General features: G+C 38.7%; 2 protein-coding genes and 1 long non-coding RNA gene across 9 annotated transcripts; 1 reads left to right on the top strand and 2 right to left on the bottom strand.

Annotated features, from left to right (window-relative positions):
* Positions 1-41,749: 41,749 nt before the first annotated feature.
* On the bottom strand, positions 41,750-42,934 carry LOC140874181 (uncharacterized). Its single transcript, XM_073277462.1, has 2 exons — positions 42,323-42,934; positions 41,750-42,220 (listed from the first exon to the last, which is right to left on the bottom strand). Exons 1-2 carry the CDS (start codon positions 42,932-42,934, stop codon positions 41,750-41,752), a joined length of 1,083 nt encoding a protein of 360 aa, XP_073133563.1.
* A 3,036-nt stretch (positions 42,935-45,970) lies between these two features.
* LOC140891992 (uncharacterized) lies at positions 45,971-51,023 on the top strand. 7 transcript variants are annotated; one of them, XR_012152697.1, is made up of 7 exons: positions 45,971-46,544; positions 47,732-47,837; positions 47,921-48,045; positions 48,376-49,377; positions 49,723-49,839; positions 49,967-50,044; positions 50,759-51,023. It is a non-coding gene; the product is annotated as an uncharacterized lncRNA (long non-coding RNA). The 7 variants fall into 7 exon arrangements; XR_012152704.1 differs by having other exon boundaries at positions 45,971-48,045; positions 48,376-48,451; positions 48,582-48,646; positions 49,315-49,377; XR_012152698.1 differs by lacking the exon at positions 47,732-47,837.
* A 4,364-nt stretch (positions 51,024-55,387) lies between these two features.
* Positions 55,388-65,232, bottom strand: LOC140874180 (uncharacterized). Its single transcript, XM_073277461.1, has 7 exons — positions 65,224-65,232; positions 64,700-64,873; positions 64,238-64,466; positions 64,082-64,138; positions 63,777-64,019; positions 63,119-63,471; positions 55,388-55,837 (listed from the first exon to the last, which is right to left on the bottom strand). Exons 1-7 carry the CDS (start codon positions 65,230-65,232, stop codon positions 55,388-55,390), a joined length of 1,515 nt encoding a protein of 504 aa, XP_073133562.1.
* Between the last annotated feature and the right edge of the window lie 6,857 nt (positions 65,233-72,089).

Genomic DNA, 72,089 nt, shown 5'->3' with positions numbered 1-72,089 from the left:
GCCTGTGATTTCTATACAATCTACTGTTAAATTGGAATTCAAATCCGTAATTGTTTGAAACCTCTGATTTGTGAAGCAACTACAATTAATAATCGTCCGCTTCTGAGATTAGGAATTGTAGGGATAACAATTGAATAGGCTAAATTCATCCGCTTGTGTATGGGTTGTCTAGATTTATCAGTTTTACTAGTTTGAATGCTGCCGTGGGTTTAAATCTGATCGCTTGTATTGGGTTAATTCATTGGTAAGGGTTAATTTAGAACGCTTGTGTCTAGTTAACTAAAATTAAGGTGAAACAGGAATTAAATTTCCAATGGTGAATATTCAATAAGAATTAATTATTTTTAGAGAATAGATGATCAAATGAATAATTTCAAGGGTGGAGTCGACTGATACCAAGACTTGTTTTTAAGTATTTTATTTTGTTTTAAATTGTTAGTAGTTATTTTTTAAAATCCAAATCCCTTTTTTTTTTATTTAATTTCAGTAATTTTAAGAACACAGATAAATTTCACTTTCCTTGTGGGAACGATCCCTACTCTCGCTACTACATGTTTAATTGTTTAATCTGAGTTGGGTTAATTTGGGCGTGACACGACTAAGCGCTACCAAATTTTGGCGCCGTTGCCGGGGAAAGGCATTTAATTTATTTGTGTTTTGTTTTTTTTTATATTTATTATTCCTCCTAGTGCTACTCTGGTTTGTTCGTGCGTGCAGGTGAATCTTTGGAGGAAGAAGAATTTCCATACGACTCAGAGATAGAAAGAATTTTGCTTGGGCGAAGGAGGATTATTGCGGTGTAATACTTCGAGATGTTAAATCAACAAGTATTCCCAAGTTTTATCCAGCAACACAGAGAGCCTTTCTACGCAGCATGGAAGAGATTCAATGATTTAGCAACCATCATCCGGTATCGTGATTTTTCTAACTATTCTCTCCTAACATATTTTCTTGGTGTTTTGGATGCAGTGACAAGAAGATAGGTAATTGATGGAGCTTTCACAGCCGGTATTTCAATTTTTTGCCGAGATTATGAGACCATTAGATACCTGATGGATGATATGGCAGAATTTGACTATTACCAGTATTCACACTTTCAATACCCAGATTTTACAGACCAACCATTCGAGCTTCAACAGGAGGTGGGAAGTTGTGATCAAGGGGTCTTACATCCGCTGGAGGATATAATGAGCAAGCTTGTGGCATCGACTGAGAAAACTATAAAAGATATGAAGAAGTCTAGATGCGACCTTGCGGAGCACATAGAGAATCTCAAGAGGTCAATTCTCCAGGGACACAGCGAACAGGAGGTGAAGCAAGATACTCAAGCAGTGACCAACCCAATTTGGTTTGATGATGATGACTCAGAGAACCAGGATTGGGAGTGCGAATCAATTCCTGCTGAAGATTTAGAGGTGCTTGAGTCTTCTCTTCTTATTGACCCTCAGCCGGAAGATGTACTGGAAGAAATATTGGTTGATGGAAATATGTCAGAAAAGTGTGAGGATGACGCGGTTCAAGAATCTATCGATAGGAGCTCATCGATAGTATTATCATACACACATCCCCAATATCCTGTCCTTCCATCAGTACCTGTTTCAAAGGATTTTGGCTTCCGAGATCCAGTAGAGATATTCTCTTCCCATGTTTACCAGCTTCAGAGTGTTGTTGAGGTGACGAGCTTAATCTGTTTACATCTAGCCAAGCTTGAGGGCATATGGAACCAAGACCCATTTGTGGTGTCATATGACACTTACTTTGGGCGTCAGCCGCTCTTTGAGCAGTGCTTCTGAGAGTCAAGCCGACGACTGAAAATCAAGCGCTGGCTGGGAGGCAACCCAGTGTATTTTTCCTTTATTTCGTTTTTGTTTGTTTTGTTTTTTGTTTTATTTTCTTTGTTTGTCAGAACCTAGCCGCCCCATCTGCAGTCCAAAGTTTCAATAGGAATCTTCCGTTATTCAGCCAGATATCAAAGAGGGAAATGTCAACACTTAAACCAGGGGAGTATTGTTTTGTTTTGTTTTTTTTCGCTTTCATTTTCATCTTGTGTTTGCATTTGTGTTGTTAGTGCTAGAGCATTGAGGGCAATGCTTTGGTTAAGTGTGGGGGGAGTTTCATTCGTTGTTTGTCATTTTGTTCTACATTTGTTTTGTTGTGTATTTGCATATAGTTCGTTCCGTATCATTTGTTAATTTGTTAGTATTTGTCGTGTTACATAAGTAGGATGGAAATTGATAGCCTATGAAGAGATTGTGAGAAAATGTTTTTTTTTTGTGAAAATTTGCTCTTGATTGGATATGAGAAACTTGAGGTTGAGTTGTGAATAATCTTTTGCACACATGTTTGACCAGTGAACTGTAATGATGTATTAGACGAGTTGGTGTCTGTTGGACCATTGCACGGCAATAGGTGTCTGTGAAACTTGATAGTTTCTTGAACCTTGATGATTTTTTTTATGTGACACCTATGATCTATTGGCCCAATCTCTTTAAGGATGCACGCTTGTTTGTATTATCTTGTGATAGATGTCAACGGACAGGTAATATCTCAAACCGAAATGAAATGCCTTTAAATAATATCATTGAGTGTGAGATATTTGATGCATGGGGAATCGACTTCATGGGACCATTTCCAATTTCTATGACAAAAAAAATACATTCTTGTCGCAGTCGATTATGTTTCAAAATGGGTAGAGGTTGAAGCTTATGCGACAAATGATGCACAGGTTGTACTGAAATTTTTGAAGAAAAATATTTTTAATCGGTTTGGTACACCCCGTGCAATCATTAGTGATGGTGGCACTCACTTTTTCAATAAACTTTTTGAAAAACTCTTAAAAAAATATGGTGTCAAGCATAAGGTCTGTAGTGACCCGTATCCATAATTAGCGATTAATGAGTATATTAATCGTGTCATAATGTTGGATTAAGTAAAACGTAATTAAGGAAATTCATAAAGGCTTAACGGAGTCCAGAAATGGATCCAGGACACTCAAAATAGCCGGGAAGGTCCCGAAGGTCCGGAGGGTTCGGAAGCTCCGAACCAAGTCAGAAGGTTCCGAACAGGATTGGAGGATCCGAAGTCAGGATCGGAAGCTCTGTCGGTGAGATCGGACGTTCCGATCAGGACCAGGGCACGTGTCATCGCTGATGTCAGCAAAGTGACATCATGGCTGACGTAATATTGGGCGATCGGACGCTCCGAAGATGGTATCGGAGGTTCCGAACATTGTCTATAAATAGGGGGCCGAGATTTCATTTTCAAGTTCACCTTTCCCTCTCTTCTCTCTGATTCCTAAGCCTTCTAACTCAGATCTAGGGAGATCTAGGCATCCAATGAGGAATCCGGAAGTGGCATAGCGATCCAGGCGTCGTAGCGGAGCTGTGGCCTAGTTTTGAGACAATTGTCATCAGCGGGCTGACGACGGACGCAGGTATAGCTATGGTCTCCTTAAATTATTTAGGAGTATGCAATAGCTTAGTTAAGGCTTTTAGAGCTTAAATAATGATGCATGGATATTTACATTGTAGAGTTGATGATAGGTTGGGAACCTAGAGTAGGATTGCTAGGACTGCCTGTAGTAAGGTACGTAAGTACAGACTGAGATAGCCAGCGGGTTTTGCATGCTTATATGTTGCATTTGTGTGTCATATTATTATGCAGCATGTGCATATCATATTGTGCCTGTCCATCTTGTGAGATGAGCCATGTAGGGCCGCTCAGCCCTGTCTGGACGGGTGATGTCTAGTGCCCAGTGACTGACGGGTCATGGGTGATTAGCATCTGGGGACACAGTCCACGTCCTATAGGAATGAGCAGTGTACACAGGGTTTGCTCCTTGGGTTGTACCATTCATGTCCTAGGCGCCATTACTGAGCAGTTGTATACAGTTATCCCAGATATGGATACCCTATCATTTGCAGGCATCATATTTGTATGTTTTACCCAGTGCTTTCATATTGAGCTTAGAGCTCACGTCCAGTCTTTTCTGTGTATCTGGACACCCCATTTGACGGGGCAGGTGTAGGTGCAGGGTGGAGCACCAGGAGCTTGGATTGGCCAGTGACCAGTGAAGACAACGAGATTAGCTGTAGGTTTTGCCTTTAGGGTTTATTTATTCGATTGGGTTGTATAATCGAATTTATTTATCCGGTTGTATTTTGCCGGTATTCTTTTATTTAAGTTTTCCGCAGCGATTTATTTTAATGCATGCTTAATTATGCCTTATCTCTGATTAGGTAGTGGATCCGGGTAGGGTCGCTACATTTATTGGTATCAGAGCGCATGCATGCAAGAGACTTGGGATATAGTAATGAGACTTTGGGTTATCCATATAGGATTGATTAGACCTTGGAAGAGGTGATGATGCGGCAATTAGTTTGCCCAGAGACTATCATCATCGGCAGGATTTCTGAAGATTTGGCTTATGGGATACCAGCAAGTGCAGACAGGAGTGATGGATCATGTCCGAGTTTTCAAGATTTCTACTCAGGTGGATCCTAGTTTGGGATCAAGTACCGGATGCCAGAGGCAGTGGCAGAGAATTGGATGGGACGCACTTGATGTTTGCATCTGTATCATCCGTACCATGATGACACTACTCTGAAGAATCTCCACTAGTAGTTGGAGAGATTGTCAGATAGACCTTTACCAGGGAATGCCTCGAGTGCCTAAGGCAAGACAAGTTTCGAGCGTAAGGTCATTAAACTCATGCAGAACATAGTTTTGCCGGTATGCTTGTACCGATGTGTTCGGTAGGCATACGGTAAACTTCATGTTCAAAAGCATGATATGAATACAAGAAGAACGCTGATGGTAGATCATGAGCAGAAGGGGTCGACTGACATGCACTGACACAGAGCATAGCTGGTTAGCTATCTCGAGCCATTTCTCCAGAGTTCTTCATAGGAGGACATGTAGAGAGACTTGGTCGGGAGTATGCTTGTATCGATGCGTGTGTCGATTAGAAGCTTCATGCTCAAGAAACGAAGACTAGTACGATGATTTAAATACTGTATTGATGTAGTTGTAAACAATATTTCAGTTGTAATGAATCATCATACTTTGGTTGTATCATTTCAAGTTCGATTGTACATTTCATTGTATTTTGAATACTGTATGTATTACATGAGATTGTAAAAAGAATGTACATAACTTGAAATAAGTGATACATGTTTTATTTATCCAGCAATTCGTGGATGATTGCATGATTGTGCGGAAGTTTGGATTAGGTTTAGTTGATTAGCGTTCAACTATTGCAGCTCATGGGATTTGAGTGGGCCGACTGTGACTGTTTGACTTGTGGTTAGTCTAGGCGTTTTCCTAGGATTGACCTAGTTAGTCAGAAGACTAAGATAATTCCTGCGATGAGTGGACTCGTCTAGAGGCATTAAGGGTATTGTTCGGTTTAGAACGTTGAACTTTGTTCTAGGTTGTTTCCTTGAGAACAGTAGGCTGTCTGACCTTTGTTAGGTTGAGGATTGTGATGATGGGCTTTCATCGGGATACCTGGTCCAATATATGCCGAGAGTTGTGGACTATGACCATGACTAAGACGTGATGGAACGCGACCCTATGCCAGTGTTACTCTAGGAGTCCTTGTACTTCAGAGGGTACCTGGGAGCCTTTGTGCTTCAGGATTGGCGGTGGGAAGGCTACTCAGTCTAGGGATTTGGTAGCAGTCACGACAGGGTATTACCTTGGATTAAGATATCAGGTTTGATATCGATGGTTCGATATCGTCTGGTGTGCCAGAGATATAGTTTGAATATTCTGCTGTAAGAACCAGTCATGGAGGGATTTTCTTGACAAGTGTGTACTCTGAGCAGATAGGTTTTAACCTTTTGATTACTTCTAGACGTATGGATCTAGTAGGTGGACGGATTTCTACTAGCAATGACTAGGGGTTGTCATCAGAGTTGTGGTTAGAATTTCCTTGTGATAGGAATTATCCAAGATACTGGATGGAATGTTGTTTTAAGACTTAGACTCGAATACGAGGACTACTCCATGATGATTGACTTCATCTGTGATAGATTATGTCAGATGCTAAGGATTGTACAGAGCTATCTGAGATGTGAGGGAAGCGTGGCCTATACCCGTGAAGCCTTGGTGGTTGTCCAGGTGGGTTAACATGGTAAGCTACCTTAGTCTTAAATTGTTGCACAATCTTAGCAAGAGATATAATCAGGAGAGTGTTCGAAGATTGTAAGAATCTTGGAGATTCGTTAGTTATGATTTTGAATTTGACGAATCGTGATATTCATCCTGGATGAATGAAGCAAGGATAGTTAGTCCAGTGTTTGCGCTAAGTACTGCCTGATATTTTCAGAGATTGAGTGTAGGATTTTCCATGGGATGGAAATGGGCTTAGCTTATCTTGATGTTTGCCTTGGGTGAACAAGACAACGATTAGTAGTGCTAAGGTGGCACGGGATCTGTGCTAGTGACTACTAGTGGTTATTGGCTAACTCTGTCAGAGTTAGGATGATTAAGTTCAGAATACAAAGCAGCGGTTAGTAGTGCTGAAAAGGCGCAGGACTTGTGCCAAGTAAACTAATTATGTACTGTGATATGACACTGTTTGGAAATGGTTCTTTGTGGCAGCTGAGTCATAGTTATTGACCGAGCCATGTAGGTTGGATGATCAGTGGTGGTCTGATATGATAAGTGCGAGCTTAAGTAGATCGACGAATTCGATTGGTTGAGCCAATCAGGGTTGATCAGGATGTAGCAATTAAGAAATACTTGGGATAGTATTTTGTCGAGTAGTGCTTATGGGATGAGTACTGGATACCATCTCAGAGAATTTGACAATTCGGATGATTTAGGGTCTCTAGGTTACCAGGTACTAATCTACCGAAAGATTATGATTGACTTGTATGGTCGAGTTAGATGTTAACTTGACAGGAGGAACAAGCAAAGGAATTGGTAACTCCCAGGATAGTGCTTTTGTGATGATGTCTTAGTATACCGTTGGGTTGAGATCCAACGAGGAATGTGTACTTGTATGGACATCAGTTGTTTGATTGTGAGGCGTGACATTTGCTGAGACCTAGTTCTCGAGATCCGGCAGGGTGTGTCACAAATTTTCATCGTGTGGTGCTTAAGATCATTGGGATGATCGAGGCAGTCGTAGATCGACTTAGTAGCCAACAATATTATTGTGTGAATTGAAGATTTCGCAAGATAGCGATGAAGCAACTTTGTTCTTTCCAGTAGACAAGCCACATCAGTGCGGACCATTCGTCAAGGATATTGTGCTTTAGCAATGGACGATATTCGGATTTGCGTCGGGTGGAAAGTTACTTCGAGCACAAGTATTTCCCAGGATTGACTAGGGAATCGACGAATTAGATCGTTCGGTGCTGAGACTGATGCGTTCGGCAAGGGAACAATTTGACTATTGAGAATCTGTTGGAATTTAGTTCCAGGATCAGTATGTTCAACCTTGGAAGGTTAGTATGAGTTGATGGTATTATCAGAGACTCTGAGTTGAGTTATACCAGGTGCAATGACTGTCGAGTTTTGAGATGGAATATAAAGTGTTTCCATATGTCTGTGCACTGGGGAATGTCCCAGTTGAGTATATTGGTGGGAGCTTGCCTTAGTTTTGATGAGCGTACAGTGATTGCGAGTATGTATAACTATCAGGAGGGCGTCCATCGATCAAATTCATGAGGTGAATAACCTATGGTTGAGATGATGCAGATCATCAGAGGTGTAATGACTTCTATTGCAGTATATGCGTGGCTTCGCAGGCCAATGGCTAGAAGATGACTTAGTATCATTATTGGCAAGCGACGATGGTTCTCATCAGGACACAGTGCTGAGTTATACTAAGAGACATGAACTGTGATTGGTACTAGACTGGATGGTCTGGGTTCCCAGTGATCGCTTGGGAAGCTCGTTTGCTTTGGTAGAGCATGTGAAGGATGACCAATCTGGAATCAAGTTGATCAGTTATGTTGGAGTATAGCTTGGTGTTAACTAGATTCTCTTGTGGAAAATTTGGGCTTTGTTGTGTCGGAACAGTGTTGGAAATAGTGTTTCCTGACTAGAGGGGTTGAGCACCGAGAACTTTTGGAACCATTAGATGGTTAATTTTGATTAGTGATTCGACGATTGTCGTAAGCCAATCAGGTTATGATTTGTTCTTCGTCAGTCTAAGACTTTTCCTTGAGACGATGATCTCGGTCAAGCGGATGTTTGTATCCTTCATGGTCAGAAAGATCGTGGTCCAAGTGAAAGATGTATCAGTGATACGATACGCTAGCGCTAGGGAAGTTCGACTGTCGACCAGTAGCGCAGTAATCTTCAGTGAAAGAATATTAATACGGTTAAGTATTCATGGAGCTTATAGGGAATTCAATGAGAGTCTGAGTGTGTCGGAAGCTATTTTGACCAGACACTCAAGTAGTGGTCTATCTTACGTTCTCGAGGTATTACCTTAGATTTCGAGGACGAAATCTTTTAAGGGGGGGAGGGGGGGAGAATGTAGTGACCCGTATCCATAATTAGCAATTAATGAGTATATTAATCGTGTAATAATGTTGGATTAAGTAAAACGTAATTAAGAAAATTTCTAAAGGGTTAACGGAGTCCAGAAATGGATCTAGGACACTCAAAATAGCCGGGAAGGTCCCGAAGGTCCGGAGGGTTCGGAAGCTCCGAACCAAGTCAGAAGGTTCCAAACAGGATCGGAGGATCCGAAGTCAGGATCGGAGGCTCCGATCGAGATCGAAAGCTCCGTCGATGAGATCGGACGTTCCGATCGGGACCAGGGCACGTGTCATTGCTGACATCAGCAAAGTGACATCATGACTGACGTAATATTGGGCGATCGGACGCTCCGAATATGGGATCGGAGTTTCCGATCGTGTTTGGACGTTCCGAACCAGGTTCGGAGGCTCCGAACTTCGTCTATAAATAGGGGGCCAAGATTTCATTTTCAAGTGCACCTTTCCCTCTCTTCTCTCTGATTCCTAAGCATTCTAACTCAAATCTAGGGAGATCTAGGCATCCAATGAGGAATCCGGAAGTGGCATAGTGATCCAGGCGTCGTAGCGGAGCTGTGGCCTAGTTTTGAGACAATTGTCATCAGTGGGCTGACGACGGACGCAGGTATAGCTATGGTCTCCTTAAATTATTTAGGAGTATGCAATAGCTTAGTTAAGGCTTTTAGAGTTTAAATAATGATGCATGGATATTTGCATTGTAGAGTTGATGATAGGCTGGGAACCTAGAGTGGGATTGCTAGGACTGCCTGTAGTAAGATACGTAAGTACAGACTGAGATTGCCAGCGGGTTTTGCATGCTTATATGTTGCATTTGTGTGTCATATTATTATGCAGCATGTGCATATCATATTGTGCTTGTCCATCTTGTGAGATGAGCCATGTAGGCCGCTTAGCCCTGTCTGGACGGGTGATGTCTAGTGCCCAGTGACTGACGGGTCATGGGTGATTAGCATCTGGAGACACAGTCCACGTCCTATAGGAATGAGCAGTGTACACAGGGTTTGCTCCCCGGGTTGTACCACTCATGTCCTAGGCGCCATTACTGAGCAGTTGTATACAGTTATCCCAGATATGGATACCCTATCATTTGCATGCACCATATTTGTATGTTTTACCCAGTTCTTTCGTATTGAGCTTAGAGCTCACGTCCAGTCTTTTCTGTGTATCTGGACACCCGATTCGACGGGGCAGGTGTAGGTGCAGGATGGAGCACCAAGAGCTTGGATTGGCCAATGACCAGTGAAGACAGCGAGATTAGCTGTAGGTTTTGCCTTTAGGGTTTATTTATTCGATTGGGTTGTATAATCGAATTTATTTATCCGATTGTATTCTGCCGGTGTGCTTTTATTTAAGTCTTCCGCAGCGATTTATTTTAATGCATGCTTAATTATGCTCTTAACTCTGATTAGGTAGTGGATCCAGGTAGGGTCGCTACAAAGTCTCTACCCCATATCACCCCCAGACCAGTGGCCAAGTGGAAGTGTCCAATCAAGAAATCAAACAGATTTTGGAGAAAAGTGTGAGTACTAATCGGAAAGATTGGGCTCTTCGACTTGATGATGCCTTATGGGCCTATAGGACCGCGTTTAAAACACCTATAGGCACTTCCCCTTATAGACTGTTATTTGGAAAGGCATGCCATTTACCTATTGAGTTAGAACATAGAGCATATTGGGCTACTAAGACCGTAAACTTTGAATTTGCGACTGGAGGTGAAAAGCGATTGTTGGAGCTTAATCAACTGGAGGAATTCCGCGACAGTGCATATGATATGGCGGTTTCGTACAAGGAACGAACCAAGAGAATACATGACAGGCGCATTCGTCAGCGGGAATTCAAGGAAGGAGATGCTGTCTTGCTATTCAACTCCCGGTTGAGGCTGTTTCTCGGGAAACTGAAGCCTAGGTGGTCAGGCCCTTATAAAATCACCAGAGTGTATCCATCGGGGGCCATTGCGATCAAAGATGCCAGAAACGAGTCTTTTACGGTCAATGCTCAAAGGCTTAAGCACTACGTGGGGGGTGGCATTTATTACATGCCGGTCATCACCACATTGACTGACCAAGACTAGTTTGGGGAGGAAGAAAAGTCAAGCTCTCGACTTTAAATTGAAAAATACATTCTACTTTCTCTTTTATTTAATTTTGTTTTTGTTCGTTTTAGTTTTAGTTTTAAAGTTAGAACTTTTTAAGTTAGTTTTTTTTTTCCCGAGTTGAGTACTGTTTGTTTTAAATTTTTTTTTAAAAAAAATTTTTATGCGCTAGGACGGTTGTTTTTCGTCGCCCGGGCGCATCCCTTCTGTTTTCTTGTTTTTTCCAAAAAAGGGGGTGCGCCCGAGCGGCTATTTTCTGCCGCCCAGGCGCATGCCCACTGTCCAGTGTTTAAAAAAAAAATGGGGGGTGCGCCCGAGCGGCTGTTTTCTACCACTCGGGCGCATCGCGCAGACTCAGAAAAAATAAAACCCGATCCCCCTTTCATTCTTTTAAAATTCCCTTTCTAATTCCACTTCCTAACCCTAATCTCTCTCGCCGTCTCTCTCTCTCACTCCATACTTCTCTTTGTTCTCTCCAATTCATAGGTCCATCAATTGATTCTTCAATTTTCGTACACCATGGTGCCAAAGAAACAAAAGATTGCCACTTCTAGGGCTACCCCATCCAACATCATAGATGGGAAATTCATCTCGGAAGAAGCTAAGGCGAGGTATAAGGTGGCCAAATCTAATAGGAATCCAATTGCAGAGAGGGGATTCAATCTCTCTGAAGAACGCACCGCCTCCCTTAGCATCGTGGCTCAAGGATGGACCAAATTTTGCCGACAACCTCTAGCGGCGATTGTCCTCTTGGTACGAGAGTTCTACACCAATGTCGTCGAGCGTACAGATAGAACGGTTTTCGTGCGGGGTGGTGATGAGCAGGGCGGTGCACAAGCAATGGCCGCTCAATGTCGGACGGATTATCAACCGAGAGTTGTACACTTCCATTCGTACTTCCAACATTGCGATATTATTTCCGACCATTGTTTCTGCACTTTGTGTGCGAGCTGGTGTCCCAACCAGGGACGACGAAGAATGGTTGCACCCAATGCAGGAGGTGGATGACACTATTTTGAGGGCGAAAAAGTCGTTCCGACTCAGGGAGTTTACATCTGATGGCCGAGCATGTTCTGGACCCGGTCAATCATCGAGGAATGTGCTTAAGACACCCCTTCTCGATGCACCACGAATGAGACACTGAGAGAAATTTCTGCCTGGGTGCACCACATGGATAAATGCCAGGAGGTGAATGCAGCCCACACCGAATCTACCAATGCCATGATGCGAGGGCTGCTCGCAAATTCTGGGATGGACCCTGCAGCTTATCCAGTTCCACCGCCGTAACTTCCGCCTTTCCCATTCCAATATGCTCCGCCGCTTCGGGATCTGCCCGAAGACCTCGATGGGGAGGATTCTGATTCAGACCAGGGGAGTGATTAGTGCTTTTTGTTTTTATGTTTCTTTTGTGTTTTTAGATTTGGTGGTGTCAAGTAGCATTGGGGACAATGCTCGTCTTTAGTTTGGGGAGGTTGTGTCTTTTGTGTTTTCATTCTGTTTTCATGTTTTTTGTTCATTCGAGTCGTTTGTACTGTTGTTGCAAGTGTTGTGAATGAAACCAAAAAGCCAATGATTTAAAAAAAATAATTTTTTTTTAGTTTTGAATCCATGATCATCTTCTTTGCTTGACAAATAGTTTTGAACTAGTACAACCAAGTCGATGAATAGATCTCTAAACACTCTATGAGGTATATTTGAATCTGAAGTTGAAACATACAAACTTGGATATGATTGAGGCAATTTGTTTGATCTTTGGGCTTAAAATTTTTCGTGAATTATCCTTAGATGCCCAGTTGAGCCTTCACGTTTATATGAAAACGAGAGGTGCATAATCTGAAGCTTGTTTTGGTGTAATCATCGCTTACTACTGATGATTCTCTGTTCTGCACCGATTGAGATCTGTATGAGTTAACTGTGAATTGAAATTTGTCTAGAACAAGTTCAAACATCCTTTGAGGCGCAATACGGGTATACTGTGATTTAGGAGTGATATAGGCAATTTTTTCTGAATTATGTTTGTGCCTTTCAAACCACCCTTGACTTAATGTGTCCCTAGTGCCTAATTTGAGCTTAATAGAAAACGAATGGCATGCGTGAAAACGTGTGGTAAACCCTCATTCGACTTTGTTCAATATCCTATAACTTCTACCCATAGCTTAAACACTCATTCCTACCTTGTGGGGAGTAAATTGAATGTAGTATATTTTTGTTTATGCTCCGAATGCAAAATTGAGATTGGAATGGTGTGTTCAGTACAAAAGAAAGAAAAAAAAAAGTGGTGGAAAAAAAGAAAGAAAAGAATGTTGGCAGAAGGCAAGTGAAAGAAAAGAAAAATTTGGAAATCAATGAATGAGAAGAGGTGCGAATTTGTGAGTCAAAAGGAGTAGACTGTAGAGAATGATCATCATTTACTCCCCCTTTGAATTTTTTTCCTTCATTTGGAGCCATTAACCTAGCCTGGCAATATAAGCCGAATAAGACCTATTGACCGAGTCACAGTCGCCCAATATACTAGTGGAGAGGGGTTATAGGAATTTTGCTGATGGACTGTCGATAGACACGGTTAATGAATGTGGATTCTTGACCAAACACGCACACACTATTTTCGTTGAGTATACTAGTCGTGAGTGTGTGTATCATTGAATGTTTCTAAATCTTGATCCCAGTATAACTGAAAAAGTCCTTATGATCTTAGAATGTGTGAATTGAATTCGGAGTAGAGTATTCCAAAAACAGAGTTGTGAGATTCTTAAGTTTGCAAGCTTTGCTAGTTATTGTTAAATTTTTTTTGTTTTAAAAGGTCAGCATGTTGATATGATTGGATTGGTTATCTGTTGGAAAAAGTTTTGAGGCTTGAGAAGGTTGATTTTACCTACTTGTGTCGTCTTTTTGTTGTTTCTGCATGTTAGAATTGTCACCTATTTTGCTCGAGGGCGAGCAAAAGGTTAGTTTGGGGAGGTTGATAGGAGTCATTTTTGTGCGTTATTTTGCATGTTTTGTATTTTTTTTTCATTCGTTTCGTTTACGTTGTGTCTGTTCCTTGCCATTCTTGTTCTGTTTTTTTGTTTTATTGTGTTTGTAGTCACTCCTATGGTTTATTTATTTGTAAAGCAGAAAATCACTAAGAAATGCTGATTTATAGTGAGAAGGCGTTGCACGCATGCGACCGTGAGGAAAGCAAAAGAAGGACTTTATATTTTTGGAAAAAGACAAGGCGCTCGGGCGGCACTTTTCTACCGCCCGCGCACACTCCCGTTTGAAGAAAAACCCTCGAGGCAGAGCTCAGGCGCTCGGGAGACACTTTTCTACCGCTCGGGCGCCTGCACGTAATTTTGGGAAATATTTTATTTCGGGTAATTGGTTTGACGAGGACTCTTGGGCCATATAAATAGGATTTATTAAACGGTTTTGAGGGTTGGACACACGCACAGACACAGGAGGAGGCGGCTCTGAATATTGAAGATTTCTCATCTCCATTGGGAGTTTTTCTCTTCATCTTTTCTGAATTTTTATGTTAAGCATTGTTTTTAGATTGAATTTTGTAATGACGTTCAGTAGCTAAACTTTTATTTTGTTGGAATCAAGGGGATCCGAACCCCGAAACACTGTAGTGTGATTGAATCACCGGACGTATTGAGATTTGATTTATGTTTATAATTGATTTTATCATGTGTTTTTCTCTATGTTGATGATTAGCTACCCTTAACATATATTCGTAAATTGTGAATTGTTGTCGAGAGATAGGTTCATAATTAGGACGAATGATAGAATCCATGGACTTAAAATATGCATAGAGATATGGTATTTAGTACATGTTGATAGCCATAGACCACCAGGTTGAAAGCTGTAGAATTCATAGAACGCAAAGCAATCGGTCGTGATAAATAATTAGAGAGATTTAATTGCTTCACTGATTTGATTAGTTTGGCATAACCTCGAGAGAGAGTGTCAATGTTACAGGGATTTCTATCAAACTTATGCACATTAATTAAGTTCCAATCGTCCAGTTCAATTAGGGGAAAGGTGAACCGAAATTCCAACAAAAATCTTTTTAAATTGTTATTTCTTTTAGTGGTGCAAATTGGTTTCGTGGTTGTGAAATTTATAATTATTTATATTGAGTTCTTAGTGTTAAATGTTAGATAGAATCCAAAATCAAATTTTCGATACTTTGTGTAGTAAAAAATCAAAGAAACAAATTATTATTGTTTGGTCCCTGAGGACGATACTCGTACTCAGTACATCTTATTATAACTTGAATCGTGCACTTGCGATTATTTCGACTGGAATTGAGAGATTTTTAGAGCAAATTTAAGTGTTAGTATTCCGTCGATCAGTTTCGAGCCCCTTCATCTGATGTTAAGTAACCCTTTTTATATGGCTCTGAAAGCCCATAAAATAAAGCCCGAAAATATAATGTTTTTAATTCCCGAAAATCTAATTTTTTCATGATCGCAAACTCTCACTCGAGCGGTTAAAAATCCCGCTCGAGCGAGCAATTTTCTGTCCCAAATCTTAAGTTTTTGCGACATGCACGGACCTTGGACATGGGTCCGTGCTTTAAACTGGAACACCGATTTTTTTACGAAAATGCACGGACCCATATCCAGACCCAGGTCCTGGTTTCGTGCATGTGTACTTTCCAATGCCCAACATTCTTGAAAAATTCATAACTCAAGTTCTACCAGTCGGATCAAGCTGAAATTCGGACATCAGCTTTAAAACATATTGAACTTTATTTTGAATGGTAAAGTTTGGATTTTGATCTATCTAGCATTAAAAATTAATTTTTGACCATTGCTGCTCCGTAAATCATTCATGCGACTCTTCTCTTACTCCAAAAATCATTATTTCTTCTCAAACTCCTAAAAAAATCAACCTGAAAGGTGAAATGCACGTGCATGATATAAATTATAAATAAAATATGTATAAACCCACATGAAACAAAATGAATGAATGACAAATAAACCTAAAAACAACTCAAAAATATGTACATACAATGCACTTATCAACACCCTCATACTTAAGCCTTACTCGCCCTTGAGCAAGACTAACAACACAATAAACACACAAACACAAACAAAAGTAGGAACAATTCATGGGAATTTGCTTCAGAGAAGTCACATGCCAACTTAAAACACCCTCAACTCTCCACAATACACCCTTAGTTTAACGTGAATGTGTGTGTGTGTGCGTGATGCTATTCAAATTACATGAAACTTAGAAAGAATCCATCTTAAGACTGGTTAGCGACCTAAGAACACATCAGTGCAAGAGTCACTTGCATGCATCCATTCCTTCAAATTACCTCTAACAAACACATCTTCCTTGAGATTATTTTTAGGCACCGTCGTATTTTGCACCCGACATTTTTAAGCCCCAATAATTACCCGCAAACTTAGCTATAACTGTGATAGGATTTGAATTTCAATCCTCTCGTCTATAGCCCGGATGGAGCGACAATCCCATTTAACCCGCAAACTTAGCCAAGGACAAGGTAATTAGGATTTCAATTCCTTGTTCATGACCCAGATGGAGTTTAATTTTTCAAAATTTTCATCCATTTCACTTTTTCAAAAATTTTTGTGCGCCCAAGATCCTAAGTGCAATTATTAGAGGATCATAGAATTCACAGGACACAATTAAGATCACTAAACACCTAATGTCATGCAATGATCAAACAGACAGAAACTTCATTAATTTTTTTCGCTGCAATTCACTTGTCTAACAGGAATGCTTAAAAATATTCACGGTTCAATCTAGGTTTCTCATGTCAAGCCAAGAGCAAAAACCACAAATTTTTTTCCCACAAAAATCGTAACTTCATATCATCATTGGCTCCCAATTATCATCCTACTCAACACTCATTCAAAAAAAAAAAAACAATACGATTGCGAATGCAACACATGACAAACACTGAAATAAACTAGTCTTCCCCCATACTTATCCAAAGAATTGCCCTCAATGCTTTATAAACAATGAACATAATGCAAAAACGAACAAACACATGCAAGAAAAAATGAAACACAATGAAAATAAAAATAACACTCCCCTGGTTTATGCGTCTGCGTCTTTCTCCAGCTGTAGAACTCCAATAGCAACTTCACTTAATGGGGCAACATACTGCACATATAAAGGCGACGGGTAAGGCAATGGATTACAAAATATAATAAAAAAATAACAATAAAAAGAATAATGAAAAGAGAACACTGGGTTGCCTCCCAATCAGCGCTAAATTTATAGTCTATCGCCCGACTATACTGTAGCAACCATCAAAGATCGGTTGTCGCCCATAGTAAGAATCATACGACTCTACGTATGGGTCTTGATTTCCTACGCCCTCAAGCATGGCATGATATTAACTTTGTAAGCTCTTCGGTTCAACAATACTCTTCATGAACTGATTATTTTGGGAAGAGACTCGGATTTCAGGCCAAAAGTCATAGAAGATGTAATAGTGTGGAGTTGGCGTCAATAGAAAGAATGGATCTTCAAGTGGTGTACATGTAAAGACAATTGACGAGGTCAAATCTTTTGCCTTGTATATTTATTCCTCCTCCACTGTCACTTCTGAATCTTCTTCGCATTCAAATTCATCTAATAAAATTTCCTCTTGATCTGGCTCAATTACAACATTCTCATGACATATCTCAAAAAATGGTTCTATAAAACGCTCAATCTGCTCATCCAAAAGACTTAAAGAGTTGATGCTGCAACGACGCCAAAAACTTGTTCGCTTAAATCGCTGTCTACTAGCAAGTAATCTATCATAATATTAACTAAACAGTCCCCGACAACCGCGCCAAAAAATTGACTGCTTAAATCGGTGTCTACTAGAAAGTATACTAGGTCAATTAATAGTAAAGTGGATAGACAGTCCAAGTATCGATCCCAAAGAGACTGTTGTCAATTCTCAAGATTTGATTATTTTACTTAATCTAGACAAAATAATAAAAAGGAGTATGAATTGACTAAAATAAGAATTTAAAATAATAAATAGTAATGAAATTAACTAGAAACTAGAACTCAATAATAATTCTAATTAAAATAAGTCAACCAAGACACACGCAGATACCGAACAAATCATGTAACATGTAGTCTCTTTGGGATTCAGAGTTAAACTTTGATTACAGGAATTTTCATAAATTGTTTAAAGGTCTATTTCTAAAACAATCAAACCTATTCAAATATTGAAGGATTAAATTTTCATAATTCTAATCAAATTTGAATGCATTAAATATTTGTAAATATTCATCTGATGTTAAGTACCCCTTTTATATGTCTTTGAATGCCCATAAAATAAATCCCGAAAATATAAGGTTTTTAATTCCCGAAAATCTAATTTTTTCATGATCGCGAACTCTCGCTCGAGTGGTAAAAAATCCCGCTCGAGCGAGCAACTTTCTGTCCCAAATCTTAAGTTTCTGCGACGTGCACGGACCCTAGACATGGGTCCATGCCTAGGTCCATGCATTAAACTAGAACACCGATTTTTTTACGAAGATGCACGGACCCTTATCCTGACCCAGGTCCGGGGTCCGTGCATGTGTGCTTTCCAACGGCCAACATTCTTGAAAAATTCATATCTCAAGTTCTAGCTGTCGGATCATGCTGAAATTTATACAGTAGCTTTAAAACATCTTGAAATTTATTTTGTATGGGAGATTGTAATTGGATCTTTCTAGATTTAAAAATTAATTTTTGACCATTGCTGCTCCGTAAATAATTCATGCGACTCTTCTCTTACTCCAAAAATCATGATTTCTTCTCAAATTTCTAAAAAAATCAACCAGAAGAGTGAAATGCACATGCATGAGATAAATTATAAATAAAATATGTAAAAACACACATGAAACCAAATGAATTCATGACAAATAAACCTAAAAACAACACCAAAATATGCACATACAATGCACTTATCAGAGATCTATGCTGGACGCAGCCGCCAATGGGAGCTTATTCAGAAAAAATCCAGCCGATGCGTAAGAGATAATTGGTAACATGGCTGAGAGAAACATTGGGTGGCCAGATCTAAAAAAATAAAATAAAGAAGGAGTTCTCAAGGTCAATGATCTACTGGCCCTGCCTGCCAAGATTTATGCGTTGACACACCAAATGTCACAAATAAAGTCAGCCCCAGTTAATCAAGTTGAGGGACAACCGAATTTTTAAAACGAGGAGGAAAATTTTGTGGGGAACTAGGGACGACAGCCATACAATCCATACAACAATACCTACAATCAAGGCTGGCAACCCAAGAAAGAGGAGAAGAAGCCGAGTTTTGAAGAAATTATGATGAAGTATGTAGGTGGGAGTGAAACTCGCTTGCAGAATCATGAAGCTATGTTGCAAAATTTGGAAACTCAGATGGCCTAGTTGGCGACCCAGCTCTCGACTTGTGCTCCTGGATCACTGCCAAGTAATACTGAGAAAAATCCTAGAGATGTGAATGCTATCATGGTGGTGAATGATCGAGCAAATACTAACACTAAAAATCGTTATAAAAATCATTCTATTATGCTCGAAATTGTCGCAAGTGCACAACTCAAGTTATAATAAAGTTTACTGAGTACGAGTATCGTCCACAGGGACTATGTCACAATGATTTATTTATTTTATCTTTTCTACCCAAAGTATCAAAATTTTGAAAGATTCATTATAACTAAAATTTATAACTAGAGAAATCTACTTAAGTAACTAGAATTAATGCAGAAAATGAAACCAACTTTTCAAGATCGAGAAAAATAATATGAAAGGATTTTGTTGGAATTTCGGTTCACCTTCCCCCTAATTGAACTGGACGATTGAATCTTAATTTAATACACATAAATTTGACAAAAATTCCTGAAGTATCGACACTCTCTCTCGAGTTTATGCCAATCTAATTTAAGTTAATGAAACAATTAAATCTCTTTAATTATTTATCATTACTGATTGCTTTGCGTTCTTTGAATTCTTATAACTTTCAACCTGGTGATCTATGGTTATCAACATGTACTAAATATCATATCTCTATGCATATTTTAAGTCAATGGATTTTATCATTCGTCCTAATCATGAATCTATCTCTCGAAAGAAATTCACAACTTACGAATCTATATTAAAGTTAGCTACTCCTCAACATAGAATAATAAACCATGATAAAATCAAATACTAGTATAAATCAAACTCAATTCGTCCAAAGATTCAATCACACAAACATATTTCGGGGTTCGGATCGCCTAAATTCCAACAAAATAAAGAGTTTAGCTACTACAATTCGTCATAAAATTCAAGCGAACAATGTTTTTCAACATAAAAATTCAAAAAATACGAAGAAGAAAAACTCCCAACGAGAAGAAGAAGTCTTCGATCTTCAGCAGCCGCCTTCTCTCGATATTCTGTGTATCCAACCCTTAAAAAGTTTGAAAAATATCCTTTTATACTGACCCAAGAGTATTTTCCTTACAAAACACCTGAATTAAAATTTTCCAAAATTACGCAGGAGCGCCCGAGCGGTAGAAAACAGCCGCTCGGGCGCCTAGTTTTTCCTCCCTACTTTTAACTCAAAAAGGCATGCGCGAGGGCAGTAGAAAACAACCGCGCGCGCGGGCACTTTCTTCCTTGCTACTGTTTTATTCATCGAATACGCGCGCGGGCGGTAGAAAACAGCCGCGCGAGCGCACTCCCCTGTGAACCACTGCCTTTGCTGCTCTCTGGTACATCTAACTCTTCCAAAATAAATACTTCTTTTTCTTGTTTTCTTGCTAAACAACCACAAAAACCAGAGGAGTGAACGAAATGCATGAGAGAACAATAAACGCACAACGAAACAACTAAAATAAACAAAATGACACAATACTAATGCAAAACACATAAAAACCACAACAATAAAACACGCAAAAATGACTCCTATCAACTTCCCTAAACTAACATTTTGCTCGCCCTCGAGCAAAACAGGTGAAAACTAGAATGCAAACAAAAAAGCAAGTAAGACGATTCATGAGAATTCATGGCCTCCGAGAAGTCCCTTTACAACACAACACAAAATCAACACTGCTCTTAAATTTTCATAATATACCTTCGGTTTAACGTGAACGTGTGTGTGTGAAATATCATTCCAGTTTCATACAACTCAGACAGAATTCATTTCAAATCTGCTTAGCGACCTATAAAAAATCAGTGCAAGTTTCACTCTCAAGTATCAATTCCTTCTAACGACTCTAGACACACCCACCTCCCTTGAGATAAGGAATTTCACACCTCCGGATTTTACACCCGGTATTGCTTTAACCCCACTAATTACCAGGTGACTTAGCTCTAACTGGATAGGATATGCAAGTTTTAAATTTTTCTTTCTAATCCCCTCATCTATAGCCCGGATGGAGCATCAACCCCATGTAATCCACATACTTAGCCTTTGATTTAATCTTTTAGGAATTCAATCCTTTAAAGGCCCGGATGGAGTTGTAAATTTTTTTTCTAGGTGTGCCCAAGATCATAGGTGTCATTCTAGCAGCTCGTCAAACTTCATAGAACACAATTAAGATCAACAAACCGCCTATTGCCTGCAATGGTCAAACAGACAGAAATTTCATCAAATCTTTCGTTACAATCCACTGGTCAAACACGAGTGGTTAAACTATTCCTGGGTCAACGTATAGTTTCTCATGTCAAGTCAAGAGCACCACAAAAAAAAAAAATTTTTTTTACCCAAAAGTCACAACTTCATATCATCATCAGCCCCCATTCATCGTCTCACTCAACACACAATGCAAACAAAAGTGAAAATGCAAACACTTAACATAAAAACCCTCCCAAAACTTAGAAACAAGCATTGTCCTCAATGCTAAAGAAACCACTAAGCAATACTAAAAACACGGAAAAAGAAAAAAACAGAACGAAAAAAGCAAAACACAAAATAACAAAACAAAGAAAAACAATGAAAAACAAAACAACAACTCCCCTCATCAGTGGTCGTCATCTTCGCCAGCTGGCTCGTCCTCGGAATCATCAGAAATCTCACGAACTGGTGCAGCATATTTGAATCGATATTGTGGTGGATACGGTGGTGGTTCTGAAAAATTCGCAGGGTCCATGCCGGTATTGACGCACAGCCCTCTCATCACAGCATGCATCGAGTCCATATAATCAAATGGAACATTCTGGCACTCTTCATGATGTTGGGCCCAAACAGATAGTTCATTCACCGTGTCATTACTGGTGCGGCGAGCGGGTGGTGGTTTAGGGGCGTGCCTCGAAGATTGACCGGGTCCAGAACTCTCCCGCCCTTGCGAAGTAAACTCTTGCAGTCTGAAAGTTTGATTTGTTTTCAAAATTGAAGCGTCCACATCCTGCATTGGATGTTTCCATTCCTCGTCGTCTTGAAATACCACTCCATCTTGCACACAAATGACGGATACAATAGATGGGAAAAATATGCCAATATTCGTCAAGCGGATGGACCTGTACAACTTCCTGTTAATGAGATTGCCTACATTGATTGGCCAGTGTTTGTGTAGGGCAAACAACAACAAAGCCTTGCTCATCACCACGTCGTGCGAGTGGGACACCGACATCATCCTGCGAGTTAAAAATGCATACCGCAATTCCGGTTCCATCTTCAAAAACTTTTCTTTAAACGACAAAAATTTGACCGAGTCCTTCAAAACGTTTCCATCATAGCACAGTTTAGTAGAGATGAGATTATAATCCGGGCTAGCCTTAAACGCTTGGAATTGGCTATCGTCTACCTCCGGGGTTTGCAATAAAGCATTAATAGTTTTAGGATCGAAAGAAACAAACTTACCCCTCACAAAAGCTTTGTTATCGATTCGTTCTGGGGCATTAGCATAGAACTCCTTTACTAAAGGTACGATGGACGCGGGAGGTTTCGGCAGAACTCGGTCCAGCCACGTTCAATGATGCCGAGAGAGATGGTGTGGTTCTCGGATAGATCAATTCCTCTCTCGGGGATTGGATTCCTATTTATTTTGGCGGCTTCGTATCTTGCTTTAGCCTCCAATGAGATGAACTTTTCGTCGATAATGGTGGAGGATGAAGAAGAAGCACGAGAGGTAGCAATCTTTGCTCTCTTTGGTCCCATCCTAAGTGAAAATAAGGAATTAGAAGATAGATACCTGTGATTTGGGAGGAGAAAAGTGAGAATTAGGGGTAAGAGGAGGCGGCGTAGGGTTTGAAAGAGGAAGAGGAAAAAAAAATTAAAAAAAAAGGGGATTGGGGTTTTTTTAAAAAACTGGATCTGCGCGAGGCGCCCGTGCGGTAGAAAATAGCCGCGCGGGCGCATACCCCTTTGAGCAAAAAATTTAAAAGCAGAGAGTGTGCGCGCGGGCGGTAGAAAACTACCGTGCGGGCGCACCCCAGTTTGAAACAAAATCTATAAAACAGAGGCTGGGCGCTCGGGCGGTAGAAAATGACCACGCGAGCGCACTGAAATTTTTTAAAACAGTACGAAAAAAATTCAAAACTAAAAAACATAAAATAAAATAAAAACAAGTCTGACAGAACTAAACAAAAGAGAGTGAAGAAAGTAGTTCTCAATTTAAAGTCTAGAGCTTGAATTTTCTCCTCCCCAAACTAGTCTTGATCAGTCAGTGTGGTGATGACTTGCATGGAATCAACGTCACCTCCCACATAATGTTTTAGTCTCTAAGAATTGACTGTGAAAGACTCATTTCTAGCATCTTTTATCTCAATGACCCCCGATGGATACACCCTGGTGATTTTGTAGGGGCCAGACCTCCTAGACTTCAATATTCCGGGAAAGAGCCTCAACCGGAAGTTAAATAACAAGACCGCATCTCCTTCTCTGAATTCTCGATGGCGAATGCGTCTGTCATGTATCCTCTTAGTTCGATCCTTGTACAATACCTCCATGTCATATGCGTTGTCTCAAAATTCCTCCAATTGGTTCAGTTCAAGCAGTCTCTTTTCACCTGCAGCAGCAAATTCAAAGTTTAGTATCTTGATGGCCCAATACGCTCTATGCTCTAACTCAACTGGCAAATGATATGCTTTACCAAACAACAGTCTATATGGCGAGGTTCCTATAGGAGTTTTGAAAGCTATTCTATAGGCCCATAAAACATCATCAAGTCGAAGTGCCCAATCTTTCATGTTTGTACTCACACTCTTTTCCAAAATTTGTTGGATTTCTCGATTGGAAACTTCTACTTGGCCACTAGATTGGAGATGATAGGGTGTAGAAACTTTGTGCTTGACACCATGGTAGCGCTTAGTCTTGTCACGCCCAAACTACCCAACTCAAATCAGATAACAAAATATGCAGTAGTTTGAGTAGGGATCGTTCCCACGAGAAAGTGAAATTTAATAGTGTTCTTAAAATACTGAAAATAATAAAAGGGGTTTTTTGATTTTATATACTACTATGCAAGAATTAAAATAATAAAGATCAATAAATTAACGAGACTTGGTTTCGGTCGACTACACCCTTGAAATTATTCATTCGATCATCGATTCCCTAAAAATAATTAATTCACATTGAATATTCATCATTGGAAATTTAATTTTTGTTTCACCTTAATTTTAGTTAACTAGACACCAACGTTCTAAGTTAACCCTTACCCCATAAATTAACCCAATACCAGCAATTAGATTTAAATCTTCGGTAGCATTCAAATGAGTAAAATTGATGAATCTAGACAACACAATACCGGCGATTGTATTTAATCTAGTCAATGGTTGTTCCTACGATTTAACTAATTCAACAGCAGAAATATTAATCATAGTTGCTTCACAAATCAGATGATTCAAACAATTACAGATTTGAGTCCTAAAATCTCACATACAAGCATGGCAATCAATCCAAAACAACTCTTGATACGCAATTTGGAATTAAACAATGAAAAATTCAAATCTCACAAATAAAATAACTCAAGAGTTCATCTTCCTCAACCAAGTACTAAAACTTAGCCAACAATATACATGAATTTTCTAGAAAAATTCATGAAAGAAAATTAAATCTAAGAAAATAGAATAAACCTAGCCGCCAAGAGAGTTCTTCATGCTTTCTACCATCCAAAGATGATCTATTTTTGAGTTCTAGATGATATTTAAAGTATAGAGTCCTTCCCAAGAAAGTTTCCTTCTTAAAATATAAATTCCCAACTTTTCGTCTTGCTCGCTCGATCGGTTAAATTGCACGGATCGAGCACCCCAAATTATGCAAACTTTCTGACCAAATTTTCTTTCTGCTCCCGCTCGATCGGTTAAATTTGACGGATCGAGCGAGCATCTTTATTTCCAGCGAGCAGCGATTTTGAAAAATTCATATCCGGAAATCTAGTCGTTGGATTGAGCTGAAATTTGGACAGCTGCTTCAAAACATCTTGCACTTCATTAAGATCGGATTTGGATTTCTCTAAAATTAAAAATGATTTTCTGACCATTTCTGCTTCGTAATTCTTCTCTTATCTCGGCTCTTCCTTTTCATCTTTAGCTCCATTTATTCACTTTTCCTAAATCAAACCAAAAACATTCATTAGTAACTATACAATGAATTTAATCAATGCAAACTCTTCTAATCACACCAATTAACACACATAAATATAGGAAAATATCATCACATCAAACTCTCCCATACTTAATTCTTGCTCGTCTCGTGCAACACAAAACCAAAAATAAGCTCGAACTCATAATCCATAAAAAAAATAACCATGATCTTCACATTTGTGCCTCAGGATTAAAGTCAATTCATGATCAAGAAAGACGTTAAAATGCTAACAACGGAACAAGCTCAATATTCAGACATTTCAACTAGAGATATAGCCCCGAACGTGTGTGTGTGTTTGGTCATTAGCCAGTGTCATGCACACTTCACAGATCCATTCAATGTAAAACCCCACAATAGCTCAAGTTGCACACCAACAAAACAAATTAAACCATTGAGAAATTTTATAGTCTTTTCACTTGTCCGAAATATTTCACCCGGTTATCCTCAACTCCATACATTCTCCTCCATATTTAGCTCTTGGAATTTATAGGACTACAATTTCAATCCCCATTCCAATGCCTCCCCTCACCTTACTAACTCCATTCTTTACTATTTTTCTTTTTCTTTTTTCGATTAAGCTCAAAAGGGAGGTTGATAGGCTAGAAACTTCGTAAGACTATCACAAGGCTCACACGACCTTCACTATGTCATATACAATTCACAAGCCATGACTCATGCGTGCTTAAAAAAAATATTCAACAACCATATCAAAGTCTAATTTGCATTGGAGATCAAAGTGTTTCAAGGTTAGAAAATCATATATTTTCAAAATAATGCACGCGATCAATTAGATATGATCATGGGCTAGTGAATTTCAACAGTCAAATTCATCACAAACTATGAGCTCTAAAAAAATTTTTTCTTCATAAAAACGGCTAAATTCTCTCAATGACTGACTAAGTCTCTCCTCCATACTTAAAATCTTACATTGTCCCAAATTTAAGAAAAAATACAAAACAAAAATAATTAAAAAACTAAGAATGAAAAGAAATACTCCCCTTGGGTTGCCTCCCAAGCAGCGCCTCTGTTTACAGTCATCGGCCCGACTGTATGCTTCTTTTGCTTATGGTGGTTCATATCTAGTTTTTCTAACCACCTTCACCCACTTGCATAGTTTTGCATTAATTTTTGGTCTTTGCTTCCTCTGCTTCGATTTCTTGGGTACCTACAGATCAGAACGAAAACTTTCAGTAGTACTCAATAGGTCTTGCAATAACCTCCTTAAATTTATCCTCATTCACAACCTTCTTGTGTTCTTGCGACAAGTGATTAATGACATCAAAATTATTAACAACACTTTCACAATCAGGAATTTGAAGGGCATCAAAAATATGAAACTTAACAGCCTCCCTATCAAACTCCGTAGTGATAGTGTCATTGTTAACATCTATGATGGACTTTGAAGTTTTAAGAAATGGTCGTCCTAACAAAATAGGACTATTCAAATCATTATTTTTCATATCAAGCACATAGAAATCAGCAGGAAAGACCAAATTGTCAACTTGCACAAGAACATCTTCTAACATAACTGTAGGATAAATAGTAGATCTATCAGCCATCAGGATAACAATTTCAGTTTTATTTAAAGGCCCTAAGTTTAAGGAAGCATAAACAGAGTATGACATGACATTAATCGATGATCCTAAATCTAGCATGGTCGTGTCAAGCTGAACATCTCCTATTTTACAAGGAACAGAAAACATACCTGGGTCCTTGCATTTTGTAGGTATTTTTCTTTGAATTACGGCAGAAACCTGTTCTCCCAATTCAACTTTCTGACACCCCTTCAGTTTGTGTTTTCTCTTCACAGTACACAACTCTTTCAAAAATTTAGCATAGCAAGGTATTTGTTTGATAACATCTAATAAAGTAATATTCACCTCACATCTACAAAAAACTTCATACAACCCCTTAATTCCTTCATCCTTCCTAGACTCTTTCAATGCTAAGGGAAAAGGGGCTACAGGTTTATACTCAGAAAAAGGAGGGAACTTACCTTTTGGTGCGTCCATTTGAACTGTTTCGTCTTCTTCTACCTTGAATTCCTGCTCATCTTTGTTTTGTACTAGTTCTTTCACCACTTCTTCATTAACCTTCAACTCTTTTCCACTCCTCAAGGTGATTGCACTCACATTCTCCTTCGGATTCACCACTATCTGTGAGGTTAAATTGTTAGAATTCAGTGCCTCCAACCTATTGATCGTGGTTGCCAACTGCCCCATTTGAGTGTTCAAGTGTTGGATACTTGCTCGAGTTTCCTGTTGAAAAGTTACAGTATTAGTAGCAAGATACTTAACAATGTTTTCTAGAAACTCACCAGGCGTTGGAACTTGAGGACGCTGTGGTTGTGGAAGATACGGTGGCCTATAAGCTTGAGAATTCGATTGATTCACTGGTGGTGCAGGCTGGTTCATTGCATGATTTCCATATCTGAGGTTTGGATGATCCTTCCAACCTGGATTGAATGTTTTCGAATAAGGATCATAATTTCTCTGCTGTGGTGGCCCAGGAAATCCTCCTGCTGCATTGACTTGTTCAGTAGATCCCTCTTGAAGTGTGAGACACATGTCAGTTGCATGTCCCACTGCAACACAGATTCCACACATTTTCACATTCTGTCCATTTCCTACAGCCATTTGACGCACAAGAGACGTCAGCTCAATCAATTGTTGTTCAAGAGAAGAAACATTTACCTCGTTGTTAGTGCCAAATTGGTGAAAATTAGCAGTCATATTATCGATTAAATTCCTTGCTTGAACTGGAGTTTTGTCCACAAAAACTCCTCCACTGGCCGCATCTAACATACTCCTGTCATGATACAACAAACCTTCATAACAGTATTGGATTAAAAGATTTTCACTTATCTAGTGCTGCGAACAGCTAGCACAAAGCTTCTTGAACCTCTCCCAATACTCGTGAAGTGACTCTCCTGTATGATGTTTAATGCCATAGATCTCCTTTCTGATATTTACTGCTCTTGAAGCTGGAAAATACTTCTTTCAGAAGATCAGCTTCATATCTGTCCAGGTGGTAATGGATCCAGAAGGTAGGTAGTATAGCCAATCCTTAGCAGCATTCTTTAAAGAAAAAGGAAAGGCTCTCAATTGAATTTTCTCATCTGTTACTCCATGGGGTTTCATGCTTGTGCACACCACATAGAATTCCATTAAGTGCTTGTGGGGATCCTCACCTGCAAGACCATGAAAAGCAGGCAACAAATGTATTAGTCCAGATTTAAGTTCAAAAGTAGAATTATTTTCTAGAGTAGGAAAAGTAATGCATAAAGACTGCTGGTTGGGATCAGGAGGGCCCATTTGTCTCAAACTCAGATTGGCGTTGTCAGCCATTGCTCTTGTCAGATCTTCAACCACGCGCTCTTCCTCTTCTAGTCTCTTACGAGCTTTTCTCCTTCGCCTATGCAAAGTTCCTTCTATCTCCGGGTCCTATGGAAATTCTACTTCCAAAGAGTCACGTAAAAGCATGAACAAACCCGAGAAGCACTGGGGAAAGAATAAAAAAAATAAACAAAAAAAAGAACACAAATAAATTAAACACTGTTCCCCGGAAACGGCGCAAAAATTTGGTAGCGCTTAGTCGTGTCACGCCCAAATTATCCAACTCAAATCAGATAACAAAATATGCAGTAGTGTGAGTAGGGATCATTCCCACGAGTAAAGTGAAATTTAAATAGTGTTCTAAAAATACTGAAAATAATAAAAGGGGTTTTTTGATTTTATAAACTACTATGCAAGAATTAAAATAAGAAAGATCAATAAATTAACGAGACTTGGTGTCGGTCGACTACACCCTTGAAATTATTCATTCAATCATCGATTCCCTAAAAATAATTAATTCACATTGCATATTCATCATTGGAAATTTAATTCCTGTTTCACCTTAATTTTAGTTAACTAGACACCAGTGTTCTAAGTTAACCTTTACCCCATAAATTAACCCAATACCAGCGATTAGATTTAAATCCACGATAGGGTTCAAATGAGTAAAACTGATGAATCTAGACAACACAATACCAGCTATTGTATTTAATATAGTCAATGGTTGTTCCTACGATTTAACAAATTCAACAGCAGAAAATATTAATCATAGTTGCTTCACAAATCAGATGATTCAAACAATTACGGATTTGAGTTCTAATTTAGCAATAGATTGTATAGCAAAATCCTAAGGTGATCAATCCTAAAATCTCACATACAAGCATGACAATCAATCCAAAACAACTCTTGATATGAAATTTGGAATTAAACAATGAAAAATTCGAATCTCACAAATAAAATAACTCAAGGGTTCGTCTTCCTCAACCAAGTACTAAAACTTAGCCAACAATATTCATGAAATTTCTAAAAAAATTCATGAATGAAAATTAAATCTAAGAAAAGAGAATAAACCTAGCCGCCAAGAGAGTTCTTCAAGCTTTCTATCATCCAAAGATGATTTATTTTTGAGTTCTAGATGATATTTAAAGTATAGATTCATTCCCAAGAAAGTTTCCTATTTAAAATATAGATTCCCGACTTTTTGTCTCGCTCGCTCGATTGGTTAAATTGCACGGATCGAGTGCCCCAAATTATGCCAACTTTCTGTCCAGATTTTCTTTCTGCTCCCGCTCGATCGGTTAAATTTGACGGATCGAGCGAGCATTTTTTTTCCAGCAAGCAGCGATTTTGAAAAATTCATATCCAGAGATCGAGCCATCGGATTGAGCTGAAATTTGGAAAATTTCTTTAAAACATCTTAAACTTCATTCTGAATGGTGGTGATCGGATTTGGATTTGGCTAAATTTAAAAATGATTTTCTGTGCTACTTCGTAATTCTTCTCTTATCTCGGCTCTTTCCTTCCATCTTTAGCTCCATTTATTCACTTTTCCTAAATCAAACAAAAAATATTAATTAGTAACTATACAATGAATTTAATCAATGAAAACTCTTCTAATCACACCAATTAACACACATAAATATAGGAAAATATCATCACATCACACCATATTTCTTCAAAAGTTTTTCAAAGAGTTTGTTGCAAAAGTGGGTGCCACCATCACTAATAATAGCATGGGGTGTACCAAACCGTTTAAAAATGTTTTTATTTAAAAATTTTAGGGCCACCTGTGCATCATTAGTTGCAAAAGCTTCAGCCTCTACCCATTTAAAAACATAATCGACGGCGACCAAAATGTATTTTTTTGTAAAAGAGTTTGGAAATGGTCCCATAAAATCGATTCCCCACACATCAAATATCTCACACTCAATAATATTATTTAAAGACATTTCATGACGGTTTGAGATATTACCTGTTCGCTGACATCTATCACACTCAATGACAAAAGACATTGCGTCTTTAAACAGATTTGGCCAATAGAACCCACATTCAAGTACCTTAGTTTCCGTCTTTATTGGCCCAGCATGGCCACGTACCTCACGGTCATGACAATGACTGAGGATACTTTTCATCTCTCCTTCCGCCACACATCTCCGGATCATTGAGTCAGCACAAATTTTAAACAAGAAAGGTTCTTCCCAAAAATAATGCTTTACATCTGACATAAATTTTTTCTTTTGATGAAAAGACAAGTTATGTGGGAGTGTGCCCGTGACCACGTAATTTGCAAAATTAGCATACCAAGGAGAATTTTCTATGGCAAACAACTTTTAATCAGGAAACCAATCATCTATGTCCTCAATATCATTATGTGCACATTCAGGATTGCTTTCTAGTCTAGACAAGTGATCAGCTACGATATTTTATACTCCTTTCTTATCCTTTATCTCTAAATCAAATTCCTGTAAGATCAGGATCCACCTAATCAACCTAGGTTTTGCATATTTCTTACCCAATAGGTGTCTTATGGCAGAGTGATCAGTGTATACAGTAATTTTTGAAAGGACAGGGTATGAATGGAACTTGTCAAGTGCAAAGACTACAACTAGCAACTCCTTTTCAGTGGTGGCATAATTCAGTTGGGCTTCATTTAATGTTTTGCTAGCATAGTAAATAGTACGGAATACCTTGTCTATTCTTTGGCCAAGTACAGCGCCAACAGCTGAGTCACTTCCATCACACATGACCTCAAATGGGAGATCCCAGTTAGGTGATGTCAGTACTGGTGCAGTCACCAATTTTTCTCTCAGAGATTCAAATGCCTACAAACAATGAGAATCAAAATTAAAAGGTGCATCTTTCATCAATAGAGAAGACAGAGGTTTTGCAATTTTTGAAAAATCTTTAATGAACCGCCGATAAAAACCGACATGGCCTAGAAAACTTTTGACTCCCTTGATCGTCGTCGGAAGGGGAAAATTCTGAATGACGTGCACCTTAGCCCTGTCCACCTCGATTCCCTGCTCAGATATTTGGTGCCCTAATACAATACCTTCTGTTACCATGAAATCGAAATTTTCCCAGTTTAGTACCAAGTTCATCTCCTCGCATCTCACCAAAAATGGAATAATCATCCATGAATATTTCTAGAAAACTTTCAACCATGTCATGAAATATAGCAGTCATGCATCTCTGAAAAGTTGCAGGAGCATTTCAAAGACCAAAAGGCATACGTCTATAAGCAAACGTACCATATGGGCAAGTAAAAGTTGTTTTATCCTGATCTTCAAGTGCAATCGCAATTTGATTGTATTCTGAATATCCATCTAAAAAGTAATAGAATTCATACCCAGCAAGCCTTTCTAGCATTTGGTCAATGAAGGGGAGGGGAAAATGGTCCTTACGGGTTGCGTCATTCAATTCCTAAAATCTATACACACCCACCAACCTTTAACTGTCCTAGTAGGTATCAGCTCATTCTGCTCATTCTTAATGACAGTTATCCCTCCTTTTTTCGGTACACACTGAACCGGACTCACCCATGCACTATCAGAAATGGGATAAATAATACCTGCATCCAGAAGTTTTATCGTTTCAGCTTTCACTACTTCTTGCATCTTGGGATTCAATCTCCTCTGTGGTTGGACCAAGGGGTTGATGCTCTCTTCCATTAGGATTTTATGCATGCAAATGGATGGATTAATTCCTTTGATATCTGCTACATTCCAAGCAAATACACTCTTGTGATTTTTGAGAACATCCAGCAGTCTGGCTTGAAAGAGTGGGTGCCCGGTGAGCCAACTTGTGGCTAAGGGCTTTGATGACTCTTTGTATAAACAATCTTTTGTTTAATATTATTTACACTTTTATTAAAGGCAATGACTTTATCTTTCTTCATATTGTTATATTGTGATATACTATTGTTGTTTTGATAAAGACCTTGAATATACTATAGTGTATGTAAGATGTGGTAGAACATGGAGATGTCTATCATGAAACACATCTTATAGTCACTGTATATTCTAAATTGTTCCTAGTCGATTGAGCCGTCCGATAATAAGGATAAGGATTGCTCGAGTTTGAGACTAGCATTTGCGATGCAGAGTACCACGTTTCATTGGTAAGGAACATGGAGATATTCGAAGCATGCAAATGGATATTCATACGATGAATGATCGAACTACCCTATCCGGACTTTCCAAGTGGTTATAACTTATCGAGTGGAAATAGTCCGCGGTTTTGGTTGTACACCATTAGTCCTTACTACTTGAAACATCATTGAGACTCTATATGCTAGTACTGTTCTTTGACTCGTTTACCGACTCTATTGGGGTCATCAAGTGTCGGGATTGGGTACAGTAACAACACATATAGGAGTCGATGCATTGTTGTCAAGGATTCACCACATACTTGCGAGTGTGGATATCCTATGCGATCTGAGGAGATATTAGTGTGACGAATCTCTGGCCAGAGTACATGATGTGATTTAAGAAATGGTTTCTTAGTAGCACATGAGATGTCACTATTTGATCTTCAAGATGTATTGCATAGTTATCGAATCTCGAACGACTCTCGATTTACCAATGGTTGTTGATTCGATCGGGATATATGGATGAAGGGACCGTACTGTACGCTAACCAAAATCTATTGGTTCTTGTAGGCACTATCAGTGATACCTAGGGAATCATGGGGCGATGTTGCTAGGCGCTCTTACCATGATTCGATGGGCAAGTCGGAAATTGTTGTTCCGAGTCACAAGGAGTTGTGAGCCCACGGCTAGCTGTATCCCTGAACCATTGAGGGTCACACAGTGTAATGGATTTTTAATCCCCGTTGAGATAGTTAAATTTAAAGAGTTAAATTTAATGAACAAAGAAGTTGGACTTCTTAATTATGAGTAGAGGAGTAAGATTTCCTAAAATGACATAGGGATGAGCATTTTTGGAAATCACTGAATTCGGATTCAGAAAAATTTATCTTGACTTTAAAAGGTGCAGAAATGGTTTCTGTGCACATTGGTGAAATCGGTTTATCAATCGGAGTCACGATGAATTTTATATTAATTTCTGAACATGCGGGCTTTGCTTGTCGGGCTTGAACTTATGACTAATGGGCCCTAAGCTGTTAGCGGCCTACATTATAAATAAGTTATTGCAGTACAGAAATTATACACAACAGGTCACAATTTTCGAAAACCTAAGTATTTTCTATCAATAGTGGCCGCCCTCCTCCCTCTCTACTCGGTAAAATCCAGCCTGTGATTTTGAATTACAGTCTGGTTTAACGGATCAAATTCGTTAATCTCTTCGTAGAAACTTCTGATAGATTTTCTAGTGCAATCTATCAGAGGGATTAAATATCCGTTCGTGGACCTGATTGAAGAACAGTTCGTCCATCAGTTCCAGGGATATACAACAAGAGCAGAGAAATCTGTTGGTGTCCAAAATCTCGATTCGAGATTAAAGGTAAAAATTTTATAATCGTTATTTAATTTTTACACACACAATTTAAACGTAAGGTTGATACCCATTATGGAATCGTTCCATATAAAAATTTTAAAATTCCGCTGCACCGGGTATCAATCCTAATTGATCTGATCGCCGAGTTTTCCAACAGTGGTATCAAAGCCAGGTTGCTCAGATCAAGCGATTAAATTAATCGATTGTACAAAATTTTTTTAAAACCTCGGTTTTTGAAACAAAATAAATATTTAAAAATAAAATATTTTTTCGGGCAAAAACCCGGGCAGCGATTGGATCGCTGCCCGAGGCAGGGGCAGCGATCGTCGCTGCCCTAGGGGCAGCCGGGCTGCCCGGGTTTTTCCCCATTAGGGCGCGGGCAGCCCGGGAATGTCCCTGGCGGCCCGCGGGAAAAATTATTTTTAATTTTTAAATTAAATTTTAATATGTTAAAATTCTATTTTTGGTCCGATCGAAAATTGTTTTGATTGGTCCACGAGGCATCGGATCGAATTGTTCGAGTCCGAAAATTTTAAAATTGATTTTTGGATAAATTTGAATTTTTGGAAAATTTTAATATTTTATCCTTAAATTGAATTTTGAAATTAATTATTTTTGGTACAATTGATGATAAGATATGATCTTATGAGTATATTGAGTAAAATATGATTTTATGTATAAAATTGGATTTTATAGATAAAATATGATTTTATTTGATAAAAAGATAAAATATGATTTTGTATGTAAAATATGATTTTATATATGAAATATGATTTTATCCTTTTGAATTTAAATTGCCATTGCATGTTATCCAATAAATTAATTTTGAATTAAATGTTATTGGATAAGGATGATCGATTGCCATGACCAATTTTGTAGGTGTATGTTAGGAATTTACATTTGTTTTTATTGTTGTTGGATTTATTAATGGGCCTGGTTTATGGCCCAATATGAATGTCATATGTAATAAAAGTGGGCTTGGTTTATGGCCCGTTCCCACCCCTTAAAATGTATCCCCTACTTGTCATTGTTATTTATTGTAAATACATTAGATTTAGTGGGAGATCAAGATTTGAAGATGGAGGTGGGCCCAGCAGACAATAAAGACAGAAGAAATGTAAATTGGAAGCAAATGTAATAGGATTGCATTGCATACTGCATATTACCTAGGATTGAACTAAGACTCGTGATTGGCAACCACGGGTCGATTAGAAATGGAATCGATCATCCTATATAATATGTGATATTATAGTTGTATGCATGTTTTAGACAAAATTGTGTGAATCCGGCAAGCATACAAAACTTTAAAAAGGATGAGACAAATTTTTATAATTAAAATCCCTCATTTTAAATATGATTTAAAATTGATATCAAGATAAATAAAGGAAATTTAAATTTGTTTAAATGTTCCTACCTTCCATCAACGATCAATGTATGAGATGCTACCCGCGGATACGGTCCGGCTCATATTATTGGGGGGGGCCGTTCGTCGGAAAGCTGTACATTGGATCGACACATATTGTAAGTTGGGTGGAACTCCCATGGGATCGGCTCATATTATTGGGGGATCCACATGGCGACCGTCCATCACAACTTAATATTGATGGGTCATCTTGACATGTCACAATAAACGGCGTCATATTATTGGGCCCTTATTGGACATGAGGTAAAAACATGGAGGTTGCTTTGGAAGCAATTGGGCTCTAACTTTTGAAATTATGGTTGGCTGATATTATTCGGGATCATAGATTGTCAATTGGACTCCATGTTCTCACTAAGGAAAACAGTTTCCCATTTTCACTAGAGGGTAGTGAAATCGTTAAAATAGTGGGAGTGAGATTCATAAAATAAATATCGCCTATTTTATGTCTTAGTAAATTGCTTAAACAATCACTGATATTTGTCTGTTTCTTTTCAGTATTTCATAAGATGAATTCGCGTAATCCACTTTTCTCGATCCTCGAACAAAATAAGTTGACTGGCGCAAACTATACGGAATGGTTCCGTAAGTTGAAGATTGTCTTGACTTCGGAGAAGATGCTCTACGTGCTAGAAAAATCTCCTCCGAAGGAAGCACCAGCTGACGTAAGTCCGGAAGAGTTAGCCAAACTTGATACATGGTGGGACCATGATATCAAGACCAAATGTTATATGCAAGCCTCGATGTCTGATGAACTCCAGAGGCGATTTGAGGACACCGTGAATGCTGCTGACATTCACGTTCAACTCAAGGAACTTTTTGGGGCTCAATCGAGGGCTGAAAGGTTCTCTACTGTAAAGGAGCTAATGACGTGTCGCATGCGTGAAGGGACTTCGGTCCGTGATCATGGGGTACGAGTGATTTGGCTCATACAGAAGTTGGTAACCCTTGATTTGGTGTTGGAGCATGAACTCAACGTGGACTTACTACTTCTGTCTCTTCCTTCTTCGTTTGACGGATTTGTGGTGAATTTCAATATGAACAAGATAGAGGCCTCCCTTGAAGAGATGGTCAATATGCTTGTGACATATGAATCCACATTAAAGAAGGATAAACCGGCTTTCTTGGTGGGCTCCTCTTCTTCTGCTAAGAAGGGGACAAGTACAAAGGGCAAGAAACGTTCTGCCCCACCCAAGAAAATCGAACCCGAGAAGAAGTACAAGACAAAGGCTTCAAACATGGAAAAATCCAAGGATGTTTTCCATTACTGCAAGAAGCCCGGTCATTGGAAGCGTAACTGCAAGGAATATCTAGAGCAGTTGCGAACTGCGAAGGGTATGTTCTATATTGAAATAAATGTTTCACTTAATACTACTTCTTGGGTATTGGATACCGGATGTGGATCTCACATTTGCAATGATTTGCAGGTGATGACAAGAAGTCGCAGGCTTAGAATGGGTGAGACCCAGCTGAGGCTCGGAAATGGTTCCAGAGTTGAAGTTAAAGCCATGGGAGATGTTTATTTAATTTTGCAGAACGGTTTTAAGTTACTTTTAAGAGATGTTTTATTTGTTCCGGATTTGATTAAAAACATTATTTCTGTTTCTATGCTTGATAGAGATGGTTATTCTTGCAATTTTGTGAATGGGATTTGCAATATTTACAAGAATGAATGTTTGATTGGAAATGGACAACTTGAAAACGATCTATACAACTTAAAACTAAAAGACGTTCCAATAAATTAAGTTGATAAACCGGCAACAACAAACAAAAGGAAAATCGATAGCCAAAACCCGGCAAACCTTTGGCATGCTAGGCTAGGTCATATTTCCTCAAGGAGGATGAACAAGCTAGTGGGAGAGGGCATGTTTGATATGTCTGATATTAACTCTCTACCTACTTGTGAATCCTGCCTAAAAGGAAAAATGACTAAATCTTCTTTTAAGGGGAAACCTGAGCGTAGTCAAAATCTGTTAGATTTGATCCATACAGATGTTTGTGGTCCATTTAGAGTTGGTACTCAATATGGCCCCACCTACTTCATTACCTTTACTGATGATTATTCGAGATATGGGTATTTATATTTAATGAAATATAAGTCTGAAGCGTTTGAAAAGTTCAAAGAATTCAAGGCTGAAGTAGAAAACAAGCTAGGTAAAAGTATTAAAGCACTTCGATCGGATCGAGGTGGAGAATACTTAAGTACCGAGTTTTTGGACTATCTAAAAGAGAATGGGATTCTCTCTCAGTGGACTCCTCCTATGACACCACAGCTTAATGGTGTATCGGAGCGTCGTAATCGAACTTTGTTGGACATGGTTCGATCCATGATGAGCTTCACTGAGCTTCCACCTTCATTTTGGGGCTATGCGCTTGAAACAGCGGTATTGTTGTTGAACAACGTCCACACTAAAGCAGTGGACAAAACACCATACGAGTTATGGAATGGCAAAGCTCCTAAGTACTCGTACTTGAGGATTTGGGGATGTCCTGCTTACGTGAAGCGGACAGTGGGAGATAAGTTGGATAGTCGATCCAGCTTATATTATTTTGTAGGGTATCCGAAGAATTCAATCGGATATTATTTCTATTATCCTGCTGAAACAAAGGTGTTTGTTTCAAGGAATGCCACCTTCTTAGAGAAGGAGTTCTTATTGGATAAGAAAGGCGAGATGATGGAACTCGAAGAAATTCGAGAAGAACCCGAAATACAAAATAACGATCCTACACCTCAGGAACCATTGCTGGACACGCCTATACCTAGAAGATCCGAGAGGACTTCTAGACCTCCTATTCGATATGGTCTTCTTCTTGAAGGGGATCAAGATGAACCCGATGTTGGATGTGATCCAAGAAACTTCAAGGAAGCAATTTCTGATGCGGATTCAAATTTATGGCTTGAAGCTATGCAGTCGGAAATAGATTCGATGCATACAAACCAAGTTTGGTCTTTAGTAGATCCTCCCGATGGAATTGTTCCAATAGGGTGTAAATGGATCTACAAGAGAAAGCTTGGGCCTAATGGTAAGGTATTGACCTACAAGGCGCGATTGGTGGCAAAAGGTTATACTCAAAGACAAGGAGTTGACTATGATGAAACCTTTTCACCAGTTGCAATGTTCAAGTCCATAAGAATCCTTATTGCCATAGCTGCATGGTATGACTATGAGATATGGCAAATGGATGTGAAGACTGCTTTTCTTAATGGAGACATTAAGGAAGAAATCTATATGAAGTAGCCTGAGGGTTTCACATCCATGGGAAGCGAGCATAAGGTATGCAAGCTTCAGAGATCAATTTATGGTCTAAAACAAGCATCAAGAAGTTGGAACCAGAAATTTGATGAAACAATAAAAGATTTTGGTTTCATCAAGAATCCGGAGGAACCATGCGTGTACAAGAAAGTAGTTAAGGATGCTGTGATATTCTTAGTACTTTATGTTGATGACATTCTACTCATTAGGAATGATGTAGGGATGTTGCAGTCAACAAAGATATGGTTATCAGGTAGATTCTCGATGAAGGATTTGGGTGAGGCATCCTATATTCTTGGGATACAGATCTATAGAGATAGATCTAAGAGAATGATAGGACTCACTCAATCAACCTACATCGACACCATATTGAAACGTTTTTCAATGGATGGGTCCAAGAGAGGACATCTACCCATGTGTCATGGAGTTTCTCTATCCAAGTCTATGTGTCCCAAGACTGATGAAGAGATAGAGAAAATGACACATGTACCATATACGTCAGCCATAGGTAGTATCATGTATGGGATGATATCTACCAGACCAGATGTAGCATTTGCTCTGAGTGTCACGAGCAGATATCAAGCTAATCCCGGTCAAATGCATTGGAAAGCCGTGAAGGACATTCTTAAGTACTTACGAAGGACTAAGAATATGTTCATGGTATATGGAGGAAGAGAACTAAAATTGGAAGGCTATACCGACTCTAGCTTCCAAAGTGACGTGGATGACTCGAAGTCAACCTCTGGATTTGTGTTCATGCTCAATGGCGGTGCTGGCTCTTGGAAGAGTTCCAAGCAGGACACCACAGCGGATTCCACCACTGAAGCAGAATACATTGCAGCATCAGCTGCTGCTAAAGAGACCGTTTGGATGAGGAATTTCGTCCAAGAGTTGGGCGTCATTCCTGAAGTTGTTGGTCCAGTCCCGGTGTACTGTGACAACACGGGTGCCGTTGCTCAGGCAAAGGAACCAAGGTCTCATCAAAGATCCAAACACGTACTGAGGAAATACCACATCATCCGGGAGATTGTGGAAAGAGGAGACATCACTGTCGAAAGAGTGGCCTCTGCAGACAATATCGCTGATCCACTTACTAAGCCCTTGCCAGAACCATTGTTTGACAAACATCGTGAATCAATGGGTCTACGTAGTATGACTAGTTGGCTTTAGGGCAAGTGGGAGATTGAAAGAGTGGGTGCCCGGTGAGCCAACTTGTGGCTAAGGGCTTTGATGACTCTTTGTATAAACAATCTTTTGTTTAATATTATTTACACTTTTATTAAAGGCAATGACTTTATCTTTCTTCATATTGTTATATTGTGATATACTATTGTTGTTTTGATAAAGACCTTGAATATACTATAGTGTATGTAAGATGTGGTAGAACATGGAGATGTCTATCATGAAACACATCTTATAGTCACTGTATATTCTAAACTGTTCCTAGTCGATTGAGCCGTCCGATAATAAGGATAAGGATCGCTCGAGTTTGAGACTAGCATTTGCGATGCAGAGTACCACGTTTCATTGGTAAGGAACATGGAGATGTTCGAAGCATGCAAATGGATATTCATACGATGAATGATCGAACTACCCTATCCGGACTTTCCAAGTGGTTATCAATTATCGAGTGGAAATAGTCCGCGGTTTTGGTTGTACACCATTAGTCCTTACTACTTGAAACATCATTGAGACTCTATATGCTAGTACTGTGCTTTGACTCGTTTACCGACTCTATTGGGGTCATCAGGTGTCGGGATTGGGTACAGTTACAACACATATAGGAGTCGATGCATTGTTGTCAAGGATTCACCACATACTTGCGAGTGTGGATATCCTATGCGATCTGAGGAGATATTAGTGTGACGAATCTCTGGCCAGAGTACATGATGTGATTTAAGAAATGGTTTCTTAGTAGCACATGCGATGTCACTATTTGATCTTCAAGATGTATTGCATAGTTATCGAATCTCGAACGACTCTCGATTTACCAATGGTTGTTGATTCGATCGGGATATATGGATGAAGGGACCGTACTGTACGCTAACCAAAATCTATTGGTTCTTGTAGGCACTATCAGTGATACCTAGGGAATCATGGGGCGATGTTGCTAGGCGCTCTTACCATGATTCGATGGGCAAGTCGGAAATTGTTGTTCCGAGTCACAAGGAGTTGTGAGCCCACGGCTAGCTGTATCCCTGAACCATTGAGGGTCACACAGTGTAATGGATTTTTAATCCCCGTTGAGATAGTTAAATTTAAAGAGTTAAATTTAATGAACAAAGAAGTTGGACTTCTTAATTATGAGTAGAGGAGTAAGATTTCCTAAAATGACATAGGGATGAGCATTTTTGGAAATAACTGAATTTGGATTCAGAAAAATTTATCTTGACTTTAAAAGGTGCAGAAATGGTTTCTGTGCACATTGGTGAAATCGGTTTATCAATCGGAGTCACGATGAATTTTATATTAATTTCTGAACATGCGGGCTTTGCTTGTCGGGCTTGAACTTATGACTAATGGGCCCTAAGCTGTTAGTGGCCTACATTATAAATAAGTTATTGCAGTACAGAAATTATACACAACAGGTCACAATTTTCGAAAACCTAAGTATTTTCTATCAATAGTGGCCGCCCCCCTCCCTCTCTACTCGGTAAAATCCAGCCTGTGATTTTGAATTACAGTCTGGTTTAACGGATCAAATTCGTTAATCTCTTCGTAGAAACTTCTGATAGATTTTCTAGTGCAATCTATCAGAGGGATTAAATATCCGTTCGTGGACCTGATTGAAGAACAGTTCGTCCATCAGTTCCAGGGATATACAACAAGAGTAGAGAAATTTGTTGGTGTCCAAAATCTCGATTCGAGATTAAAGGTAAAAATTTTATAATCGTTATTTAATTTTTACACACACAATTTAATCGTAAGGTTGATACCCATTATGGAATCGTTCCATATAAAAATTTTAAACTTCCGCTGCACCGGGTATCAATCCTAATTGATCTGATCGCCGAGTTTTCCAACATGGCCTCCATCTCACCTGTCAAAGAAGAATAAATTATGACAGGTAAATTTTCATTCTCACCTAGAAATACATATTTTAGATGGGCTGGTAATGGTTTCAATTCAACATTTGGCGGTTCTTCAAGACTTGGTTTCTAGAGGACTAAATCCTTCCGGTCACCAAGATCTTTGAGTCTGAGCTTGCCACATTTTCTCCATGACTGGTTATCATTCAAGTAAGCAGTCATCTCTTCTATTCCTTCATTGATTTTGTCTTCATGAGGTGGAGATACAAGTGCAGCTTCTAATGGTTCCTGAAACGTATCATGCACATAATCATACAGAAGTGAGTCCACATCATCTATTTGAAAACACTCTTCATTACATTGTGAAAATTTAAGTGCATTAAACACATCAAAAGATATTTTCTCCTCTCCCACTCTCAGAAGTAATTCACCCTTTTGGACATCGATGAGTGCTTTTACTATCGCTAGGAAAGGTCTTCCCAGAATAAGTGGCATGTCCAAGTCTTCCTCCATATCAGGCACAACAAAATCCACCGGGAAGATGAATTTTCGACTTTCACCAGCACATCCTCTATTATCCCTCTTGGATATTTGATACACCTATCCGCCAATTGTAATGACATCCTGGTGGATTTTGGCTATCCCAAGCTCAGTTTCCTGAAACAGAATATGGTATTAAGTTTATGCTAGAACCTAAATCACACAAAGCTTTATGAAATTGCACATCATTAATAACACAAGGGATAGAAAACTCCCTGGATCTTTTTGCTTTGGTGGGATCTTGTTCTGAACTAGTGCTGAACAATTTTTGGTTAGACTGATCATTGCATGCTCCTCCAATTTTCTCTTGTTGGAGAGAATCTCCTTCAAAAACTTAGCATAGCTGGGCATTTGCATCAATGTGTCGGCGAAAGGGATGTTTATATTCAATTTCTTGAATACTTCCAGGAATTTAGCAAACTGAGAATCTAGCTTGGCCTTCTTGAGAGCTGCAGGAAAATGTGGTGGAACAACAATATTTGACTGTGACATGGGTGGTTGTGTAGAAGTAGAAGACTTACCTGCAGTTTTTTCTAATATAGCTGGTTCTGGCTCTTTCTCGCCTTGTCTCTCAGATTCGATTCTCTTTCCACTTCTCAGTTCAACTGCCTTGACCTGCTCCTTTGGGTTCTTTTCCGTGTCACTTGGTAAAGTACCCAACTCTCTGCTAGACACTAACTGCCCTATTTGAATTTCTAAATTCTTGATCGATGCATCCTGATTCTGCATTCTGGTCTCAGTGGATGATATGAACTTCTGCATCATCTGTTCCATGCTTGAATTCTCCTATTGAGGCTATTTTTCGTAGTTCTGATTCCCATACTATCGATTATTCTGTCCTCCCCAAGAAAAATTTGGATGATGTTTCCACCCTGGGTTATATGTGTTTGAAAATGGATCATTCCTAGGGCGGTTTTGATTTCCTACATGGTTTACAATGCCTCCCTCTGGCTGATATGATGGATTGACTGTCTGACAGTCTTTCGTGAAGTGTTCAGCACCACATTTCTCACACCACACTTCTTGAATACGCATCGCAGACTGCCCTAGAGTTAGCTCTTCAATCCTCTTATTCATGACTTCAAGCTGAGCTGCTACTGAGGTGAATGCATCAACTTGATGCATTCCTGCGGGTCTCCTGGCTGCATCCCTGTCAGATTGAGGGTGATAGCTGCTAGATGCCATCTCCTCAATTAACTCATAATCATCCTCTGGTGATTTGCGTAATAAATTACCACCTGCAGCTGCATCTAGCATGGTACGGTTAGAGTGAGGAAGACCATAATAAAAATTTTGTACCACAAAACCGTCTGGTAATTGGTGGTGTGGGCATCTCCTTCAGCTCTTAACTTCATAGATTTGGACGGTGGGAAGTATTTGGTGAGAAAAGCTTTTGCGAGATCATCCCAAGTGGTGTCGAACCTGCAGGTAGACTTTTTAGCCATGCTTTAGCTTTATCTCTTAAAGAAAAAGGGAATAAACGCAAACGAATAGCGTCATCAGAAACTCCGTGCATCTTGAAAGTATAACATATTTCTAGAAAATTTGTTAGGTGAGCATATGGGTCATAGATTTTCATCCCACCAAATTGGACTGTGTTTTGCACCATTTGAATGATGGCAGGTTTTATCTCGAAATGATTTGTTGCGATGGTTGGCCTGATGATGCTTGTTTTGACATTTTTGATGGATGGAAAAGCGCTATCCATTATTGACCTATAGATAGGTGGTGCATTATTCTCAGATTCTCCATCTCCACGTAGTCGTTTTTGTTCTGCCATTATTTCTCTCTATTGCCTTCTTCTTGTGCGAAAGGTTCTTTCATTTTCTGGATCAAAAGGCAAGAGTTCTGATTCGGGTGAATGTTGCATTCACTGCAAGAGAATCCTGCAGTTCACGAATGAAATTAGTGATTAAAATTGAAGTACAAAAAATTAAATAAGAAAAATCAAAGTAAACAATAATCCTCGGCAACGGTGCCAAAAAATTGATCGAGCAAATACTAACACTTTAAATCGATATAAAAATCTTTCTATTACGCTCGAAATTGTCCCAAGTGCAAAACTCAAGTTATAATAAAGTGTACTGAGTATGAGTATCGTCCACAGGGACTATGTCACAATGATTTATTTATTTTATCTTTTCTACCCAAAGTATCGAAATTTTGAAATGTGAATATAAATAAAATTTATAACTAGAGAACTCAACTTAAGTAAATAGAATTAATGCAGAAAATGAAACCAACTTTTCAAGATCGAGAAAAATAATATGAAAGGATTTTGTTTGAATTTCGGTTCACCTCCCCCCTAATTGAACTGGACGATTGAATCTTAATTTAATACCAATAAATTTGACATAAATTCCTGAAGTATCTACACTCTCTCTCGAGTTTATGCTAATCTAATTCAAGTTAATGAAAAAATTAAATCTTTTTAATTATTTATCATTACTGATTGCTTTGCGTTCTTTGAATTTCTAAAACTTTAAACTGGTGATCTATGGTTATCAACATGTACTAAATATCATATCTCTATGCATATTTTAAGTCCATGGATTTTATCATTCGTTCTAATCATGAACCTATCTCTCGATAGCAATTCACAACTTACGAATCTATGCTAAAGTTAGCTACTCCTCAACATAGAATAATAAACCATGACAAAATCAAATACTAGTATAAATCAAACTCAGTTCGTCCAAAGATTCAATCACACAAACATGTTTCGAGGTTTGGATCCCCTAAATTCCAACAAAATAAAGAGTTTAGCTACTACAATTCATCATAAAATTCAAGCGAACAATGTTTTTCAACATAAAAATTCAAAAAATACGAAGAAGAAAAACTCCCAAAGAGAAGAAGAAGTCTTCGATCTTCAGCAGCCGCCTTCTCACGATATTCTGTGTATCCAACCCTTAAAAAGTCTAAAAAATATCCTTTTATACTGACCCAAGAGTCCTTTCCTTACAAAACACCCGAATTAAAATTTTCCAAAATTACGCAGGAGCACCTGAGCGGTAGAAAACAGCCGCTCGGGCGCCTGGTTTCTGCCTCCCTACTTTTAACTCAAACAGACATGCGCGAGGGCGGTAGAAAACAGCCGCGCGCGCTGGCACATTCTTCCTTGCTACTATTTTATTCATCAAATACGCGCGCGGGCGGTAGAAAACAGCCGCGCGGGCGCACCCCCTATGAACTACTGCCTTTGCTGCTCTCTGGTACATCTGATTCTTCCAAAATAAATACTTCTTTTTCTTGTTTTCCTGCTAAACAACCACAAAAACCAGAGGAGTGAATGAAATGCATGAGAGAACACTAAACGCACAATGAAACAACTAAAATAAAAAAAATGACACAATACTAATGCAAAAAAAATAAAAACCATAACAATAAAACACACAAAAACGAATCCTATCAGTGACAAAGTCCCAAAAGGAGGAATTTGAGGAAAGCGCCAAACGACAGGAGATAGATGGGCCGAACATTGATGTTTCCAAAGATGCACTAGTAGAAAAGTCTTAAAAGACTTCGCCAGTTTTTACTTCGGCAATCACTGTTACTGAAGTAATACATATTTATTTACTTCGGTTATAAAATTAATGAATTAAAATGAACTTTATACTTCATCAATTAAAAAAAATGGGCTTCACTTAAATTTTAACTTTTTACTTTGTTAAATTAAATTTGATGAAGTATAAAGATGAAAATAAAATTTTTAATTTCTATTTGGGGAAGTAATAGACTCAATCTTTGTTTTATTTCACGTCTTTTACTGCCTCTTTCAATCTTTCTATTAATCTTCAGTCACTCTTCTTCTGCTAAACCAAACCCTTTTCCCAAAACCCTATCCAGCCACTTCAAGCCGCCTGTTCGCCGCTGTGTCATCGGAGAACTGAAAATTGATTATAGATTCAGATGGAGCAAGGATGGGGCTATCTTCTATTAATTATATTTCAAGGTAAAACGTGACCTCGAAGCTCACTCAATCGGTCGTTTATTCCGGCGAAGCTGCACGACCTCTTCTCTATTTTCGTAGGTTTGATCTTTCACCTCACTTGCAAACTTTAGGGTTGTTTTGTGAAGTTAGAAACACAGCCCCTTTTGCCCTCACTCTCGTTCCAGCACAAATCTGCCAAAACGTGAACTTTATGGCTTCCCTGCCACTTCCGCCTGGTATGTCTATATCACCCTGCTGTCGATCCCCCTTTTTCTCAAACCCTAGCCGGCAGCTTTTCTCATCTTCAACGCTGCCTAAAATGACACAACACCACCCGCGCGAAAGCCCGACGTTTGAAGCTTTTATTTTGGAACCAATTCAAAGTTTAAACTCAATCTGTTGCATCATGCATGTCATCTCGTTCGTGCCCATCGTGCATCCTTTACATCGGTAATCTTCATTCCAGGTTGTTTTATTTCGATACAGATGTGATCTTCATTCCGAGTTTCATTTTGATTTTAGTTTATTTTTTGGCACTAATTTCGAGTTTTATGGAATCATGAGTTATGTTGTGTTCTTGCAGATTCAAAGTTATTCTAATTTAATTTGGTGGAATCATATCCGATTATTTATTTAATTTGTTATTATTTTGATTGATCTGTAACTTCTCTACAAAATAAGTACACATTGATTATCAAAGATTAAAATGTTATTCCAATTATGTTTTAATACAGTTTAATTTTATTGATACTCATAACAATCCAATAAATACAATCTAATATCTTATGAGATCGATTTGTTTTTTTTAATCCTAAAATTTGCAACCACTTTAATCCGATTGGGGAGCAGTTGAATCCGGTCCATTAACATTACATCATTTGATCGATCATGCTTTCCTTCAAATATTTAAATTGCTTCAAATTTATATTCGGTTATGAGTATTGTTGCAAACCTTCATGCCAATATTATTGTGTTATTTGCCTTGAGTAGAACTAAATATGATCAGAAGCACGACATAGTGAGCTCTAGTTTCTGAATCTTTCTCATGACATTAGAAAAAATCATTTCTTTATTATGTTTTTTGCTGACATTTTAGTTGTGTTATTTGTCTTAGCATCTGCCTCAAACCAATCTCGTATGTGACTTCATTTCCAATCACGCGTGTATTCATGGATTTCTGCTTTCTTCTACTGCTTTGGTTATTGTGATTAATCACTCATTTGGTTATTCTTTTCCTACTCATGAATTAGAAAGAATGGAATCTTAACTCAATTGTTCGTTAGCATCCTTGGACTTATGTTATTATATTTCAATTAAATATTAAAGCAGTGACAGTTTTTATGAGCGGGAAATACCAAATACCATTTTAGACACAGTCACACATAAAAATGAGATCAAGGAACCTTTAAATGAATGCATGAATGTGAGAGATACTCATTTATGATTTACAAATTTCCTCTAATTTATCTGGGTTATATGTTAAATTTGTACGTTTTAATAAAAAATATGGATGTATTGCAATAAATTATGTGGGTTTCTATGCCTTTCAATTTGTGCAGATGCAAATGCATGTTTTGCTGCCTTTTTAGAGTTGCAAGTTTCTAGAATAACTTGTTTCATTGTGTATCTATTAATAGAAAGAAGGCATGTGTCAAGCTTGTGGCAAATATGACAATCTTTTGAGCTGTGAAACATGTACCTATGTCTACCATCCAAAGTGTTTACTGGAAGTGCCCTGAATGTGTATGCATCCTTTATGCTCCTGGTATAAGTCTTGTCAGGGATGAGAAACTTTAGTTTCCTTATTTAACCATGTTCTTCGACAGATTGGCCATCTCATTGAAATTGAGAGAATACTTGACTGTGAATCATCTAAGCTTGGATCGGATCAAGCTCTTACGAACCAGTATTTAGTCAAGTGAAAAGACTTATCCTACCTCCACTGCATATGGTATAATTTTCATATGATCTCTATTTGCCATGTATTTATTTCAGTTATTTTTTTAATGCATGTTCCTAGGGAACGTATATCCTCTGTTACTTGCTCAGCTTCAAATCAACAAATAGTGACCAAGCTATTACAGTTCACTCTCATATGACATGAATTATGATACACATCAGTTGAATATTCTTCAAGAACAATATTACCATCTAATTGAAATTTACTTAATATTGTTCCAAAAGAAGGTGCAGATTGAATTCCGCATTGATATTCTCATTTTATCAAGCATGTCTTGTTTTCTTCTTAACAGTATCGTGAGTCATCTGTATGTTGTTCCAGGGTCCCCGAGATACAATTTGTTAAGGCGCAAAAACAAGGTGACATGTTACTGGTGGTACCTGAGGGGTTTGCCACGGTCAGGCTCAAAAACGAAGCGTCAATTAAAATGAAAGGAGTTTGTGTTGAAATGAGGACACAAAATCCTTCTCCACACCTTTGTTCCTAGATCAAGGTTCACATACCTTTGCCTATTGCCTTTCATGCAGGGACTAAGATATTATCATGACTCGTGCTTCTGGAAGCTATGGACTTTCCCAGGTCTCTTTGAGCCGTAAGTTAAGTAATTATGTCTTCTGATTTGCATATTCTAGCAGATTGGCAGAATGGAAGTTCACATATTTTAGGACTAACATCTTACAACTTAGGCTTCTTGAATCAGAATGGTGATGAACTTATTACCACACAAATCCCAAGAGAGTAGAACTATAGCTTTGTGCACAATTATGTTCCCACAAACCATTCAATTCAATATTTTGAAAATTTTTGGTTCATGTTTAATAAAAACAGAGAAATGACAACTATATGTGTGTGACAGTGATTTGATCCATTGAATACTCATCCCATTTATGATATCTTGGAATAAGACTCCAAATGGGCCAACATATATTTTGTTTTTAATGATGCGACAAAAATGTGAAGAAATAAATCTGTGCATCAAGAGTTCAAATTGTTCTGTTGAAATCTGTGGTTCTGTTTCAGTTCTCTGTAACCTTGTGTCAAGTATCTTGATTTTCTTTTTGCATGGCAACTTTTTTTGAGCATTAGATTGCCCCCTCTTTTTCCTTCTCCTTCCGAACTTTTTCCCTTTCCTCTTCTCTCCCTTGTCCCGTGCATTTCATTCACTCCTCTCTGTATGCAATTCTTCAATTTCTCACTTTTAGTTTCATTTGCACTCTTTTTTAACTCTGAATTTTTCATTCGTTTTTTTTTCTTTTTCAGGAATGGAATGCTCTGAAGCCCATGCACTTGAATTTACTGAATGGTGCTATGCAACGAGTAATTGTGCGCCTTGTTTTCCTCTTCATGTATTTTCCATTTACTTTGAGTGGATAATTATTATCTAATGCAATGCTTTGTTTGGGATGCATTTCTAATCCTTTAATTCCAGTCCTCTGCTTTGAAATTCCAGCACGAGTTTAATATTTTCTTGCAATTTTTAGTCACCAAAATGTGATATTTGCAGCTCATTTTTCTTCTCTGACTATTTCCTATCTTTATTTTTGATATTTTATGGATTTTCACACTTTAATATCTGAAATTTTCCATTTTTGAGGAATATTTGTTGGTGTAGTTTTCTGTTTTGCGCTTGATCAAATTTATGTGATCAAAGTTCATTTCTTTGTACAGGAAAGTTAGTGTAGTGGGAACTTGAGTTGAACAACTTTGCAACAGTTAGAACTTACTGCATTTTGGGAATTGAAGGAATTAAATACAGGAGTCTTGCTCAGTGAGTATGCACTTAAGGTTCGAATTCGTGGTCCCTAGCTCTGTTAATGAACACCTTAAAATCAAGATTGAAAGTTTCTGTATTGTAAGAAGATAATTCATTTCTCTTTTCCTATTTTCTTTCATGGTGTTCTTTATATTTTAGGTACTAACAACATAATTCAAGTATTCAGCTCAGAACAGGTTGTTTTCAAGTTATATGATACTCTAGGAATATTTAAAGGTATAAATCTCGAGCCTTGTTTCCAAATAAATTATTTCATAGCTCATATAAAAAAATATATATTTCATAGCCAAACTTTTTGTCATAGCACTGTTTGTTAGAAATTATGAACGAGTTGCAAACAAGCTGGTGCGTAGCTGACTAATTATCGGGATTGTTTGCATAAAAGTTTGTTATCATGTATAGTACTAAAGCTTGTTCTATCTCTTTTTTTTTTCCATTTTTTTCAGTGAAGTGGAGGTGGGCTTGTTTGTTTTGGGCTTGAAATCTGTCATTGAATTTCAATCTTGTGTTTTTACTGTTATCCATTGATCTAATTTGAAGCCAAGTTTCATTTTAGAACTGTGAGAATAAAAGTGGTGGTTTCTTAATTCACTGGACTTGTTTATGCATCATCTTTGCAACTTTTCTCAGCTTTAACTTGATCTGTTCAGTTACTCTGACCCCTAAATTATTTGATGTAACTTAAAATTTCTCGTTTTTTAACATCAAAAAGGGAGTTTCAGTACATTGACTTGGTGAGAGCTTGCTTTATGTTCGATGCACAAAGTTGATGTGAAATGAGTGCAATTCGATAGCTGAGACTTTTTCATTTTCAGAATTTGATGGGCTCTTGTTTTGGCTGTGTGTTTACCGGAGATGTGTGTGTTACAAGAGATTCTTGATTTCTGTCATTGAATTTCAATCTGATCTATCTTATTTTTTACATTTCAGGATAAAGGATATATGTCTCTGGATTGATTCAGGCTTGGAGGCATTGGCGTGAGGGAACACCTGCAATTATGATAGATCCTATGTTGAAGGATGGATTAATGTATAGTTTTTTTCCCTAGTGCTTATAGATTTAGAATTTGATTATTTTTTAGAGGCACTTTTTAGTTTTGTGGAAATACTTGTGGATAGATGCATATTTTTGGGTTATTTTGGTGGATATACTTGTGAATTTATGGATGTTCGTTGTTTTGAGATGAATAATTTATGAACCTTATTAGTCTATTTTAAGATTCAAAAATATATTTATATTGTATAATTATTGTATCTAAATTTTAATGTAGTGGAACAACAATTTTACTAATCGACGAAGCAAAATAATGTCTTGTACTTCGGCAATTTGTGAAATTGCCGAAGTACAAGACATTATTTTGCTTCATCGATTAGTGAAATTGCCGAAGTAAAAGACTTTCTTCTACTTCTCCAATTACTATCATTGCCGAAGTTTAAACATATCTTTTACTTCGGCAATTTCATTAACCGACGAAGTACAAGCATATGTTTTACTTCGAGAATTTATGAAATTAACGAAGTAAATGACTTTCTTTTACTTTGCTAATTAATGAAATTGCCGAAGTAAAAGATATGTTTTTACTTCGGCATCGACCCAATCCTGAACCGGTTTTGGCTCCATGAACCGACCAAAGACTTTGGTAATTTCAAGGCTACGACTTCGGTTATAACGCGAAGTAAAACAGTACCTATTACTTCATGTGACACTACTTCAGTAATTATCTATCTACGACTTCGGTTATTTTGCAACTTTTCTACTAGTAATGACAAACACAAATTTGCCAAACCCTCAATGGTAGGTAAGAAAGGTAAAATTTCTGATTCTGATGTAAAAATTGATATTGATATGAGTTGAATTCCTTTCCCCCAAAGAGCTAGGCAATTATTGTTTGATCATCAGTTTAAAAAGTTTTTTGAAATTTTCAAGAAACAGCATATCAACATACCTTTTGCAGATGCTTTAGCTAAGATGCCGAAATATGTGAGATTCTTGAAAGAACTATTGAAAAACAAAAATAAGTTGACTAATATAGCGCAAGTTGCCCTGAACAAGGAGTGCTCTGCGGTGCTAAAAAATAAGCTCCCACAAAAATTTAAAGATCCAAGGAGTTTCTCTATACCGTGCAATATTGGTCAATTTTCTATTGATAATGCATTGTGCAACTTAGGGGCAAGTATCAATTTGACGCCTTATTCACTTGTTAAGAAATTAGGTATAGGGAAATTAAACCCACTACCATCTCTCTTAAGCTTGCAGACCGCTCTGTCAAATATCCTAGAGGGGTAGTGGAGAATGTCTTACTTAAAGTGGATAGCTAATTTTCCCCGTTGATTTTGTCGTTCTTTCAACTAATAGGACCTTCATTGATGTTGAAAAAAGATAACTAGTGCTAAGAATGAATGACGAACAAGTGGTTTTCAATATGTTTCAGTCGGCTAGATATAGTCCAATTTCGAAACCTTGTTCTGAAATTGATATAGCTGATGTCTGTGTGCTTAACTCTTTGAAAATTCAGGTATCTATTGATATGGCTTCGCAGCCACCAGGTGTTCATCGGAATTATACCAAGTTTTTTGCAGGATGTGGGACAAATTTAATGCTAGGAAGAAATATAACTGGTGGGAATCGCGGCTTTGGCAAGGATACAACCGCGACAGCGGATGACCCACCGTGAAATTTAAAGAGAAGTACAGTCGGACTATAGACTATAAATTTAGCGTTGACTGGGAGGCAACCCAATACACTTTTCCCTTTTAAATTCCTCATTTTTTGTTTAGTTGATTTTCATTTTTTAATTTTTTTTAAAAAAAGAAAATTAGAGAAAAATTGAAAAATATGTTACGCGCTCGAGCGGGCATTTTATGCCGCTCGAGCGAACAAACTTCTGCCTCTTGCAAAAAATTTTGTTGTTTCGAGCTCGAGCGGGTATTTTTGCCCGCTTGAGCGAGAATGTTTTTGACTTTCACCTCTTTACAAAATTTAAGTCGCGCTCGAGCGGCAACATTTACGCGCTCGAGCGAGACTCTTTTTTCCCTAATTTTTAAAGGCAATCGAGTTAATTCCCTTGCTATTTCCATCATTATTTTTCGAACCCTAACCCCCAAATCACAAAATCCCTTCATCACTCACTCATTCACGTGTTTTTCCTCAATTTCACAGGAAATTCGCGACAAATCTTCACGTTGCTGCTATTATCGCTGGTAATTTAGCCACCCCTATTGTTGTATACCACTTTTCCGGCCATATTTGTGCTTCCCTCACCGATGTCTTGGTCGCCTCAGCTCCATCTATATGTTGTCGGTATAATTGATACTGCCGACCACTCCTCACTCGACCTCTGTTATCATTCAAAATGGCACCCAAGAAAGCCCGCACCTCCGTCGCTGGTGCTTCATCTTCTTCGTCCGCTATTTTCGGAAAGTTCGTGTCACTTGGAGCTAAACGAAGGTATGATCATGCCAAACTAAACCATAATCCAATTCTAGAACGTGGCATAGATCTTAGTTCAAGATCTAGTTGTATTTGGGTGGATGTTAAAAATAGGAATTGGATAAAATTTTGTACACAACCAAAAGCCATTGTTGTTCATGTAGTTCGAGAGTTTTATGCAAATGCGGCTGAGAGAGAGGATGATAAAGCGTTTGTGAGGGGAAAAATTGTGTCTTATAATGTGGAGACGTTGAATGCTTTGTTAGAAACCCCGTCGGTCGATGAATCCTAGTATCAAAAATTGAAGGCTCAACCGTATTATAATATGATTATAGAGCGTATTTGTTATCCAGAGGCTGTGTGAAAGGACTAGGTTAAACGCTTGTGTTTTCTAAAAACAATTTTGAAGTTGGACGCTGCAATGTGGTATGATTTTTCATCAAAGAGAATGATGCCAGTGTCACATACGAGCAACGTGCATATCGACCGATCTGTCTTGTTATATGCCCTAGATATGGATTGGCCGATCAATGTTGGGCGAGTAATTTATTTGAAGCTTCGCCACTCTATTGGTTTGTTTGTAGTGACCTGCATCGTGATCACCTATTAATAAAGAGCTTACGCATGCATTTAACTTAATTAAACAATAATAAAAAATTAATAGCAGAAAACATAAAACAAGTTGCAATCCTAAGGAAAGGAATCTATAAATACTTATTTATACAACCATATTGAAAATATATTAACCCGAATGAAACAAATACTGAAATTCTAGTTAGAACACAAACATCTCCAACTTCTTCCATCCTGCAGTCTAAGCTCTCATTGAACCACTCGCATCATCCAAACGCAAACCTTCCCCATGGAATAGGGTGCCCCAAAAATAGTACGAGGACGTGAGCATAAAACTCTCAACACGAGAGTATGAGTATACAAATATTATATGTGCATTTATGCAAGTGTACGGGTACCAAGACACAAGGTCAAGAAACAAGCTCATAAACCGAGCCTAGGGTATATAGCGTGCTGCGCCGTCGCATTAGAAGGTGGCTCCTATACCCAGTGGATAATGGTGACCTGATACTATTACAAGTGTCCAACCATAACAATGACCTGACACGAGACTTACGTATTCAACCATCCACAACTAGTAGGATGAGCACCCTACTATAGGATACCTCAAAGATAAATGATCAAGATGCTCATATATGCAACATACTGTCATGACATGCTATACAAATAAAGTCATATGAAACATGCAACCACATAATACATGCATACTCAGTCTAGATATCTCAAACAGTACTTTTGTACCTCAAATAACCGACAGATAAGAAAATCCCGCTCTACTGTCCAAGCCTATAATCCGCACTACAATGAAAAATACTGATGCATTATAACCTTATTCTAAAACCCTTAACTAGACTAATAGCTACTCCCATTAGCTACTAAGAGTCTAGACTTATACCCGCGTCCGTCGTCAGCCCTTCGATGGAGATATCCCTAGAACTTGGGCACCTCTCTGCTAGAACTCCGGAGCACCTTGCCAACGCCTCGGACCCCGCCTAGGAATACTCCAAAGCTCCAAAACGAAGCAGGAAACGAGAGAAAGATCTGAGAAATGGTGCACAAAGAATGAACTTGGATGGCCTATTTATAATCATTGATCGGACAGTCCGATCTCTAGATCGGACGGTCCGATCTGCATGCTTCTGCCACGTGTCGCAATATCATGAAATCTGTCCCGCAAGCACATCGGACGGTCTGATCTCCGCCACATGTCGATGCAAAATTGACACCTCATTGGATAGCTGGTGTTGGGTTCGGATGCTCTGTTCTGAGAACGGATGCTCCGATCTCACCCGATTTAATTTTCAAATTTTCTTTAATTAAATCCAATTTAATCCTTCCTTAATCATATTCGGTTAATTAATCTTGTAAAATGGGACCGGGCTACAACATTCTCCCCATACTTAAGATATTTCGTCCTTGAAATTAAATCTTAAGTATGCAAAACAAGATATTGAATATAATCCTTTATTCAAGCTGAATATTTTACAAGATACAACTAAGATACAAAACAATTAAAATAACTCTGGATAGTCTGCACGCATACGACTCTCAAGTTCTCAAGTGGCTTCTTTAGTGCCTCGGCGCTGCCACTGAAATAGAACAAGAGGAATAGCTTTCGTGCGCAACCTCTTAACCTCCTGATTCAAAATACGCAATAGTCTCTCCACGTATGTCAGATCTGTATCCAACTGAACATCAGACGGCTGCAAGATATGGGACTCATCAGCCACATACCATCGCAACAGCGATAAATGGAACACATCGTAGATATTAGACAAATATGGCGGCAAAGACAATCTGTAAGACAAATCTCCAACACTTTCCAAAATATCAAACGGACCAATGAATCTAGGAGAAAGCATACCCTTGAGACCAAATCTTAGAATCCTGGGAAATGGTGAAACTCTCAAGAACACCTTCTCGCCCATCTCAAACTGCAAAGGTATTCTCTTGGTATTCGCATAACTGGCCTGATGATCCTGTGTAGTATTAATCCGTTTCTTGATCTGTCCGACAGTATCAATAGCCTACTGGACTAATTTTGGTCCCTCTACCTATCGCTCCCCCACTTATTCCCATAACAGTGGAGTACGACATCGTCGCTCGTACAATGCCTCAAATGGTGTCATCCCAATACTGCGATGGTAACTGTTGTTATATGCGAACTCAATCAATGGCAACTGATCTTGCCAAGAGGGACCAAAATCCATAGAACATGCTCTAATCATATCCTTAAGAGTACGGATAGTGCGCTCCGACTGCCCGTTAGTCTCAGGGTGGAAAGCAGTACTCAAGCTAAGAGTAGTACCCATAGCGCGCTGAAAACTCCCCAAAAATCTGGAAGAAAAACTAGGATCTCGATCACTAACAATGCTCACAGGTACTACATGCAATCGTACAATATTCTGAATGTATAAGCGACCCATCCTGTCAAAACTATAGTCTTGGTTATAAGGAATGAAATGTGATGCCTTGGTGAGTTGGTCCACCACAACCCAACTAGCATCACAATTCCTCGAAGATACCGGCAAATGGGTCACAATATCCATCGTGATAAACTCCCATTTACACTCAAGAATAGACAAACTATGAAGCAATTGATAAGTGCATTGTGTGTGCATATTTTGGTGTTGTTTTCAGGTTTATTTGTCATGCATTCATTTGGTTTCATGTGTGTTTTTATATGTTTTATTTATAGTTTATGTCATGCATGTGCATTTCACTCTCCGGGTTGATTTTTGTAGGAATTTGTAAAGAAATCATGATTTTTGGATCAAGAGAAGAGCCACAAGGATGAATTACGGAGCAGCAATGGTCAAAAATATATTTTTAATGTTAGAGAATAAAACTCCGATCTCCACCTTTCAAAATAAATTTTAAGATGTTTTAAAGCTGCTGTCCAAATTTAAACTTGATCCGAGGGTCCGTTCATGTAGCAGATACTTAAGATTTGAGATATAAAGTTGCTCGCTCGAGCTGGATTTTTTACCGCTCGAGCGAGAGTTCGCGATCATGAAAAAATTAGATTTTTTGGAATTAAAAACCTTATATTTTCGAGCTTTATTTTATGAGCTTTCAAAGCCATATAAAAAGGGGTACTTAACATTAGATGAAGGGGAGAACGCAAACAGAAGGAGGCGGCTGGGAGACTTGGAGATTGGAGATCTGCTCCATCTTTTTCAGAGTTTTTTCTTCTTTTCTTATTTTTATTTTTGAATTATTGTTTTAAATTATTGAGTAGATTTTCTTCAACCAAGACGGCGGGATTGGGCCGAACAAATTCATGTAGAAAACGTGAATGTTTATTTGGGATTTTTTAGACTTGATTTTATTTTATTGATTGTTAGATTTATTTTTGTCTTGTGAATAGCCTGATCAGTTGTTTGCTTGCATGTTATTGGTTCTAAGTCGACAGAGGAGGAATTGATTTCGATAACTCTAATAATTGACATATGGTAAAACCGACTAGAAATAGTATTCGGTTTCAGTATGCGATTTTAGGTGAAAACTGAATTCTCTCAGTTCTTCATGCATTTGAATTTGATTAGAATTACGAAAAATTAATCCGTAAATATTTGAATAGATTTATTGTTCTAGAAATAGACCTTTGAACAAGTTAGGAGAATTCACCATAATTTAAAATTAAATCTGAGTCCTGAATCGGCTAAATGTTACATGATTTTTTCGGTACCTACGTGTGTCTTGGTTGTCTCGCTTTAATTAAATTTTCTTTTCAACTATTTTAATTCTTATTTCTTAAGAAGTTTTATTTTAAATTCTTATTTTATTTAAATCAAATTTCTTTTTATGATTTGTCTAGATTAAGTAAAATAATTAATTCTTGAAAATTGACAACAGTCCCTGTGGGATCGATACTTAGACTCTCTGTCCACTTACTATTACTTGACCTAGTGCACTTGCTAGTAAATATCGAATTAAGCGGTCAAGATTTTGGCGCCGTTGTCGAGGACTATTTAGTTAATATTAGGATAGATTATTTGCTTGAGACTAGACATTTTATTATTGTTATTTATTTATTATTTATTTATTATTAAATTTTTTGTTTTTTACTTGTGAGGTACTTGGAGATGGATCATCGACAGGTGTTCACAATGTTTGGCCAACAATACACGGAGTCATTCTATGTTGCTTGGGGGAGATTCAATGATTTGACAAACAGATGTCGATATCATGATTTTTTAAAATACACTCTAACTCAGATTTTTTATGGTGGTTTGGATGAGCCAACAAGAAGTTGGGTGGATTATGGAGCTTTGGCAACTGACGACCACTTGTTCAACAGAGATTACGATAGTGCGATGCACTTGTTAAATGCTAGGCAGATTTCAACTACCATTGGCATTGCGATCCTTCACTACAGGGTTGGAGTCACCAATATCCTCCAGAATTGAACTCCACAAATTTTGTGAACCAACCATATAAGCATCAAGAAGAGTGTCTAGGTAATTTTGAAGATCATGTGGCTCAGTTGGAGAAGATTGTGAGAAAACAGGGCAGAGATAAATAAGTTCTTAGAAAGCCGCATCAACTCTTTGAGTCTTTTGGATGAGAAGATTGAGAGTTTTATAGAACCATTTTCTGAGATATGTCATGAGAATGAAGTAATTGAGTCAGATCAAGAGGAAAATTTATTAGAGGAATTTGAATGCGAAGAAGATCCAGAAGTGACAGTGGAAGAGGAAAAAATATACAAGGAAAAATATTTGACCTCGTTAATGGTCTTTACATGTACACCACTTGAAGATCCATTCTTTCCATTGACGTCAACTCCATACTATTACATCCTCTATGACTTTCAGCCTGAAATCCGAGTCTTTTCCCAAAACAATCAGTTCATGAAGAGTATTGTTGGACCGACGAGCTTACAAAGTCAATATCATGCCAAGCTTGAGAGCATAGGAAATCAAGACCCATACGTAAAGTCGTATGATTCTTACTATGGACGAAAACCGCTCTTTGATGGTTTTTACTATATAGTCGGGCGATAGACTATAAATTTAGCGCTGACTGGGAGGCAACCCAATGTTATGTTTTCATTATTCTTTTTATTGTTATTTTTATTTTTATTATATTTTTTAATACATTGCCTTACCCGTCGCCTTTATATGTGCAGTATGTTGCCCCATTAAGTGAAGTTGTTGTTGGAGTTCTACAGCTGGAGAAAGACGCAGACGCATAAACCAGGGGAGTGTTATTTTTATTTTCATTGTGTTTCATTTTGTCTTGCATGTGTTTGTTCGTTTTTTCATTCTGTTCATTGTTTCTAAAGCATTGAGGGCAATGCTTTGGATAAGTATGAGGGGAAGACTAGTTTATTTCAGTGTTTGTCATGTGTTGCATTCGCAATCGTATTGTTTTTTTTTTTGCATGAGTGTTGAGTAGGATGATAATTGGGAGCCAATGATGATATGAAGTTATGATTTTTGTGGGAAAAATTGATGAAGGTTCTGTCTTTTTTATCATTGCACGGCACTAGGTGTTTAGTGATCTTAATTGTGTCTTGTGAATTCTACGATCCTCTAATAATTGCACTTATGATCTTGGGCGCACCAACAGTTTTGAAAAAGTGAAATAGATGAAAATTTTGAAAATTAAACTCCATCTGGGTAATGAACAAGGAATTGAAATCCTAATTACCTTGTCCTTGACTAAGTCTGCGAAATAAATGGGGTTGCAAATTTATAAAATTAAAAATTTAATTTTTGAAAACCAATTCCATCCGGGCATGAAAAGGGATTGAAATCTTAATCACCGATCTATGGCTAAGTTTACGGGTTAAATAGGATTGTCACTCCATCCTGCAAATTTATAGCTAATTTTGCGGGTAATTATTGGGGCTTAAAAATGTCGGGTGCAAAATCCGGCGGTGCGTAAAAATAATCTCAAGGAATGTGTGTTTGTTAGAGGTAATTTGAAGGAATGGATGCATGAAAGTGACTCTTGCACTGATGTGTTATTAGGTCTCTAAATAGTCTTAAGACGGATTCTTTCTATGTTGCATGTAACCGGAATAGCATCGCACACACACACATTCACGTTAAACTTAGGGTGTATTGTGGAGAGTTGAGAGTGTTTTAAGTTGGCATGTGACTTCTCTGAGGCAAATTCCCATGAATTGTTCCTACTTTTGTTTGTGTTTGTGTGTTTAATGTGTTGTTAGTCTTGCTCGAGGGCGAGCAAGGTTTAAGTATGGCTTTGTTGATAAGTGCATTGTGTGTGCATATTTTGGTGTTGTTTTTAGGTTTATTTGTCATGCATTCATTTGGTTTCATGTGTGTTTTTATATGTTTTATTTATAATTTATCTCATGCATGTGCATTTCACTCCGCGGGTTGATTTTTGTAGGAATTTGTGAAGAAATCATGATTTTTGGATCAAGAGAGGAGCCGCAAGAATGAATTATGGAGCAACAATGGTCAAAAATCTATTTTTTAATGTTAAAATACAAATCCGATCTCCACCGTTCAAAATAAATTTCAAGATGTTTTAAAGCCGCTGTCCAATCTTCAGCTTGATCCGATGGCTAGAACTCGAGATATGATTTTTTCAAAAATGTTGGGCGTTGGAAAGTACACATGCATGGACCCCGGACCTGGGTCCGGATAGGGGTCCGTGCATATTCGTAAAAAAATCGACGTTCCAGTTTAATGCACGGACCTAGGCATGGACCCATGCCCAAGGTCCGTGCATATCGCAGAAACTTAAGATTTGGGACAGAAATTTGCTCGCTCGAGCGGGATTTTTTTACCTCTCGAGCGAGATTTCGCAATCATGAAAAAATTAGAGGAATTAAAAACCTTATTTTTTTGGGCTTTATTTTATGAGCTTTCAAAGCCATATAAAAAGGGGGACTTAACATCAGATGAAGGGGAGAACGCAGATAGAAGGAGGCGGCTGGGAGACTTGTAGATTGGAGATCTGCTCCATCTTTCATTCGAGTTTTTTCTTCCTTTCTTCTTTTTATTTTTGAATTATTGAGTAGATTTTATTCAACCAAGACAGCGTGATTGGGCCGAACAAATTCATGTAGAAAACGTGGATGTTTATTTGGGATTTTTCAGACTTGATTTTATTTTATTGATTGTTAGATTTATTTTTGTCTTGTGAATAGCTTGATCAACTGTTTGCTTGCATGTTAATTTGTTATAAGTCGACATAGGAGGAATTGATTTCGATCACTCTAATTACTGACATATGGTAAAATCGACTAGAAATAGTATTCGGTTTCAGTGTGCGGTTTTAGGTGAAAACTGAATTCTCATAGTTTTTCATGCATTTGAATTTGATTAGAATTACGAAAAATTAATCCTTCAATATTTGAATAGGTTTGATTGTTCTAGAAATAAACCTTTGAACAAGTTAAAAGAATTCAAAGTAATTTATGATTGAATCTGAGTTCTGAATTGACTACATGTTATATGATTTTTTCGGTACCTACGTGTGTCTTGGTTGTCTCGTTTTAATTAAATTTTCTTTTCAACTATTTTAATTCTTATTTCTTAATAAATTTTTATTTTATTTAAATAAAATTTCTTTCTATGATTTTGTCTAGATTAAGTAAAATAATTAATTCTTGAGAATTGACAACAGTCCCTGTGGGATCGATACTTAGACTCTTTGTCCACTTACTATTACTTGACCTAGTGCACTTGCTAGTAAATATCGAATTAAGCGGTCAACAATCCTCTAGGTCGTCGGTGTTCTGCATTGACCTGCTGACACACCAAACATCTCGAAACATACTGGTACACATTATGCTTCAATCCTTTCCACTAGAACCGAGTACGCAAGTCCCTGTATATCTTGTTTCTCCCTGGATGAATACTCAACTTAGTACGATGAGTCTGGGATAAATTATCCTCCCTCAAAGTATCATCCTCTGGAACTACAATATGTCGAGACAAACCAAGAGAACCATTTGGCTGATAATGGAATCCAGACGTACTACCTTAGTTGGCTAAACGAGCCAAACACTGGGTATTCGGATCAAAAATCTGAGCATCTCGAATCTGAGAATACAAAATGGCTATGATAAAATCGCAAACATCTGAATACTCTGCATACCTTTCTTATGCTTGAAGGTATACCCTGAAGAACAACAATCTTCAATTGCACTAGATACCAAACACGTCTGAAGTGTAGATACTCTCACCTTGAGACTCAAGGCATCAGCGGTGATTAGCAGCTCCCAGATGGTATTTATTTTCACAATCATATTCCTTCAGCAAATCCATCCAACGTCTCTGTCACATGTTCAACTCTGCTTGAGTGAACAAATACTTGAGACTCTTGTATTCTGTGAAGATCTCAAATCTCTCACCATACAGATAATGTCGCCAGATCTTCAATGCAAAAACAATAGCTGCTAATTCAAGATCATGCACTCGATAATTATCCTCGTGAAATTTCAACTATCTAGAAGCGTATTCTATCACATTCTCATTCCGAGTAAGGACACAACCTAACCACTGCAGAGAAGCATCAATATAAACCACATACCCTCCAGATCCTGACGGTAATGCCAACACCGGTGCAGAAGTCAACTGTCTGCGAAGTTCACATAAATTCTCCTCACACTCTGAGGACCACTCAAAATCCACGTCCTTCCAAGTAAGTTGTGTTAGGGGTCGAGCTAGCTGCAAGAAATTTGAGATGAAACGACGATAATATCCTGCCAGACCCAGAAAACTACGGATCTCAGCCACTGTTGTCAGACGCGACCAGTTCAACATAACATCAATCTTGCTCGGATCAACAGAAACTCCGTCTCTGGATATTATATGACCAAGAAATACCACTTGATCAAGCCAAAACTTGCACTTACTCAGGTTAGCATACCCCTTTCAATCCTTCAGAGTCTGCAACACAAGCCTCAGATGATAAACATGCTCATTCACATCACGTGAATATACTAAGATGTCATCAATGAACATGACGACAAACTTGTCCAAAAATTCCCGAAATACCTGATTCATCAGATCCATGAATACAACCGGCGCATTAGTCAACCCAAATGGCACTAACAAGAACTCATAATGCTCATACCTGGTCCTAAATTCTATCTTGGCTATATCCTGATCTCGGATTCGCATCTGGTGATATTCAGATCTCAAGTCAATCTTGGAGTAGACTGAAGTATCCTATAACTGGTGAAACAAATCATCAATTCCCGGCAAATGATACTTATTCTTGATGGTCATGCGATTCAACTGTTGATAATCAATGCACAGTTGCATAGACCCATCCTTTTTTTTCACAAAAATAACAGGTGCTCCCCAAGGAGAAATACTCGGACGAATGTAACCCTTGTTCAACAAATCCTTAAGCTGCTGCTTCAACTCACGCATCTTTGATGGAGCCAGAAGATACAGTTCTCGTGATATAGGAGAAGTCCCTGGCATCAACTCTATGCCAAACTCAACTTCCCGGATTGGAGGAAAATCCAGAATCTCATCTAGAAATACATCCGAAAACTCATTCACAACTGGAAAATCATCGATACCAACACTTCTAGTGAACATATCAACAGCATGGATGAGGTAGCCTTCCCCGCCAGACTCTAGAGCTCGATAGGCTCTCAAAGCCGATACCAAAGGCAACTGAGGTCGCGCTCCCTCACCTTAAAAGAACCAGCTATCATCTCCAACCGGATAAAAGCGCACAAATTTCTGATAGCAGTCCACTAAAGCTCGGTAAGTAGTCAAGATATCTATTTAAGATGCAATCGAAATCCTCCATCAAAAGAATCATGAGATTCGCTATCAAAACATTCGCCTCAAACTCTAATGGGCAACCCAGCACCAGACGCTTAGCCAAATCAGGCTGACCAGTCAGGTTAGAAAAAAAAAACCATAGTGTCCATTGAGATGTATGTTAACTTATGCCGCTTAACAAAATGTGTAGAAATTAAAGAATGAGATGCACCAGTGTCAATGAGTACAGAATCAGGCATACTACATAACAGAAATGTACACGCTATGACCCTCTCATTCTCGTCCACTGCCTGATCATGTCTCAAGGCAAACACTTGACTAGAAGCATGAGGTTTCAGATTGAACCTCCCATCGACTGTCCCTGTGGCCTCTGTTGCACTGTGTCTTGATATCCAGAACCCAAACCAGAACCAGCTCCCCCGATCTATGGACAATCCCTCTTCAAGTGACCAATCTTCCCGCAACAAAAACATGCACCCGAAACTCTACGGCATCTGCTAGTAGGATGATCCTTACCATAATGGCTACAAGGACCCTGTCCCTTCTTTCCAAAGCACATCACTCCCCTGGATCCTGAGGAAGAAGTAGAACCAGTCTTCTTGAAAGATTGAGCATGGGGACCCAAAGAAATCGCAGGTCTAGACGATAGAAAGGACCTGTTACGTCAAATACTTTCTTCTGCTTGGAGACCTCGACTGATCAATCCTTCGTAGGTCATGTCATCACCAACAGATACACAGTCATGAATTTCTGGATTAAGACCTTGAAGAAAAAGATTATATTTTGCTTCAGTGCTGTCAGAAATTTGAGGAAAATAGGGCAACAACTCAAAAAACTTCTGCTGGTACTCATAAATCAACATCAAACCTTGCCTCAAACTCAGCAATTCACTAGCCTTCGCCTATCGGAGTGCGGGAGGAAAATATAGCTTATGAAAAGCTATGAGAAACTCCGCCCATGTAGCTACTTCTCGTGCGGTGATGAAAGGTGGTGACGTAGACCTCCACCATTTCCGAGCACGCCCCTCTACCAAAAAACTAAGTGTCTCCATCTTATGTTCCTCTGTGCAACGAAATTCTCGGAACCAGTTCTCCATATGCTCTAGACAATTCTTTGCATCCTCTGGAGATTCACCCCAATCAATGGCTTAGGACCCATCTGCACAAATAGATGCATACTAAAATGCCCGTGATCATCACGGTGATGTCTTTCATGATGCTGGCGATACTCCCGATGATGTCCCTGAGCATCATCATCACCCCATCGTCCAACACTACCATGACTACTCCAATCATCCTGATCTGCCATCTACAAGACAAGCAAAGATTACCTCAAGCAGAATCTATATCCCAAGATTACTATGCATGCTCTGATACCATAAATGTAGTGACCCGCATCGTGATTACCTACTAATCAAGAGCTTATGCATGCATTTAACTTAATTAAACAATAATCAGAAATTAACAGCAAAAATCATAAAACAAGTTACAATCCCAAGGAAAGGAATCTGTAAATACTTAGTTATACAACCATATAGAAAATGTATTAACCCAAATGAAACAAATACTAAAATTCTAGTCAGAACACAAACATCTCCAACTGCTGCCATCCTGCAGTCTAAGCTCTCCTGGAACCACTCGCATCATCCAAACACAAACCTTCCCCATGGAATAGGGTGTCCCAAAAACAGTACGAGGACGTGAGCATAAAACACTCAACATGAGAGTATGAGTATAAAAATATTATATGTGCATGTATGCAAGTGTATGGGTACAAAGACACAAGGTCAAGAAACAAGCTCATAAACCGGGCCCAGGGTATATAGCACGCTGCGTCGTCGCATCAGGAGGTGGCTCCTATACCCAGTGTATAATGGTGACCTGATACAAGTACAAGTTTCCAACCATAACAGTGACCTGACACGAGACTTACATATCCAACCATCCACAACTCGTAGGGTGAGCGCCATACTACAAGATATCTCAAAGATACAGGATCAAGATGCTCATATATGCAACCTACTGTCATGACATGCTATACAAATAAAGTCATATAAAACATGCAACCACATAATACATGCATACTCAGTCTGGATATCTCGAACAGTACTTTCGTAACTCAAATAACAGACAGATAAGCAAATACCTCTCTACTGTCCAAGCTATAATCCTCACTACAATGCAAAATACTCATGCATTATAACCTTATTCTAAAAGTCTTAACTAGACTAATAGCTACTCCCATTAGCTACTAAGAGTCTAGACTTATACTTGTGTTTGTCGTCAGCACTTTGATGGAGATAGCCCTAGAACATGGGCACCGCTCCGCTAGAACTCCGGTGCACCTTGCCAATGCCTCGGACCCCACCTATGAAAATTCCAACGCTCCAAAACCAAGCAGGAAATGGGAGTAAAGATCTGAGAAATGGTTCACAAATAATGAACTCAGATGGCCTATTTATAGGAATTGATCGGACGGTTCGATCTGCATGCTTCTGCCACATGTCGCAATCTCGTGACATCTGTCCCGCCAGTACATCGGACGTCCGATCTCAAGATCGGACGTTCCGATCTCTAACCCATGTCGATTCAAAATTGACACCTCATTGGATAGCTGGTGTTGGTTTCGGACTCTCTGTTCTGAGAACGAACGCTTCGATCTCACCCGCTTTCATTTTCAATTTTATTTAATTAAATCCAATCTAATCACTTAATCCCTTCTTTAATCATATTCGGACAATTAATATTGTAAAATGGGACCGGGCTACTACATTGTTCTTTCCATCGATCTTTACTGATTTGTGTGTTAAATCTGGAGTTGTGATTCAAGATGATGAAGAGTGGATTTAGCCGGGAAAGCAGTTAGATGACGCCAACTGGGAGGAGAAGAATAGAAATTGTTGTCAAGTAGTTCTAGAGGGGCAAAGAGAGGGTTCTAGCCAGACCGAGCCAGCGGCACCACGACGACCACCTCGCCGTCATTCTGTCATAGAGAACGTTGTTGAGTTTTCCACTTGGGCTCATCATCATAAAGAGTTCATGAACGTGACAGCTTCCATTTGACTTTTGTGGAGAACATGATGTCCATGCAGATGGGTTTGGACCCATCTATTTATCCAAAACCACCGCCATTCCCGCAGCCCTTTCACTTTCAGTATGCCCCCCCACATCGGGAGTTTCAAGCTGGATTACCGCCTCCAAAGATTGAGGAGGAAGAGAAGGACTAGACATATCAGGGGAGTGTCGTTTTTCTTTCTGTTTGCTGCATTGTTTTGTGTTGTTTAATTTCATGTTTGTGTGCATTTTGTGTTTGAAACATTGAGGGTAATGTTTTGAATAAGTAGGGGGTAGTTTATTGCATTTGAAAGTTGTTAGTTTATGTGTAGTGACCCGTATCCAAAATAATGTGATTAAGACATTAATCACAATTAATTAATTTAAATTGATTTAAATCGTGATTAGGAAATTTCCTAGGTTCGGACGATCCAAAGTGGGGGTTCGGAGCGTCCGAAGTGCTGGAGAGTTCGGAAGCTACAATCGGAGGATCGGAAGCTCCGAACTCTGGCAGCCAGCTGTTCGAGATATTACGTCATTGGTGACATCACTGAGAAGACTTCGGACGCTCCAAAGGGAGGATCGGAGGCTCTGAAGGTGTGTCGGCAGCGTCCTCTAGATTTAGCTAGACATGTGTATGGCTAGTAGAGATCGGATGGTCCAAACCGGATCGGAGGCTCCGAACTGGAGATCGAACGCTCCAATCTCTGCCTATATAAAGGGTGCCGAGGCTCATTTGTAGGTGCACCAAATTCCCTCCTCTCTTCTTATAGCTAGTTTTAGGCTTTCTAGGCATCCTATTGACGGGCCGCAAGTGTCTAAGCACTACGGGGCTAGTAGCGGAGCTAATAGCGGAGCTTTGCCTAAGTTTTGGAGGAAATCTCCATCAATAGGCTGACGATGGACGCAGTTATAACTTTGACTTCCAAAAAATATTTAGGAGCATGAAATAGCTTAGTTAATGTTTTTAAAGCTTAATTAGTGATGCATGGGTATTTGCATTTTAAACGAAGTAGTGTGGACTTGTAGGCGTGAGATCTAGACCGGTGTGCTAGGATTTGGCCTGCAATGTTAGAGGTAAGTAAGTACTGACCGAGATAGCCGACATGATATATATGCTTATATGTTGCCATTTTATGAGCTCTGTATTCCATGTTTTACCGCTTTATCACATGCATGATTTACATGAGACTACATCCAGTATGATGCGAGTCGAGATAGTTTCCATCGGTGATGAGTTACTCCTTATGGATTCGTGTCAGGGGAGGCTCAGACCCCGATTTTGATATCACTAGGAGCAAGCACGATGGTGGAGTAGACGCTATAATTGATAGGGGAATATACGAGTACCCCGCGGAGTCTCTCTCTTAGCACGGTACTGTGTATTCATGGCGCACCTGAGCAGATTGTTTTACCCAGTATTTTAAAGTCATTTTCATGCTCATATATGTTTATATATAATTACTTTCGTATGGAGCGTAGTCGCTCATGCAACTATGTTTGGTGTTCTTGGAATACCTTGTGGCGGGGCAGATTTGAGACTGGACGGTCCCGGCAGCTCGCAGCAGGATTGAGGTTGGTGTTTGAGAAGAGGTAGTTTTTAGGGATTTTGAAACCCTAAAATGTTTGATATGGTTGTATAAGAATATTATACATTTTTTACGGTCGTCGGTTGTATTCTGCCAGTTAGATTCGTTGTATTTAAATTATCCGCTCTTTATGCTTTAATTATTTACTGCATGCGCTAATTACTATGAATAGGTAGTGGATCCGGGTAGGGTCGCTACATTTATTGGTATCAGAGTGCATTGCAACTGGGAATTAGTAAAGCGGATTCAAACATTATCTATTGTTATTTGACAGATGACAGATGATAAGTGTGTTTAGTATGCATTATTTTATGTCATTTTATATTTATTTTACATGTATATATTTTATTTTCGTGAGTTTTATTAGTGTTTTATTTTATGTGTATGCATTATACTCTCCTGGTTGAATTTTTTAGGAATATAAGCAATTTTCGGGAGTTTTTCTGCGGACAAGGCGCGCGCGCGAGGTCTACACCTCGCGCGTGTGCATTACAAGGATCCAGAGGCATCCGAGCCATGGTGCGCGCGGGCGAGCTACTACCCCGCACGTGCGCAGAAGAGATGACCAGAGAGTTGCAGAGAAGTCGAGCGCGCGTGAGGCATTTGAAGGGCCACTATTTTTTATAGACACGCGCGCACGAGCTATGCCATGCGCGTGCACGCGTGTTCGTGAGGTGCAAAGTCCGAGAATTTTAATGTTACGAGGATTCCAATTGGCGCGAACCTATAAATAAAAATTTTATGCCCTTTTTACAGACTTTTTGTCTTTTTGAGTACGCGCGAAGCACACGGCGGCTGCTGAAGATATTTCTCCAGCTTTTCTTCTACTCTAGTATTTTTTATTTTATGTTTTTAGACTTGATTTATTTAATCATGTTTATTAGTGAGTAGTAGCTTTTATTCGATCAAGGCCACGTGATTGGGCCTGACAATTGATGTAGAAAACTCGTTTGTTTATTTGAGATTTTCATACTTGATTTGAATTTATTGTTTATTGAATTTATATTTGCCTTGTGAATTTCCTGGCCAGTTATTTGCTTGAATGTTAATTGATTCCAATTCGACAGAGGAGGTTTCGATTTTGATCACTTCGATAATCAACATAGTGTAAAACTGACTAGAAATAGAATTCGGTTTCATTATGCGGTTTAGGTGTTTACTGAATTTACATAGTTATTCATGCATTCAAATTTGATTAGAATTACGAAATTGAATAGGTTTGATTGTTCAAGAAATAGTCCTTCGAACAAATTAGGAAAATTCCCGTGAATTAAGATTAAGTCTGATATCTTAGATCGACTGCTTGTTACTTGAATTGTCTGGTACCTACGTGTGTCCTTGATCGAGTTTTTCCCAAATTTGATTTAAATCTAAAATTTCCAGCTGCGTTTTATTTAATTTAATTTTAATTGCAACTTTTTTATTATTAGTTTAAAATCTGAATCACGCTTATTCATTAGTCTAGATTAAGTAGAAATAAATATATTTTGGTATTCATATATATACAGTCCTTGTGGGTTCGACATCTGGACTTTTGTTCACTATATTATAATTTTACCTGGTGCGCTTGCCAGTTGATTTTTAATCACACCGATTTAGCCGGTCAACAGACTACGATGAGAGCCACGACAGTGGAGGTGGACGATGGGGCGATCGTGACGATCATAGGCGTGACCGTCACAAACACCGCAAGGAGCGTAGGAGATTCAGTATGCACTTTTTCCTACAGATGAGTCATAATCCATTAGTAGGAGGTGAGTCACTCGTAGTTGCTAAAGATTGGTTAGAGTGTATGGAGAATTGTTTCAGAGAGTTCCAGTGCACCGAGGAACAGAAAACAGAGACATTGGGTTTTCTTCTTGAGGGTAATGCCAGAAAGTGATGGAGATCTACTTCCGGACTATTTATAGCAGCCAGAGGAGCAGCAACTTGGGCAGAGTTTCGGACTGCTTTTGAGAGGCTATACTTTCCTCCAACCCTACGACAGTCGAAGTCCAGTGATTTGCTGAGTTTACGGCAGGGGACGATGACCATTGATGAGTACCAGCAGAAGTTTTTTGAGTTTATCCCTTATTTTCCTCAGTTCGCCAGTAGTTCCGAGGCGAAATATGATATTTTTCTTCAGGGTTTTAACCCTGAGATTCATCAACTGGTTTCGGTGGGCAGTGACATGACTTATGAGGGTTTGGTGAGCCGTTGTTACCAGGCTGAGGAAAGTCCTTAAAGGAACAGGTCCATGGTTTCTTCCTCATCCAAACCGACTAGCTCCTTGGGTCTGAGAGGCCAGTCATTCAAGAAGCAAGGAGGTGACACTTCTTCTTCTTCTTCCGAATCTGGTGGAGTGCAGCATTTCGGTATCCAGAGGATGAGCTGGTGTCATCAGTGTAGGCGTAAGCATCTCGCAAGCCTGTGTCCTCGTACGATCGGCGCATGTTTCCAGTGTGGATAGGAGGGACATATGAAGAGAGATTTCCCTAATCTGATGGTAGTAGCTAGTGGTTTCGGAGGTTCTCAGGCATCTATCCAGTAGCAGCAGCCGCGGTATCAGCAGTATCCCTCTCAGCAGCAGCGCCAACAGTTGCAGCAGTTGCACTGGAAGCATTCTCATAATTCTTCTTGCGCTCATTCTTCTCTACGGCCACGTGTGCATGGGCAAGTCTTTGCGCTGAACCAGGAGAATGCGGAGGCTGACAGTGATCGGATGATTGCAGGTACCTGTAGTTTGTGTGGTTTTCTAGCATATGTCTTGATTGATACTCGTGCGTCTCATTCATTCATTTCAGCAAGATTTGCTAAGAGGAATAGTTTAATGCCCCGATTTTATTATAATTGATTTTAATTGAGATAATCAGAGTTTTCAGTAGTTGAGGGCCGTTTTGATATTTCGCAGGGGGTCATTTTGAAAACTTTGAAGAGTTGAGGGACTAAAATGCAAAAGTTGGATTTTATATATTATAAGGCAAGTTGGCCAATCATTCTCCCTCCCCTTCCCTCTCCATTCATACGTACTGTAGCGAGAAAGCCATGGAAGCTTTTCAAGATTTTCTCCGTCCGATTCGCACAATCCGACCGTCAGATTTTAGTTCCGAGTTGAGATTCACGATCACTGCAACGAAGGCTTCGTTTTGACGTAAGTTTTGCTATGATCCTCGAACTTTGATTTTTGTTGGGTTGTCAAAATTTGATAATCTTCGAGTATGTTGTTCTTGAGCTAGCATAGATCGTTTATTCGAAGTCGGTTCGGAAAAAGAACGAAGTTTGGATTTTATATGAATTTTTGAGGCATATTTTGAAAATGGGTTGTTGGATTTTGGTTGGATTTTGATTGTTTTGTTGGTTTAGAAGATGATATGGGTTGTTTGGAGTTGTTTGAGGATGTTGTTGATTTTTGGTTTGACCGTTTATAGCCGTTATGCCGTCGAAATCGAGTTTGGATTATCGGTTGTGTTGTTTCGATTTGATTTCCGGGTTTGATAGAATTGGTAGATTGATATCGAATCCGTATATTCTTCATTTTCAGATTTGGATTGGAGTTTTGGGTTTGGATCGAACTTGGGAGTTGAATCGAATTGAGAATTGAAGACGGTATATTGATTGAGTTTCTTTGTTTAGATTTGTTGTGATTCGATTGATTATTTATTTGAATTCGTTGTTATTTTCAGATTGGAATCCTCAACGAATTTGAAAGGTAAAAGACGACATTGAATTGAATGGGGTTGAATACTCGAGTTCGATTGATTCTCGAGCCCCGAAAATCACATACTGCATGTTATTTGCTTGTATGAACTTGACTGATTATTTTATTTACACTTGCATTCATATTGAGCCGAATATTCGATTTTTCTTGAAGTTAGACGATTTAGGGAGCTATATTGAAGTGGT

Source organism: Henckelia pumila, chromosome 1 (assembly GCF_033568475.1).
Source record: "Henckelia pumila isolate YLH828 chromosome 1, ASM3356847v2, whole genome shotgun sequence".
NCBI lineage: Eukaryota > Viridiplantae > Streptophyta > Magnoliopsida > Lamiales > Gesneriaceae > Henckelia > Henckelia pumila.
This window is presented reverse-complemented; position numbering and strand designations above follow the sequence as displayed.

Coding starts and splice junctions, on each gene's coding strand:
- LOC140874181 (XM_073277462.1), bottom strand. CDS start 42,934: ATGGAACAGATGATGCAGAAGTTCATATCATCCACTGAGACCAGAATG. Junction 42,221..42,322: donor GCAATTTCATAAAGCTTTGT/GTGATTTAGGTT, acceptor ATTGGCGGATAG/GTGTATCAAATATCCAAGAG.
- LOC140874180 (XM_073277461.1), bottom strand. Junction 64,467..64,699: donor GTCCTAAGCCATTGATTGGG/GTGAATCTCCAG, acceptor GCACTCCGATAG/GCGAAGGCTAGTGAATTGCT. Junction 55,838..63,118: donor TTTCTCCTTGGGGAGCACCT/GTTATTTTTGTG, acceptor ACTGTCGGACAG/ATCAAGAAACGGATTAATAC.